The following is a 61270-nucleotide window of genomic DNA, read 5'->3' as shown; positions in this document are numbered from 1 at the left end:
CTCTTTGTAAGGCCTCATTAGTCGTGACGAACTGACATTAGGAAAGTAATCAGCGACCAGACTTGAAAGGTCAAATATAAAGAAACAAAATTAGGTCACAAGTTTTTTTTTGTATTTTTTTCTAAAACAATTGATTTAATTATAAAACTATAATATATATTAATGTCTATAACTTAAAAACTATGTGTAGATATCATCGAAACGCTTTTAAAAATAATACCTTAAACATTAAAAATATATATAAAACCTCGACTAAATATCAACGTGCACAAATTGTAAATAGGAATCTATCAAAATATCTAAGTTCTATCATTACTGGCCGAGCAAAATGCTGGTATTTATATTCTACAGGAATCAACCTTACTTACTAATTAAAATAATTTAAAATTACGTGAATTCTAAATGGATTTTTTTTTTTTTTTAAGAAATAATATAATATATATTTTTTTTTAATTAAAAATATAAATATTTGATTTGAGATCGAATGTCACAGAGAGAAAGGAATAACCGATTTGAGATCATAATATTTTTTTAATATTTTTGTCGTAGTGTCATTAATTTTAATTACATATTATTTACTTAATAAAATAATTTCAAAAAATACTGGCCCCTATATTACCCATCGTTTTATACAAATACTTATAACCTAATACAAATAATATCCCGGTTTGCGTAAATTGGAATGTCATTACAGAATTTAAAATATCTATGGTATTACTTCATACAGCCTAAGTCCCCTGTCATTACCATAACAACTAGATACATACGAATATTTGCGAACGTATCGAAGACGCATATAACGTGAATACCATCTGTTAAATTATATATTTTTTCTTTAAAAAGTAATTTATTGAAGAAATAATGGACTTATATCAAGGCTGCATGATACAAACTTGGATGTAGGATGTAGTGCATATGCCTAAAAAATAAAAAGTACTAATGTCATTTCCAACTGACGTATCCGGGATAGTGCTTTACTGCAAATGAGCAGTGACAATTGAACGTCAAACTGGCATTACAATTAAATTACAAAACGTAATATATTAATTATATTTATAAACTTTAAAAACATAACAAAAATACATGAAAAAAAATAATTAACTAACGCTGTGAGCAAATCTTAATCATTCGTATACTTATATTTAATGCTTATATACAGATATATTTATTAAAGAAAACTATAATTAATCTATTCAACTGTAAAACTGTGTTCGTTTTGTATAAAATATATATTTTTTGTAATTCAAATTTTACAATAAATCTTGCAATTTTTTTTTTTTAAATCTAATATTGCCACAATTGCCCTGTATTTTTTTTTTTTGAGCATTCATATGTTAAACGTCATATCTATTTGTGACTTAAAGTCAATAAAACCTCTATAATACTTACTCTACAGATTAAAATTAAAAAATAATAAATGTTTAAAATATTACTGGCCGTTAAGTATCAAATAATGCCGCGAAAATAAACTTATAACTATTGTCTATTTATTTATTTTAAACTATGATATCTTTTTACGTCATAAAAACCAAAGGGGCATAAACCCTGGTCATTAAAGTGATAATCTTAGATTTTATTTATATATCAAGATAGTGTCGCACTATAAAAGAAGGAAAACAAACGAACCAACTTTATTATCTTGGAGTGTGTGACAGCTTGACACTCATCAAACGTCATAATACTTTACTAGTGTGCGTATACTTAGCAGCCAATCATTGGTCGCTATTTTTTTTCGACGCGTTCACAGCGTTGACAATCTATCTGGACATATAAATTATCAATATTAACGCAATCTTTTTTTAAATCTAGACTATCTTTCATTTTGAATATCTTTGTATTAAATAATTATGTAATGTTTTGTATAATTATTTATAGTTTTAGATCTATCTATAAAGTTTATAGATTTCCAATCATTTGCTATCAAATTCGTAGTAATAATTGTTCTATAGTTTACAAGTTTGACATTCCCTCCCTCCCCCTTAATACCGTGACGTTTATTGTCTATGACAACTGTCGTATATAATTTCGATTGTCGCTAAGAGATGGCGCTACTTGTAGGTTGCCTAAATCCTGAATCGCGATGGTTAATTAAAGCGATATCTGACGTATTAAAATGTAACGCTTGAGAATAAAGTATTAAACTGCGAAAAGTACTGAATAAATACGTAGAAATAATTGTAAGGTCAGCAATTTTTTTTTGTTTTATTATAAAATTAAGTCTTTTTGTTAGTGTTTTTTTTATTACAAGTGAGTTAGGTTAGGTTAATAATAATACAATGTTTATTTCGAATAAAATATTCGAAATTGTTTTGCTAATTGTAGTGTGACTGATGTTGTTTATTAAAATCGTTTATCTGAGCGGGACAGAAAAAACTGTTACTGTTTCTTTCTAGAGCCGTCAATACTGTAATTTATAATACTTTATTAAAAGATCTGTCAATACAAGTCTTACGACTTTTTCAATATTGAAACGAAAACTGTGTTTTGAAAATATAGATGTTTTTTTTTAATGTTTCTCGGTGACTTCGACTGTAGTCGTATTTATTACAAGTGAACCATGTCCTTTAATAAGTTAATAAATGATCTCTTTAACTTCAACACAAGGAAGTATTTTTATTCGTTTTTGAAACGAGTTATATAAGCGTGTAAAGATTGGTTCACCGTGATGCGTCATAATTGTAACAGGATTTCATTCATTGAGGATCACAAGATTATTTAAAACAAATATCAACAGTCGCGAAAACTAGTCCAAATGTGAATCCATTGTCATAAAACCCAGGCACCAAATTTGAATCCGTTGTCCTTGGTTGTGACTTACATATTTTATCTACATTTAATTTATTATATCTGTGTCAAATTGAATAGTTTAATCTTTCGATCGATAGGTGGCGCTGTGTGTATTTTAGATCGCGCTATCGTTAACATTTTTTTAAATCTATATGGACGTAAAGAAAATAAAATTAACAAGACTATTCTATGAACACCTTGTTATTTAAATACGTTATATACAAGGTGGTATCCTGTATTCGACTGAATTATCATTAACTACAAAGAAAAATCTAGAATGTAACTAGCGCTTTAATTTTTAAAAGTACCTAACAATTGTTCTCGATACTTTAACAATCAGTACGTCTAGTACGAGATTTACGTAAAATTTTACTTTTCAAACTGTCAAAATTGCCGCCCGTACTCGCAAACACTGGAAACAACCAATCACGAGCGCCAAAGTTCTTAATTTCGATAAAAAGTCAACTCACAAATTGTCATTCCGATTTCTGTCACTAGGTGGCGCTGTTTTGATTTCATACAAATCACAGTAAACGTCAACGTTATCGACTAAGTTTAAAAACATCTCATCGCATCAGACATTGAATGGGAATGAAACGATCGCCTCCTGGCTGTTTCTACTCATATATAATTATGTATATAATTAATTTGACGTAAAAAAAAAAAAAAGTCCCGCTGAGTTTCTTTCGCCGGTTCTTCTCAGGTCAGGGTGTTTTCTTTTTCCGAACCGGTGGTAGTGTTTAACTTGACAATCAATAAGAAAGTGTAATACTTCTATATTGAATAAAGGAATTTGAGTTTGAGTTTGAGTTTCAACCTTTTGATTGGAGCACTAACGTCCTAATTACACTGACTCTTTCATGTAATTAGTACGATTATGAACTATTTGTAATTTTTTAGATTATTTTATAACTCAACGATTTTATCAAAATGTACATTAGATAAATGTAATTCAATCATTGTTATTGCGTTTACTAAGCTTCAAAAAATGGCCCCCAAATTTGCCGAACACAAATTCTTCTCCCCTAGGGTTAGGCCCTTTGTACCTATATACGTATTAAGCATTTTATGAACGTTACTGTATTTTAAGCTATCTTAAGAAAAAGTATCAGCACACACAATTGGACCAAATAAGGAAAGCGCTCGCGCATGCGTGAAACATGAAATTGATACAAAGAAATTTCACTTAAATCTCATGCGCGCTATTCATATTTGAAGTGATTCTTTTTTGTTACGAAAATTAATCGAACGTGCAACGTTTGTGTAACGCTTTAGTGAAACGATTCTGATGCATAATATAATTTACCGTGAATGGTTCGCGTTTAATTATTTATAAAACATACACTAATGTCGTCTCATGTGTAGTCCGAGGTGGTCGGATCGCGCGAAGGCCCTCCGGCACAGGGGGCATGAGAAGGGCCTGTGTCCGGTGTGCTTGCGCGTGTGTCTTGTCAGTTCGTCCGATCTCGCAAATCTCCAACCGCAACCAGCCCAGCCGCAACTATATGGTTTTTCACCTGTAATTTGGAATAACTATTATTGATAATAGGAAGGCAGATGGCAGACGGCAAATGAGCCGCCTGGTGGTAAGATAAGTCACCCTTAGACATGGACTCTAGAAATATCAATCATTCCTTAGATCACGAATGCGTCACCAACCTTAGGAACTTAATTGCTGAAATGGTATAATATTTGATTGTTTTTTTTTATGTCTGGTCTTAAAACTACATATGTTATTAGGGGTATCATTTAATGCGTTAACTTCACAGACACATTGTATAATAATATATACTTAGGAAAAAGAAATTGGAAACGCCTGATAATTACAAAACCAATATACATACAAACTTAAACCAAAAAACGCAGAGTTTTTAGAAGAATTCAGTAAAAGGTTAAGTAGTTTTAGTACAAAATATTATTAAATGAAAACAATGACTTCAAATGACGTCAAATAGCTTCCAATAGATATCTGAATAATTCCTATGCCTAGTCAGGAATCGAACCAGTTGATTTTGGAACCATTCGATCATGTCTAATTCAATTCAATTCTTAGTTTAATGGCTTTTAGTTGTGCCACAGGGCACAGATTATTTCGCCAATGTCACGTAGGATGGAGAAGACACGAATGAGATTGATCGGTATGGTTGAGATAACAAACTCAATTAAATTTTAAAGCTAAATATAATAGTAGTAATTTCCTTGTTAATCCGTAACCTAGAACAACACAAACATTAAGGGTTAGTAATAGAAACTAAACTAAACTATATATAATAAGACATATCACTCAATTGGACTATTCACAACTTAATTTTATTACATTTAATATATTTACACAAAAAATAACAAAATGGACTAAACACAAACGTCAACAAACATTCAAATCATGTCTAATAAAGATCAAAATCCAGGAAATAATGACACATGTCAAACTTAAGGTAAATGTCAAATTTCAATGTTTAACTAGCCGCGCTTCGCAGTTCGACCCGCTTTTAATTTACACCATTGACGTGACCAGCTTTAATTTCACGTTCCCGTTAAGATTGTAACATTTAATATTTATCATAAATTAGGACTCGAGTGATTAATTATCTGTGGTGCGGTTCATTGTTTACGATTCAACGATTCGACGTCTCAAGGTTCGTATTGTAAACGTCATCGCAGCAATATTGATTAGATAATCGGAGTCATCAATACGTCAAATATTTAACACGTAAAGAAATTGATTTACGAGTATCACGAAAATCACGAAATGAATCCTCAATGATATAACAAATTGGAATATATTTGAGCCGAGACAGCTCAGGGGTGAACGCGTGCATCTTAACCGATGATTACGGGTTCAAACCCAGGCTAGCACCACTGAATTTTCATGTGCTTAATTTGTGTCTATCACGAGCTCGGCGGTGAAGGAAAATATCGTGAGGAAATCTGAATGTGTCTAATTTCAACGAAATTCTGCCACATGTGTATTCCACCAACATGCATTGGAGCAGCGTGGTGGAATATGCTCCAAGACCTTCTCCTCAAAGGGAGAGGAGGCCTTAGCCCAGCAGTGGGATATTTACAGGCTGTTAATGTTATGTAAATGGAAAATATTTATATTATATTAAAATAAATTGTCTTTTAAAGTATTACTTTTAAATTCTAAGATGTAGGTGATGTAGGTGGACTAAATTGTCTTTTAAAGTATTACTTTTAAATCCTAAGATGTAGGTTGACTGGCAAATCGGTCAGCTGCTTGTAAGTGGTCACCACCGACCGTAGATATTGGCGCTTTAAGAAATATTAACCATTCCTTAACCATGGCAACTTAGATGTCACTCGCCCTTCGTACCGGAACACAGCAATTCTAAGTAGTACTGTTTGGCGGGAGAATGAGTATTATTATTTATTATTAATTATAATAATAATCTTACCTGTGTGTGTACGTTTATGAGCTTTCAAATGTGAACTTTTCGTATAAACCTTATGACATCCGGCCACATCGCACTTGTGCAACCTCCTTCGACTCTGAGCCTCGCACTCTTTGTCTTTCTTATCTGTACCCCTTTTTTCCGTTGTAATTTTATCCGTGGTGAATTTCTTCTGAGACAATTCACTCAGCGAGTCGTTCAGAGCGTTCTGCAAGGCTGTGTTCAGTAAAAAGTTCTTAATTTCCATGTCCGGTGCGTTCGGTTTCAATTGATTCGGAATTGCGAACGGCAGAATCGGCGGGAATAAATTTGACAGATCGATTGATGTTTGCGGAGTGTGATGGTTCGAAGGTTGTTTTAACCTAGAAATAAAAAACTAAATATAAACTTTGAAGCGTAAATAGTACAATGGTTTAGGGGCTGTCTAGCTATGTAAAGTCGTAGCATCGATCCTAGCCTTGGGCTATTGTCGTCCCCACTCCTGACACAAGTGATAAGCTTAAAAGGTAAATAGGAATATAACCGAAAAATGTAAATTATAATGTTCAATTTAAATGATGATAGTGCACAAATGTGACTCTGTTCCCTGGTTCTCATCTGATGGCACGACAGTCCAATACAACCAGAGTAATGAGATGTTAGTGGTCAAGCAAAGGCTCGACGGCCAGAGTTTAATAAATCTTATATCCAAGACAAAAAATCCTTCTCATAAAACTCAATATTTTTTTAGTAGCCGATACCGGCATTTGATTTCAAAACTAGTATCAGAATCAAGTCTAACTATTTTTTTGTAGCATAAAGGAAAGCTAGTGACTGACCAACGAACGAGGTACTTCAAAACGGTACAATTGCGCTCACCTACTGACATTCTTCATTTTCCTCGCACTGCGAAGGTCTGGACCGAGCTTGATCCTTGGCTCATCAAGTTTGGAGCTGAAAATATAACACAATACAGATCTAATTGATTACGGTCAAAATCAAATCAAATCTATTTTGAGATAACTGGTAGTTTAATTATACATTTTTAAATCTGTCAAAGTGTATTGGAGAAGATGACCATTTAAAATTAAGTATCACACTTCTGGCATATACTAAAAATCCATAAAATATAAAAAACTCACTCGAACGGTAGTTGAGTTGACGTGGGTTCTTCGATTTTTATCAGTTTCGATGACGTTGGATAACTACTACCTGAAACAAGTTCAAAATAATAATTAGTTAAAAATTAATAGCCTCATTCGTCTCGTGGCTAGATCACAGGCCAAGTCAGGCTGATGACAAGTTATTGGGTAAAGAAACATTTTCAGTGAAGTGTCTCCCGTGCCTCGGAAAACACACAAAGCCTTTGGTCTTATGCCTGAACTCTTTCCGGTCGCGTCAAGAAAGCCGTAACACGTTGAATGTTACCTTTATCAGTTGTTGATTTTAAGTGTTTATTGATAAGTTGAAGGTTTAACTGTTATAATAAATAAATAATTAGAAAGTGCACCTGTGTTGGCGCACACACTATACGCACACTGCAATATATCCTGTGTAGTTGGCTAGTCTTCTAAAATTGGGATTGCCAGCCTTTTAAGTTTGCCCTCAAAGTTCAGAGTTAAAGACAAATTCCAGAGGGTGTCAATAGCGAAAATTTCTGAACGAATGCAACCACTACAAAATAGATGGCGCTAGTAACTTCAACGAAAGAATGGCGTGACTTAGTGAATCGCCAACAGAAAGGAAAATAGTATTACATAAATACATGTTATTTTCATACGTGACTACCTCATCGTAGCCGTTTCGGCCTCACATTAATACCACAACGGTCTATGTACAAGTTTTAGATTGAAGAGCAAACATTTAAAGTATAATTCTTGTTATATTCCGGGTAGGAAATTTAAAATTCACGAACGTATCCGTTTCTCTAATAAAATTCCGCAGACATTTTTAACTTTGCCGTTTCATAAATGCAAATCTTTTGTAAATAATACATTTGTAAAGTAGGCATATTATTCGATACAAGATTATATTGATGATAAAAAAGCGAGGAGTTAATGCTTGTTGACTTCCAGGCAGGAGTCATAACATACATATATAATTGTATTTAACTAACATGACCGTATTATTAGTTGTTGAAAAAGAGTAACTGCTGAGTTTTTGCCGGCTCTTCTCGGTAGAATCTACATTCCGAAACGGTGGTAGCGTCACTTAAAATAGTTTGTAAATGACGATTCAAAAGTGCTTGTAAAAGTCTACTTGAATAAAGTATATTTTGATTTTTGATTCACACCATTTTTTGATGAAAACCGCATCAAAATGCGTTACGTAGTTTAAAAGATCTAAGCGTACAAACTATGCAAAGAATCACCAATCACATCAATTAATATTAAAAAAAGGTTTTTAATTATGATTTCCTTAACATAATCTTAATGATCATTGGTCGCCCATCGCGTCATCGACTGCCACTGACCAATGACCGTTCAGATAAAATATCAATCACGACTTTAATCACCATTTCAGGAAATAGATTTTATGCGTCAATATTTTTGGGCAAGCACTGCTGCTCGCTCGCCGGTAAAGGAAAACATCACGAGAAAAGCCAAAGACCTATTGAGGCAAGCCAGTTCTGACGGTAAACCCTCGTTCGTACTGATAACATTACTATTAATATTGGTAATCTTAAGTTTTGAATACAGCTGGGCCCCTCTTACAATTTTACGATTGTTTCTTTCCAGTCGGTTCTAATCCTTGAAGTCATCCTGTTAAATGAATAACAAGCCTATAAAACTCGAATCGAACTTAAATATCGACCAAAGAAATAAAAAATCTCCTATTGTATATTTCGAGACTAATAATCGACTCTTGATTTAGGCGTTCCTTTAAATAGTAGTAAATTTGTGGGCTGTAAGTTTTTATTACTTAAATCATTTAGGACTAGTTATCGCCCGCGGTATTGTCGCGTTTACGGATTTCTTATTCAATGTCCTTCTCCAAACAGCAACAGACAGACAGACTCACTTTCGAATTTATAATATTAGTAGGTATGGTAGGATTTCTGCATGCTAGTCTAGCTTAACAGTATTTAAAACGGGATATTTACCATGTTATTTATTTTTATTTGTTGGAGCACGAGACTCTCGCGAACAAGACATTCGTAGATAATGTCGAAATATCGAGCTCCAAGAAATAAAAATTAATAACATGGTAAATATCCCGTTTTAAATACTGTTAGTAATAAAAATAACCATGTTAATTTAAAATCTTATATAGTCTAGCTTAGTCAATGGTCGGAGCACTGACGGTGTAAAGAGTAGCTTATGGGTGAAGGTCACAATAAGTGATCACCATTTAACAGCCAACCGAAATAAAATATAATAAAATACAGTTTGTATTATACCATTCACCCTCCACAATGGCGCGGTTAAATAAAAGCAATTTCATAACAATAGGTTTGGAATAATTCCACAAAAACCAAGGGTGACCAGCTTCTCATAATAATCACGCAATGCTTGAGATCAACACGCAATTATTGCATACATTTTATTAAGACGGCGTGCTGTATTTAATCGTTTATTATACTTAGATTCTATCAAACATTCGTCTGAATAAAAAAATATAATTGCGAGACTTTGAATGGACGTATGATTTCAACTCAATCGCGCCAGAACCGCTGAACGGATCTGAATGATATTTGGTATTTATGAAATGTACAGTTTCCGTGGATAATATTGGCTTAATTTTCACAGAGCGTCGTTTTTAGGGGCATGACATCGGTTACTTTTTCTGCCGAGAAATTGCATTAGTCCTTTGGGATATAGCATAAATGATGTTTATTTTCAATCGATATAGTCTGGAACTATTGAACCGATTTTAATGATTCTTGTACTATGGGGAAGCTGATTTATCCAGGACTAATATAAGCTATATATTTTTTCAGTAATATTAAGATTAAGGTCTAAATTGTGTAAAACAAATCGAAAGTCGAAGTGCTAACTGACTTTTCTATTCACGAGCGCTGATAAAATTGTCCATTACACATAAAACAAGATCTTTAGTATATCTAAAAAAAAAATGGCGTAATATGTTAACTATATAAATTTCAAAACAGAGAAAAATTACTAAACAATACATACATAACTAAAAAAAATGGCGTTTGGTGAAAAGGCTTTGTGCAGGCTCGTCTAGATAGTACCACCGATTAATCAGGAATTCTAACGCCAAATAGTATGACTGTTGTGTTCCAGTTCGAAGGGTTAATGAGCCAGTATAACAAGCACAAGGGACATAACATCTCAGTTCCCAATCGTCATGTCACAGAAGGAGGCCTCGGAGCGGGAGCTTGAGAACAGTGCTGTTGACCGGTTCGCCGAAGAAGATCGGGAAGAAGGCGTCTTCGATATGGACATCTTCTCCTCCCGCCATAAATGTCGTCGGGGCTAGGGGTTCTCTGTACCCTGAGAAGGACTAGGAATTGGAGGCCCGCAGAGGTGGGCCTACGTGACGTCACGGTAGTATGCGCAAGGATCCCGCTACGTGCCCCGGAAATACGGAGTGGGTACTGCTGGTTTTGTAGTGGCACATCATATGGGGTAAACGTGTAATGCGTTTTTACGGCGAGAAAAATAATATCTCAGTTCCTAAGGTTAATATGTCTTACAGCCCCCTTTAACATCAGGCGGCCGATTTGTCCGTGCCGTCATAGGAATCAAAAAACAACCAACCCCTAACAAGTGTTACGAAGCCCGACGTAAACCAGCCAATCGCAAACCTATAAATTATGATATTGTGCAACAACTCATTAGCGTCAGGTATAAATGATTTTTACGTGTGAGATTTTAATTTGTTATTAACCAAATTAAACTGACCGGCGGAATCTCATTACCAACGAAAACCTTGTCACAGGAAGGATGTTTTGACTTTATGCAGTCGGAAATTTGGTGTTAAAGTCCATTATGTATCAATTCGATTTATATATCCTGCATGGTAATTAACACGTACTCAATGTTTTATCCATATTAATAAATTCGGAGACGTTTTTCGTAATCCCTGACTGAAAAAACTACTAAAGCAATACGTACGTAATGTACGTATTTAAGTTGGACATTCTGTAGCTCGTCTGGGTAGGTATGAACTATTTATCAGATATTCTTTCCCATAACAGCAATGCTTGTACTGTTGTGTTTCAGTTTGAAAGTTCAGTACAACTACACGCACATGGAACGTAACATCTTGGTTCCCAATGAGGAAAATGTCAAATTTGAATGTTTTACGAAGCCGCGCTTCGTGGCATGACAAGCGTGACTTTCTATTTCTTCAGGTACTTTTATCATATATAAAGCTTTATTGAATACAAAAGCGCTGTTTGGTGCCTTCATTAAAACGCTATTTATAGCTGTGTTACCGCTATTCAACGGTAGATGGCGACACTTGGTCGATGTCGCAACGCGAAATGTCCCGGAGTACAATGGTGTTATTATCGTTTATATTATTAGCCTTGTTAGTGTAATGTTCTGACATATTTATAACTTAATCCGAGCTTAGTAACTTAGGTAGCTTTTAGGTTACGGCTTCAGTGACGCGGATTCAATTGGAGCGGGTTAAGCTTGAGCATAACGGTGTTCATTTTCCAATGTGTAATAAAGAGAGATCACGACAGATTAACAAAACATGATATACTAGTTGTGGGACGAGGCTTCGGGCGCATTTTAAGGGTCGTCAAGTGTCGTATAAAAAAGTATTTATTTAATTGAAACACCATCGGCATATTCAAATAAACAATGCAATCAAAAGTACACGGACAAATGCGGTGTGATATACCACTACAGGTATAGATATTTAATGATATTTGCGAGTGTGAGTTCCTCCTGCTTAGCCTGTTGGTCAAGCCGGGTACAGGCCTCGAGGTCTTCCGCCTTGCCCGGGCGTGTCCTTATACCGTTAGGACACGCCCGGCTTCTGCTACCGGGTCAAAAGTCCGTCATCAGGGTTCAAGCTTGCTTTGATATAAAATTTTATCAAATTAGATTCGTTTATTTTTCAATTAAATCGTAACAGACAGACAGACAGTTATATCATCACTATATAGTATAAAACAAAGTCGCTACCGCTGTCTGTCTGTCTCTATGTAAGGATTTCGATGCGGTTTTTTAATATTTAGATTGATTCAAGAGGAAGGCTTACATTTAGAGAAACACTGATAATTTTAAAGCTTTCATAAAATATTAATAATCATTGTACTACTATAAACCTCACTTATAAATTCAAACATCCACCATTCGAATTTTTAATAAAATAAACATTGTCAAATTAGATACGGTGTGAAGTTGTCTATTTCGATCGACTCGACACTTGATTGGCGGTTTAGCGAGCAACTTCATCCTGTAGTTTTCATGAAACACTGCGCGCGCATCATAACAATTCAATCACATAATTTTTTTAACTAAAAAACAGTTATATTATAACCAACATACACTATACTGACGACCTCCGTGGTCGAGTATTGTGTACACCGGTTTTCATGGGTACGCCACTCCGAGGTCCCGGGTTTAATTCCCGGCCGAGTCGATGTAGAAAAAGTTCATTAGTTCTCTATGTTGTCTTGGGTCTGGGTATTTGTGGTACCGTCGTAACTTCTGATTTTCCATAACACAAGTGCTTCAGCTACTTACATTGGGATCAGAGTAATGTATGTCATGTTGTCCAATATTTATTTATTTATACGTCAGACATATTATAACATTGATTTATTGATATATTTTAAGATCGCTTTCCGCTCCTCTTATCACCCTACCACCCCCCCATTATACAATCCCCTAATAGCGGTTTGAATAGCACCTAACTCACAAATAATTAGTGTCGACAACTATTTACTATTGAATAACATCAACGCTGGTTTGTTACATAATAATTATATATAAACATATATAATATAGAGCCGAGATGGCCCAGTGGTTAGAACGCGTACATCTTAACCGATGATTTCGGGTTCAAACCAGGCAGGCACCATTGAATTTTCATGTGATTAATTTGTGTTTATAATTCGTCTCGTTCACGTGTCTAATTTCAACGCAATTCTGCCACATGTGTATTCCACCAACCCGCATTGGAGCAGCGTGGTGGAATATGCTCGAAAAACTTTCTCCTCAAAGGGAGAGGAGGCCTTAGCCCAGCAGTGGGAAATTTACAGGCTGCTTATTTAAAAATATATATAGATATAGTATTATATAGAGCTACAGATTTTTCCGGATTCAAATAAAACCTATTAATCCTTTTGATATGAAACTTTCGCGGTACGATAGTTTGCAGTTTCAAGATAGTCTGTAATGAATAAATCAAATCTAAAATAACTAGTGTTGAGATTATGATCGGTATGCGGACGGGCGATTGAGTCGCCTGATGGTAAGTGGTCACCACCGTCCATAGATAAAGGCGCTGTAAGAAATATTAACCATTCCTTACATCACCAATGCGCCACCAATCTTGGGAACTAAGATGTTATGTCCCTTGTGCCTGTGATTACACTGGCTCACTCACCCTTCTAACCGGAACACAACAATACAGTGTACTGTATTTGGCGGTAGAATATCTGATGAGTGGGTGGTACCTACCCAGACGGGCTTGCACAAAGCCCTACCACCAAGTAAAAAAAACAAAACATAAACACTGGTTCACTCACCCTTCATGCCTGAACAAAACAATTTATAACAAGTATTGTTCTGACGAGTGGGTGGTACCTGTCTACCTTAACTGGCTATACTGTCTATATTATCCAACCGATTGACAAAACTATAGATTTTTTGGACACACACATAGACGCTACTAAATCAAAACATGCTTTATTCAAATAGGCTTTTACGAGTACTTTTGAATCATCATTTTACATAAAAAGTAAAAGCTACCGCTAGTTCGAAGTTATTTCTAACATTTTTAATATAGAATTAGTATTTAAATTAAAATTAAAAAAGTAATTAAATATCCAGGATACATAACATACATATACAATTGTATTCAACTAACATGACTATATTTTTAGATGTTGAAAACGAGTAACTACTGAGTTTCTTCTCGGTAGAATCTATATTCCGAACCGGTGGTTGATTCACTTATTATGGTTTGTTAAATGACGATTCAAAAGTGCTTGTAAAAGCGTACTTGAATAAAGTATATTTTGATTTGATTTGATTTGACTAGGTATGTATATTAATCATCCCTTAAGTTTCTATGCGTTACTAAACTAGTATAGTTAGACTAGTGTTATATACTTAAAACTCCCATAATATAAGACTTTATTAGTATAAAACTGGGTTTATTACAAGTTGTAACAGTTTGAAGGTTATTGCTGTTTGAACTCCGACCTCTCGCGGAGGGAAGCGGCCGTCATAAGCGACTGTGCCACTGGCTTCGTTTACAAGTGGCGCGCATATTGATACGGATGACGACTAGTGATGTAAACGTCCGAGAATATCGATAGTTATATTTTTTATTTTTAAATTTAATCGGTCACTTGGGACGATCAGTCACAGTAGATACAGTAAAGAATTATAATTATTTATCACTAGCTGAACCTGCGACTTTACACGCGCGAAATCTATAAAACTATACCTATGGCACACAACCCGTTGCTCCCCATTTTCCCCCGAGAGGTGAATTAAAAGTAGCCTAACAACAAAGTTACAGACGGAGTTACTTTCACATTTATCATATTGGTATATATTATGGCATATTACATGGGGATTATGGCATATATAATGGTCTTAGTGTACTTGACTTTCGTACTGGAGTTTCTGTTACAATGATTGTCAGAGAGGATCAGGGCTAAGTCGCCAGGTTTACGAGTACAGCCAGGGCTAGATCACGAATTAGGCAGAGTAGGTATCAGCCAAGCGGTTCTAGAACAGTTACAGGCAGACAAATAGGAAAATCAGATTATAAAGTTCATTGATAATGTCATTGTTGTAAAAATGTTCTCAAAATTAATGATTGATGCTTTCTGTGATAAAAACAAGACTACTCGTTACGCTAACACGCGAAAGCGATCAAGTGACGCGCGCCGAAGAGACAGATAAGATACCGCTGGTTTTTTATTGGGTATTCCGGTGTACTAGTTGTTCTTCACACTACCCCCCTCCACGCGTAATGCCTTTTTCCCGTAAAAAAAGAAGGATAAAGGGGCTGCAGTTTACCTTTATGACGCAAACGAAGCGATAAGAATTAAAACAGCTTCGTTGGTGATCGCAACGCCATTTTTTCGCAATTTCCATAATGACGATCAAAGGTTATTCAACTCGACCAATGTTATCGCGTCAAACCGACATAAAATCTAACTGCCTGTACTCCTTGTGGTTGAAACAGCGAATAAAAAAAATATATCCCGCTGAGTTTCTTTCGCCGGTTCTTCTCAGGTCCGAGGTGCTAAATCCCGAACCGGTGGTAGATTTTTGACAATCAATAAGCAAGTGTAAACACTTCTATATTTAATAAAGATTTTTGACTTTGACTTTGAGTTATTTCTTTGATATAATAACTATCTATTATAATAAATGAGATACGTTTTCTTTGTAAAATCATTATAACTAACAAAAACATTTACTAGACCAATATACGTAAAACTTATACCAGAAATGCAGCGCGCTTCGGAGAATATATTAGTATATATGATTATTAAATAAGTTATAACCCCGCTTTAAATTTTAACCATTATGTGCAGGGACGGACCGTATATATATTAATATTTTATTTTACTAAGCCTTTTATATTATTATAGATTATATTTTAAAACAAAAATATTCAATTCAACAAAAAAAAAAAATTAAAACAATATCGATAATCTCTACGCACGTTACTACATCCAACGGTAACGTTACGGGCGTGGCTGATGAACACCGACCTACTTAATGCGTCGTTAGATATTACACTAGCCGTTAGCAGTGGTTTTACTCGATATTACCATATTGGTTTACTGTATTTATATTTACTTTTTCATACTAGCGATCCATCCCGACTTCGCACGTTTGAAATTTATTCACATACAAAATCGAATTAGATAACTATATCCTATAGTATTCAGGAATAATGTAGCTTTCTAACAGTGAAAACATATTCAGGATTGTATAGTTAGTTCCGAGGATAACACCTAACATACAAACAAACAAACTGTTCTTATATATCATCAGTGTAGACTAGCTGAGCCCGTGACTGTACCTGCGCTAAATTTATGAATCTTCCTATATAAACCTACATCACCAATTCTACCAAATGAAGCCTATGTCCTTTCTTAGGGCTTAACCTTACTCCTTACTTTACTTCATCAAAATCCGTTCAGTGGCCCAGATTTTACTGCGTAACAGACAGACAGACAGAGTTACTTTCGCATTTATAATAATATATACATATAGAATAGATGAGCTGGCTCCTGGCTTCGTTTCGTCGTGTCGCTACGTAAAAAAGACAAAAAAATAAATGTTACTGTTTTTCTTACATTTTTAGAGGTGGACGAGCAAATGGGCCACCTGATGGTAAGTGGTCACCACCACTCACAGCCATTTGCACTGTAAGAAATATTAACCATTCCTTGCATCGCCAATGCGCCACCAACCTTGGGAAATAAAATATTATGTCCCTTGTGCCTGTAGTTACACTGGCTCACTCACCATAGTTATACATATAGTAGTAACATAGTTACCGTAAATAATATAAGTTTGAGGGCCGGATAAATGGGAGCCCAAACTGAACCGAAATTGACGAAATTTGGTGAAGAGAAAGCTTGAACTTTAAGGAAGGAAATAGGCTACAACCCGAGCAAATTCGCAGGCGAGAACTAGTCATCTATAATCGCCTGCCCGATATTGGGCACAGTAGCCAACTGTGCGGGATATATTATCCAAAAATCTAAAGTGAATTCACAACACTGAAAGTCAAATTGGGGTTTTGATTCGAAGACCAGCAGCCTCACAGCCACCGACAAACGAGGCAGTCAACCTACACAACGACGATTGGGTAACAGGCCTTATTTATTAACGATTTAAACATACAATTTAAATATATTGAACGAATACAGTATATTATGGAAACATATATAGAGGTATATTACTTGATGCGTGAACATTTACCATTTAAAGACAGACAGAAAGACTGTGATAATTATAATTGTAAATTTTTAATAAAACAGTTACAAGCATACTATGTATATAAGGAGGTAATTTATTCTTTGTCTGTGTTATGAATTCACTTAAGTTTTTTTCGTCATGTTATATTTGGCAAACGAGCAGGTGGCTCACCTGATGGAAAGTGTCTACCACCGCCCATGGACATCTGCAACACCGGGGCGCTTGCGGGTGCGTTGCCGGCCTTTAAGGAATGAGTACGCTCTTTTCTCGAAGGTTCCCAAGTCGTATCGATTCGGAAAAACCACCGGCGAAAACTGGTTCCACAGAGTGGATGTGCGAGGCAGATAATGTCTTAAAAATCGCGCTGTTGCGGATTTCAAAGTATTGATGGTAGGACTTTGCAAACTTTTTGGGTAGGAACCACTCATCACATGATGATGATGTGCTGATCGATGTCGGCTCGGCTAGCAATCTCAAGGGAGTTTAACCAACGCAGGACGTAGTATAGTGCACAAGTGTGTGTGAAAAGAGCCGAAATGGCCCAGTGGTTCGAACGCGTGCATCTTAACCGATGATTGCGGGTTCAAAACTATGCAAGCACCACTGAATTTTCATGTGCTTAGTTTGTATTTATAATTCATCTTGCGCTCGGTGAAGGAAAACATCGTGAGGAAATGTGCATGTGTCTAATTTCAACGAAATTCTGCCGCACGTGTATCCTACAACGAGCATTAGAGCAGCGTGGTAAAATATGCCTCCAAACCTTCCTCTCAAAGGGATAGGAGGCCTTAGGCCAGCAGTGGGAAATGTAATGTAATAAAGTCAATAAATCCTTGTTGACTTTCAGGCAGGATACTATATTATTATGATGAAAAGAGTAAATACTGAGTTTCTTCTCACTGTTGCCAACACAAAATATAATCAACGTCGTGTTGGCAACATTTGTGTAGGTGCGGACTTAAAACCAGCCACTAGTTGAGTCTACGATCTTTTCTTTTTAATATTTTCACGCTTGGTGAATTATAAACAATTTATATATGGAATTAAATGAATACAATTTGTTTAAATTGATTAAATCATATCGATTTCTTCATTCGATATTATAAATAAATAAATATTGGACAACACCACATACATTACTAAGATCCCAATGTAAGTAGCTAAAGCACTTGTGTTATGGAAAATCAGAAGTAACGACGGTACCGCAAACACCCAGACCGAAGACAAAATAGAAAACTAATGAACTTTTTCTACATCGACTCGGCCGGCAATCGAACCCGGGACCTCGGAGTGGCGTACCCATGAAAACCGGTGTACACACTACTCGACATTTGTATCAACACATACCAAATGAATTCAATTACATGTCAATACTTAAAACAAATGACCATGTACATATAATATATTTATTTATTTATTTTTTATTACAGATAGGTTATTTTAATGATTTCAGTCAAAATAGTACACTGGGTAGGTACCACCCACTCATCAGATATTCTACCTTCAAACAGCAGTACTCAGTATTGTTGCGTTACTGTTTGAAGGGTGAGCGAGCCAGTGTAACTACAGGCACAAGGGACGTAACATCTTAGTTACCAAGATCGGTGGCGCATTCGCGATGTACCTAAGGAACAATCAATATTTCTTACAACGCTATTGTCTATGGCTCGTCCGAGAACATGTATTTTAAAAAAACAAATGAAGCGTACGGCGTTTAAATCGAAATTCGGCTGAACGTATTTTAAAATGAGCCGAGATGGCCCAGTGGCTTGAACGCGTGCATCTTAACCGATGATTTCGGGTTAAACCCAGGCAGGCATCACTGAAATTTCATGTGCTTAATTTGTGCTTATTTCATCTCGTGCTCGGCGGTGAAGGAAAACATCGTGAGGAAACCTGCATGTGTCTAATTTCAACGAAATTCTGCAACATGTGTATTCCGCCAATTCGCATTGGAGCAGCGTGGTGGAATATGCTCCAAGCCTTCTCCTCAAAGGGAGAGGAGGCCTTTATCCCAGCAGTGGGACATTTACGGGCTGCTAATGCTAAAAAAAATAAAGAATGTATTTTAAAACGATAACCCATCACTGATATAAACAAACACATAACAATCGCCTAAAACCTACACTACAAGACATAATTACGAACACACGACGTAAGTTTTTACGTATATATCGAGGAAAGAATTCCGTTCGTTAAGTGCTGAATACATTTCCTATTTAGAATTTTTTCTGTGAAATCACGAAGCCGAAATGGCACGTTGGTCGGACCGTGCGAATCGTTGCTGATGGTTGCGAATTAGAATCCAGGTGAAGGATGACTCGAAGGAAGTATTGAAGTAAATGATTAAGAATTCTTAAGGCATCAATATTTATGTACAATGTGGTGGTAGGGCTTTATGGAAATCTGAGTAGGTACCACCCGTTCATCATATAATCAACCGCCAAACACCAATTAGCATTAGCAGCCCGTAAATGTCCCACTGCTAGGATAAAGGCCTCCTCTCCCTTTAAAGAGAAGGTTTTGGAGCATATTCCACCACGCTGCTCCAATGCGGATTGGCGGAATACACATGTGGCAGAATTAAGTAAGTACAAACACCAATGTTAAGTATTATTATATTCCCGTTTGAAGGGTGAGTGAGCCAATGTAACTATAGGCACAAGAGCCTTAACATCTCAGTTCCTAAGGTTGGTGACGCATTGGCGATGTAGTGTAGTGTTAGCAGTGGTGACCACTAACCATCAGGTGGTCCCTTTATCCGTCCACCTACCTGAGTTTTTTATAAAAACAATACAAATGGCGATCTTATCACGTAACGTGACTAACTTTGAGTAAAATACTTGTATTTTCAGTTACGGTGAGATGGTTGACAAGAGTCCATGTTTTATATGTAAATTCTTCAAAATAAATATACAACACTCATACGAATATATATAATACTAGTTCACGCTCGCGGCTCCGCACACGCTCCCACATTTCAGGGATTGCTCGTCAGGTGTATCAGCCATAGAGTATCTTCAATGACGATTAACAATCTATACTAATAATTTAAAAGCGAAAGAAAATCTGTCTGTCTGTTGCTCGGGGAAGATTTTCTATTAAGTGGGGAATCTCTCAGTAGGGGAAATTTGGATTTGAGGCCTTTAGGAGTTATTTTAAATAGTTATTGTGTTTAAATTATAATAAACGAATTGTCGCTCGCGGCTTATTTCGCGTTGTAGGGAGTTGATCGTCAGGATTTAGGTATAAATATCAACCTATGTCCTCTGAAGCTTAAACTTACTTCATGACACATTTAATAAAAATCCGTTCAGCAGTTTGACCATTACAGAACAACACACAGACAGAGTTACTTCCGAATTCATAATATAGATACTTGTATTTTATTAAAGAAAATCCTACTAAACCAAGTCTAAAACTTGCCAGTGTGAAAATAGCCTACGAACGAAACACAAACGAAAGTAGCCGGCCGGCTATGCACGTGAAATGTTTGTAATATTTAATTACTGCTGTATATTATTTATTTTTCAATTAGCTGCAATCCGACGTGTTCATTTAGAACTAATTACTATTTAAGTGTAATTAGTATTAAACTGTACAGCCCAGACGTATCATATAGGGGGTGTTACTTCCGACATTTTATTTTTCATAGAAATTAATATCTGTTTGTTCTCTAACATAACATTATTAAGAAATTGTTATAAAAAAAAATCAGGGTGTTCTCTCGTGAGCGCGAGAATTAATTAAAATACCGGCCAAATGCGAGTCGGACTCGCGCACGAAGGGTTCCGTAGCATTATCCATAAAATACGTAAAAAAAATATGTCAGTTACCCCTCAACTATTTATTTTACTCTGTTTTTAGTATCTGTTGTTATAAAGGTAACAGAAATAGATAATCTATGAAAAATTCAACTGTCTAACTATCACGGTTCATGAGATACAGCCTGGTGACAGACGGACGGACAGCGAAGTAATAGGATCCCGTTTTACCTTATGGGTACGGAATCCTAAAAATCAACAATTTTCCTCATAGTAATAGCCTTTAAATGTCCCACTACTGGACTAATCCTCTTTGTTTGAGAAGAGCATAATTCACCACGCTACTCCAAGGCGGGTTGTTAAACACATGTGCCAAAATATCACTGAAATTAAACACACGCGGAGATGAATTCTAAACACAAATTATGCATATGATAATTCAGTTACGTGTACTGACTACAGGGCTACCTCGTTCCTCATTTTTCTTTGTATATTAGTATATAATATATTATATAAACGGAACATTTAAACACTTAATCTACCCGTGCGAGATTTACATAGAATTATTCAAACTAAAAAAAAAATGTAAACTACCACCGGTTCCGAAAGTAGATTACATCGAGAAGAATCGAAGTAACTCACTGGTTAATCTTTTACGCTATTTTAATTACAGAGTCTGTCTCTATAACTTCATAAAAACCCGGCTTCGCTCGGGTAAAATATATGAAACTACATTTATCTTTAATTATAGTAAAGATCCTTTGGACAATGAACTTATTACAATCTATAATATGAATATAACATTTAATACTTTTAACAAACACTAGTGGCTTGTCGTGTTAAGCAGCCGTAGCACTTTTTCCGCTCTCTAAAAGTAATTATTTGTTCAAATATAACAAATTATTAATTTTAATTACGAATCCTCTTTAATTCTCTGCACATCTGGAGCTCTGCAGAATGAGACCATAGTCGATCTTTTATGTGCAGCTATCGTCCCATAATCACTGGGACAATAATCGGCTCACGCCATTAAAATATAAGTTATAAAATTTCATAAAAGCCTTGAGAACATTCCTTTTAGATATAATAATTATTTTTTTTTATATATATTTTAAAATAATTATACATTTTAAATACTCAAAGAAATACTTAGTACGCGTAAGATTTTTTTTTATTAATCCTAATTTTTTTTTTATTTGAGGTCAGATATTAAATGGCGACGATAAAATTTTATTATGTTTTAAATATTCGGTAACTTGTTATAATTAAAACGTATGTAATGGTACTTAGAGTGTGTCCTTGCGTATTAATACGAAGATTCTTGTTTTTTATCAACCTTTGGGTTTTATATAGATGCAATAATACGCCATATGTATTAATATTAAAAAAAAAATAGTTTCTTTCGCCAGTTCTTCTCGGGTCAGGGTATTTTCTTTTGGGAACCGGTGGTAATGTTAAATTTGACTATCAATAAGTGTAATGTCTCTATATTGAATAAAGGAATTTGATTTGATTTATTTAACTGACGTAACTTTGTATTTCTAATGTTGGATAAGAGTTTTTCGACGGTTCTCTGTAAATCTACATTACAAAACGGTACCTTTTCGTAATACAATTCTGTAAAACGACGTTTATAAAGTATTTGCACAAGCATATTTGAATTAAGTATATTTTTGGAAAGTAGTTCTTGTACGCGGCTTACAGTAGTTAAAAGGCAGAAATCGTCACGTAAGGAATAAATACGTTAGCCCTTATCCAGACAACATTCTCTGTTTCTCTTCTCTCTTGACTTTATTTCTCTATTTCTCTTTTTGAAGTGATAACTTCTCACGGGCGGGTAAACCGCTTCGTTACGTAACGCGTTACGGCGCCTTTCTGTCTGGCTTCCCTTTCTCTTACGAATACGGTAGCGGTAGGCCGGCTCCACCCCACTCACTCTAACCCACAGCGCCGTATTTGGAACAGACTTTTTTTTTTAAGGTGTCTCATCTGTCGGGCGTCCCGAGACGCACACGTTTTTTTTATGTAATAGGTAGGCGGACGGGCAAATGACCTGATGGTAAGTGGTCACTACCGCCCATAGACATTGACGCTGTAGGAAATAATACGCCACCAACCTTGGTAGCTAAGATGTTATGTCCCTTGTGCCTGTAGTTACACTAGCTCACTCACCCTTCAAACCGTAACGCAACAAAACTGAGTACTGCTGTTTGGCGGTAGAATATCTGATGAGTGGGTGGTACCTACCCAGACGGGCTTGCACAAAGCCCTCCAAGTATTTTATCATACACGTATTTTATTATATACGGTTTCATATAATATTCTTTAAGTATATATATTTGTTATTATTTTAATTAACTATTTATTATATCGTGTCTGTCATTTACTTGGTATCAGGGCTTTATACAAGCCCGTCTGGGTAGGTACCACCCACTCATCAGATATTCTACCGCCAAACAGCAGTAATCAGTGAGTGAGCCAGTGTAACTACAGGCACAAGGGACGTAACATCTCGGTTCCCGAGGTTGGTGGTGCATTGGTGATGTAAGGAATGGTTAATATTTCTTACAGCGCCATTGTCTACGGCCGGTGGTGACCACTTACCATCAGGTGACCTATTCGCTCGTCCGCCTACCGATATCATAAAGAAAACACATAGCGAAACGACCTTCATTCCTACCGATCCCACGACATCCGTTATTAATGTCGAATAGAATCAACATCAACACGGAACTCACGACCACCAAAACTTCAATCAAATCAAATCAAAATATACTTGAAACAAAACTAGTTTTTAACGGATTTAATCGCGTATATTAATTATTTTAACATCCCGACGTTTCGAGCACTTTGCAGTGTTCGTGGTCACGGGCAGACAAAGTGCTCGAAACGTCGGGATGTTAAAATAATTAATATACGCGATTAAATCCGTTAAAAACTAGTTTTATTTCAATGTGTAATAATCGCGAAAATCTAAGACAACATTATCAAAATATACTCTATTCAAGTATCCTTTTACAAGCACTTTTGAATCGTCATTTAACAAACTATATTAAGCCAAGCTACCACCGTTTCGAAACGTAGATTCAACTCTTCACTCTTTTTCAAAATCAAAATCTAAAAATTCAGTCATGTTAGTCGAATACAATTATATATGTATGTCATGTCTCCTGTCTGAATAATTAATTACTTTGTTTAATTTTAATTTTATTACTAATTCTATATTCAAAATGTTAGAAACGACTTCTACATTTCGTATTGGCGGTACATTAAAAAAGAGAGTTTTTTCAACATCTAAAAATACAGTCATGTTAGTTGAACGCAACATTCGAATGAATACGAAAGCTACGTAAAATACATAACACGAACGAATAATCTGTGCAACGATCGTCGAAACGGTAACGATCACGACAATTATCGAATGTAAATACGAAATACCGGACGAATCACGAACGGCCATCAATGTCGAATACCTCAACGTGAACTGGCCGAATTTAACGAATGCCCACCGACTACTGACAGACACGGCAATTAGGACAACCTCTCTAGGAAACAATTCTCATTCAATTAATCTCTCACAAGACAGATATGAAATATCATTTAAAGTATATCGAACTAATCGTCGACCGCGGTTTTGCTCGTGTTCTAAGGGTTCAAAACTACATCAAACTCGGTTCAGTGGTTTGGATGTGAAAGTGTAGCAAACAGACAGAGTTACTTTCGCTTTTATAGTATTTGTATATATTTTAATATACAACCGGTTCGGAATGTAGATACTAGCGTTTTTTTTATGGCATTGGTTGGCGGACGAGCATATGAGCCACCTGATGGTAAGTGGTCACCACCGCCTATAGACAAAGGGGCTGTAAGAAATATTAACCATTCCTTACATCACCTATGCGCCACCAACTTTGGGAACTAAGATGTTATGTCCCTTGTGCCTGTGATTACGCTGGCTCACTCACCCTTCTAACCGGAACACAACAATACAGAGTACTGTTATTTGGCGGTAGAATAACTGATAAGTGGGTGGTACCTACCCAGACGGGCTTGCACAAAGCCCTACCACTGAGAAGAAATAACACGAAAATCAAGTCGGTACTTTTAATATGATATGAATGGTCACCACCGCCCATAGACAATGACGCTATAAGAAATATTAACCATTCCTCACATCACGAATGCGTCACCGATCTTGGTAACTAAGCTGAATTATTCAATTTAAATCTGATAAAAAAGAGTACACATACTCCAATATATACATAAACTATATGTATAGTCTTACCAACCAGAAGTGAGAATGAGTTCTTAAAAACAATACATTAATTATTTTAAATCAATAATAATAATTAAAAACAAAATCCGACAAAAACGACAATTTTTCTACGACTCAGATATACTATGTCCGAAGCATGCAAACTTCGAGCCAAAAAGTAAGCCCAAGTCACTGTGACAGGCGATCGAGCGATTTTTTTTTTTCTTAATGTATTACACCACAAGGTGGTAATGCATTAGGCGGTAGAATATATATATTTGTATCTAAAGGTATAATAATAATTCAGTGCCCTTATCTTTTGGGTTTTTAATCGGTTTTCTTTTTTTTATGTGTGATATGCTTCTCGCTTTCAGTGCAATCTGTGGAATGGATTTCTTGAAAAGGAACGTAACAGGAAGTCGAATAAGCGCGCGTAATTTTATTAATTTGAGTGTTCATCTGTCATATCCACACATTTGGTATCTTATTAATAGCTAAAGCCGATTTTTACTATAGCTTCAGCCGCAGACGTGCAGAAAATTAAAGAGGATTCTTGATAGCAATTTACTAAATTGATACAATTTAACAAAGACATAATTTTAGAGAGGCGAAATTAACTGGCCGGTATAAAAAAATAATATAAAAAAACGTAAACAAATTTTAAGTAAATTGTTAGCGACAAACTCCAATTCTACCGAAACTAATGAATACCATTTGACATTAAAAAAATCATTCAAATAATGTTTTATAATTTTGGCGCAAAATGTATATGTGTGACTTGCAGTTTGCAAGGAAATTAAATACAAAAAAAAAAAAACCTGTCATAGGTTTCGAAATTCCTGAAAAATCATCACCACAGACCCACAAGTAATAATTAAGTATAGTTAAATTTTGACTTTAATAGATATTCTGTTAACTCGAAACTCACCGCAGAACACGACCGTGAAACATAATAACGAGAAATATATGAGATTAACTATAATTATCATAGCATTTATACGATACACGTATCAAAATGGCGTGTCACCGTAAGTCAACATTTCACAAGGGAGACGCGAAGTAAATTCTGACTGTTAGAAATACTTATTTATGTAGTTACATTTATATTATAATTATATATTTAATAAACTCATATTTTTATTATTTGTTATTGTGTCCGATTTCATAATAGTGTAATCGATTTCAGAACGTCATTCGTTTGGCCTTAAAAAATAATTCAAGACGATTTCCCGCGCAAAATGTCGCGCATGGAATGAGAATAGGAGATTTTTGTGAATTGGATATTTAACTTCAGGACTACAATATTTATAAAATAAAACAAATAATAAATAAATATTCTGTGTACTGGTGTATTTTTTATTACTGAATCCCACAGCTGGGCACACAAAACTCGAATCCATTACTATGCATTGTTCTATCAAGTCTTCATTGACATCAACAAATTCGTTTTAAACCTCATATCCGGTCACGACAGTGCGACACTAATCATTGTTTTGTCTCTTTCTGACTTAACTATATCACGCATGCGTTTGACAGTGACGGTCTGTCGGTGCTGTCACGTTACATTGGATTCAGCAACGTTAATTAATTAAATCCCTCGCTATTGTTTGAGTGCGTTTGTTATCCGGTATCCGATAGATGGCGCTGTTCAAATATTTACCATATTTTTACCCCGTTCAAGTTAGCTTGATCTTTTTGAAAATATATCATATATAACAGTCGATGGAACGATGGAATGCGTAATTCAAATTAGAATTCAAATTTTTTTTTTACATTATTTTTCAAAAAGAGTTAAGAGACCCCAACCACTAGCCAAAAAAAAACCCCAACCAAAACGACCCCCGTTCGTAACAATAACTTAACAATGATCTTTAATAATGATTTTTTTATCGATATTTGTAGCAGTTACTGTCTGTTATTCGCGTCCCTCCGACCGATGTAACATTTGTACAAGCGTCCATTATTTTCAGTGTTTCTATTTAAATTTTACTTTGAAGCAATAAAAAGTCTTAAAATTATTCGTACTTTTTTAACATTTTTACAACTTTTAAAATCATAAATTAAAAAAATAATATGTTCGTCATTGCAAAGTTACGTCGTACAGAAAAAAAATTCATCTGTCAAAAAGATCAAGCTATCTTGTACGAGGTATAGTGACATTTTTAGTGGGTTTATGACAAACTTAACAGTAAATAAAGTACGTTCAGGGTTAACTTAATTTAGGGTCGCAAAAACCATGCACGGTATAAATTCTTGGACAATTAGTAAGGCACCCCAGTAAAATTATAAATAATTTTAGGGGAGAAGGGGAAATCAGTAGAACACTTCTTCCGAATGCTTGTTATGTTTAAGACTGGCCTGGCTTCGAGACTTTGATCCTTCAAAATGTATAACTCTTTGCCTCTAAGTGTTGCAAATTCGAAATCTCTAAATATATTTAAAAAACGATTAAGAACCCATATATTAGAGGATTTCACTGATCTTGTTTAATATCACTACTGTTGTTATTTGTAATATATTAATTGTAGTTGTAATTTTAAAATTTCCTTTGTAAGCGAACTTTGTTCTTTTTGGAAATAAACTTCTTTAAACCTAAAATGTCACAAGAATCATTAACAAAGTATAAACGACGTTAACAAACGACAGTTCCTCACGCTGCCAACTCACAATTTTCGGACAGTTTACAATGAATCCAAATTTATTATACACTTACGGTATCATCGTAACGTATATCTATAAAATGATCGATGTTTTTTAAACGCACAACACGCAAAAACCTCTGAATATTTAGATATGAAATATGTACTACATAATTCAGCTTACATCGTGTTTGGGTATGTAGTAGTTCTGTTGGCCTTATTGGCCTTTACAGCGTCACCGGGGCTGGCCGGTTCCACTAGCATAAACTATATAGCTACGTTAGATAAGTTTCCTACAATTTAATTCTTGATCTTGGCTTCGTGTACGTAGGAACTACACACTCGTTAAATATCCTACCGCTAAAGAGTAATATTCAACATTATTGTGATCCTTTACTTGGGGTAGGGCTTTGTGCAAGCCCATCTGGGTAGGTACCACCCACTCATCAGATATTCTACCGCCAAACAGCAGTACTCAGTATTGTTGTTACCGGCAAGAAATTTAAGAGTTATTCTTTTACATTATTTCAAATTACCGAGTTTATGTCAATCAAATAATCCTTGCTGGATATCAACAAACACTAAGTCGACGATTTTTTATCATTAATATTACCTAGTATTGAGTAATATGCCTTGACTTGATTTAAATTTATTAATGAGGCAAGATAAACCTATGTCATACGTCTATAATAATATTTAAAAAAAATACGAGTTTGTTTGTAATATGTAAAAAAAAAAGTGTTAGATTAATGAGGCTATAGGCCATATAATCAGGCTACGATCAATAGGAGCAGACTAGCCAAGTGCGAGTCGGACTCGCGATGTATAAAAACGGAAAAAAACATCAGATCTATTGTAAGGGAGCCCCACTTAAATAATTATTTTATTCCGTTAGTATTTGTTGTTACAGCGTCAACCATACACCTGTAAAAAATTCAACTGTCTAACTATCACGATTCATGAGATCCAGCCTGGTGACGGACGGACAGACGGACGTTTCGCACAGGGGAGTCTTAATAATTGTTTTACCCTTTGGGTAAACCCTAAAAACTGGGGAGAATTATTATAGTCGAGCGAAATCGAACAGCTGGTTAAAACAATAATAGTCCTAAGCACAGCCTCAATAATCATCTTACCTCCTGCCGTATATCTTAAACCTTCCCTACTTAGATAACATATCTTAAACAATACCACTAAAGTCATCTCTTTTATCTAAATCTCATCAGTTAACATTTCTTAAACTACACGGACGTTAGTAGTAAACCTATCCCGTATTAACTGATTTGTTCGTAGCACTAACAAGGTACGTTACCGTTATAATGTCGATCCCGTCAATTTAGCTAAGAACCAATTTTCCACGATTAAGCAGAATTATCTTTGTATATACATAGATCTTTTGTAAGTGTGCATGTAACTGAACTCATTATGAATAGTTGTACCAATTGAAATATTTTATTTTTAATATGTCGGTATAACTTATTATGACCGCCCATATGTCTAGCCATTAGACTACCGATAGTCTAAACCTGGGTTCAAATCCCAAGCCAGGCAGATAAAAGTTATTGGGTTTTCTATGGAATAATTTCCAGTAACAGTCCGGAGTCTGGATGTTGGAAGTGTGTACACTCTCATGCCTCGGAGAGCACGTAAAATCATTAGTCCATCGATCGCATCGGATATTCAGTCCCATCGGATTATAAGAGCGAGGCAATAGAGAGTACAGCTGTGAACTATACTATCTCCTGCGTAATTGGCTGGTCTCCCTTGAGATTGTATGCCGCGGCCTAAATCGGTCAGCACGACATCATTTCTTATTACAAGACATACCAATGTATCGTTGTTTACCAATCGTTTTGTTTTTTATTAAATTCTGCCACATGTGTATTCCGCCAACCCGCATTGGAGCAGCGTGGTGGAATATGCTCCAAACCTTCTCCTCAAAGGTAGAGGAGGCCTTTATCCCAGCAGTGGGACATTTACGGGCTGCTAATGCTTTGTTTTTTATTTGTGTGACAATAAACTTATTAAAAGTATTTTATTTATTTTTACTGCAGTTATATAACAAGGCGTAATTTTAATCATATTTTATGTACCAAATCCTTCTCCTGGTATAAGTTTTATGTATATTGGTCTCAGTTAGACATTCAAAATCAAAATCAAAATAGAATTTATTCAAGTAGTACAAAATACATGCACTTTTGAATCGTCATTTAACAAACTATATTCAGTAAACCAACGGTTCGGAATGTAGATTCTACCGAGAAGAACCGGCAAAAACTCAGTACTCTTTTTCAACATCTAAAAATACAGTCATGTTAGATGAATACAATTATATATGTATGTTATATATCCTGCCTGGAAGTCAACAAGCATTAGCTCCACGCTTTTTTATCATCAATATAATCTTGTATCGAATAATATGCCTTCTTTACCGATGCATTTTTACAAATGATTTGAATTTATGAAACGGCGAAGTTAAATTACAAAATGTCTTCTCATTTTATAATATAATTCAATACTATTGCTATGTTGACTGTTTCGTTTGGTCTCACTAGATACCAATTAAACAGTGCACTCAGGCTGCTGATGTTTAAACCCCGGCTTGAACACAGTATCGGGAACTACGTCAAACTATTAAACGATACGAGTTCAATTTACTCAAAATCATTACTAACTTATACATGGCAGAACTATTTTTGCTATCGATGAATTTCGCATACGTTTAATAACACCCGGAGTAGTCAACTGCAAGCTCTAACACGTCTGCGACGAATCGCCTTTATTCCTCATATTTTATATATTGCAATTTCTTAAGTAAAGATTAAACGAATCACTTATCCCGTTAGATGTGATCTGTTGATATATATATCATAGAATATATTTTAACAACATTTTTAACATATATTTAAATATCATATGCAATATATATTCGTAAATAAATTAACTTTGAACCAATAAATCATGCTGGCCCCAGTTAAACGCATAATGGAATGTCGGGGAGGCACTAAATCTTGTATGTAAGTCGTTGGTGTATCGACAGACTAACAAGAGTAAACGCGTGTCGCGGTCGAATTGTGAAATCGGACGTTTTAATTAATGACTAATAATATTTATTAGAAACCAAACATATTTAATATCATGTATGATTAAAAAAAAGTTAAGTAACGCTGTGTAAATGTCCTCTTATTAAGTTGATGTTTATCCACCGTGCTGCTCTTAAGCGGTTTGATGTATACAAATATGACAGAATTTTATCTGACGTATACAATTGAACAAGTTCCTGAATCTGTCGGTTTAAATTCACGTGTCCCACCTCCTATCAAGGCCAAAATAATCACATGCATACGTTAAAATAAAGTAATTGTAAAATATAACAAGATTTTCATGTCATTGAAACATTTAAACTGAGAAGATCTAGTACGTTAAGTACTATATACGTTGAGAGTTAAGATTTTGATTGTAAGACCATGATCACAGGTGGTAAGTTTTGTGCAAATAAGGCAGGATATAAACCACACAACAATAATTATACTGCCAAACATTAGTACTATTGTATATTTATTTTCGGTTCCGAGGCGAGTTAGCCAGTGTAATTGCAAGCATAAGTGACAATATATATTTACTACGTTTTCCGGGCTCACAGTTGCCCGTTCCTTTTATTACATTTAACTTTTATACATTGTGGCGTTTTTATGTTTTTACTGAACATCAACATATCTTCGCTGGACTTCGATCTAGTCGTCTTCTTGAAAGACGTGGCCCGCACTGACTTTCTTTTTCATTTTAAATTAATATATATATTTTTTTTTTGTGGCATTGGTTGGCAGACGAGCATATGGGCCACCTGATGGTAAGTGGTCACCACCGCCCATAGACAAAGCCGCTGTAAGAAATATTAACCATTCCTTACATCACCTATGCGCCACCAACCTTGGGAACTAAGATGTTATGTCCCTTGTGCCTGTGATTACACTGGCTCACTCACCCTTCTAACCGGAACACAACAATACAGTGTACTGTTATTTGGCGGTAGAATATCTGATGAGTGGGTGGTACCTACCCAGACGGGCTTGCACAAAGCCCTACCACCAAGTAAATATATATACATAATCCATAATAAATTATATATAATAAAGTAACAATATCTTATTCCCAGTTATTGGGGATACAATGATGACTTAAGAAGCTGATTATAGTTATAATAGCTTCAGTGTACATTTGATGGTAGGGCTTTGTGCAGGCCGTCTAGGTAGGTACTACACACTCAAATCAAATCGAAATATTCTTTATTCAAGTACGCTAATAAAGCTATTGAATCGTCATGATATAGTGTTGAATTAAATGTAAAGCTACTCACTCACATATTCACTCATACGTACAATATTCAATAATACGTGTACCTGTTTGAAGGATGCGTCAGCCAGTGTAACTACAGCCACAGAGGACGTGAAATCTTAGTTTAGTTGGTTGGAGGCGCATTGGTGTTGTAAAGATAGTTAATATTTAATTTCCTACGGCGTCACTGTCTTTGAGCGATGGTGACCACCAGACGGCCATTTGTCCGTCTACCTATATTTTTCTCAAATAACACAATTATATGGGATAAGTTGATTACAAAACATCACGCTCATTAACTATTCTCCTTAAATTAAACGTCAAATTTATAATCTACTAGTTGACGCCCGTGGCTTCGCGCGTTCTAGGGGATTGTTTGTCATGTGTTAGGCAAAAAAGTAACCTATGTCCTTCCTTGGAGTTCAAGTTTACTTCATACCGTATTTCGTCAAATTCTGTTCATTGATTTAGCATTGAAAGAACGACAGACAGACAGACAGTGTTACTTTCACATTTATAATATTAGTATAGATTCTTAATTCGAACATCTAATAATAATATTCAAGAAGCAAATTCAAGTACTACATAGTATTAATTATGATTTATATCGAATTATGATTAAACTAACGATTGACAATCGAATCGTTAATAACAACAAAATACTACTTCGATTTACAAACAACAATTACAAGACACGAAACGAATTTCAAAAGCGAACAATGATCGAAAATTTTACAACCAGAAGACACAGCGACATCGTTACCGTTGATATTACGAAACATGTTCCAAAACCGGCCATTCCCATAAACGCCGCGCTAATATATCTAACCGTAACATAACCAAACACGGTCCCTTTCACCGCCCCTCTGCTTTAATTAACGCGAAACTGTTCAGGCTAGGTTACGCAACTTTACTGATAACGGACGGACATTACGCATTGTAGTTGCAAAGACAATTACAAAAATATACCTATATATATATATATAAAAATATAATTCATCCCGTAGTGGTGAAAAATGTTAAGGCAAACTCTCTCCTCCAGAGGCCAAACTTCATATGTCGTATGTAGCTCAGATGGGCTGTGACATAAACTCAACTTTACTATAGATAAGTCGTGCCAAAGGAAAATTTTTATTAAGTTCCGTTTAAATTCTTGACATCGATGTCAAAAAATATGACAAATATTTTAAGGCGTTTTTATGTAATATAATATACGTATGTAGATGGACTGGCAAATGGGACCCCTCATGGCGAGTAGGTCAACACTGCCCATAGACATTGGTGCTACAAAAAATATTTTTTCTTTCCTTTAAACAAAAAAAGGATTGGAGGAATGCCTCGATTGAATTAAGGAATCATTAATATTTCTATTTGTTACTTTTAAGGTTAAAGCTTTTGTTAGGACGACAATAGTCAAAAGGATCACAATTACACCATAGCGCCATGGACGCTTCAAACCATTTACACCCACATCACCAACACGCCACCAACCTTAAAAATAAGATGTCATATCCCTCGTCCTCACCATCACAGACGCACTCATCTATTATACTCCAACCAAACAAATATAACTATAAAACAAATTTTACACCAAATTTTAAAGAACAATTAATTTGTATAAAACGATAATACGAATGAAAATTCCACTTAAACTAAAATTAAATCAAAACACGCCATTTGTTTTTTTCAACAAACGACAGGATCCAAAGTGGGAACTGTCATCGTATGCAGGAACACAGAAACAACAATCATCAGCGACCTTAATCGAACGGATCCTGTACTGCGTCCGGATCGTCTTGACCTCGACTTTTCATGTCTTGCCCGTATTAAACGATACACCGCAACTTGATACTAGACCATTCTAAAAGTTCGTTATTTAACCATCCTCTTTGTATAAAAGACGAAATAGTTTATTAAGTTTCTTGTACCCGATGATCAGATATTCTACCGCCAAACAGCGACACTCAGTTTTGTTGTGTTCCGGTTTGGTTTGGTTTGAGAGCCCAGGTGGCCCAGTGGTTAGAACGCGTGCATCTTAACCGATGAATTCGGGTTCAAGCCCAGACAGGCACCACTGAATTTTCATGTGCTTAATTTGTGTTTATAATTCATCTCGCGCTCGGCGGTGAATGAAAACATCGTGAGGAAACCTGCATGTGTCTAATTTCAACGAAATTCGGCCACATGTGTATTCCACCAACCCGCATTGGGGCAGCGTGATGGAATATGCTCCAAACCTTCTCCTCAAAGGGAGAGGAGGCCTTAGCCCAGCAGTGGGAAATTTACAGGCTGCTAATGTAAAAAAAAAATGTTCCGGTTTGAAAAGTGAGTGAGCCAGTGTAACTACGGGCAGGAGACATAACATCTCAGTTCCTAAGGTTGGTGGCGCTATTGGCCATTAAAGGATTAGTTAATATTTATTATTTGATTTTGATTTTACCTAGTGGGACTAAGTTTGGCCACAAGTGGACATCACATCTTAGCCCCCAAGCTTGGTGGCGCATTGTTGTGCAAGAAAGAAAAAAAAATATTTAGAACACGGCACAATTATAAAAAATATATCTGACAGTAAAAAAAAAATTAAACCGGATTTGACAAGGAATGAATCGTGTGCTAAATAGGTGTACAATTCAGCTTCCAAGTTGGGCTTCTATACAGTACAGTAGCAGCCCGTAAATGTCTCACTGCTGGGATAAAGGCCTCCTCTCCCTTTGAGGAGAAGGTTTGGAGCATATTCCACCACGCTGCTCCAATGCGGGTTGGCGGTTGGCTTCTATGGGCTGTGACAATGTATCTATGTCTATATTTACTATAAATACATTAACGTAAAAAAAAAAAAATTGGACAACATCACATACATTACTCTGATCCCAATGTAAGTAACTAAAGCACTTGTGTTATGGAAAATCAGAAGTAACGACGGTACCACCTACATACACCCAGACCAGAGACAATATAGAAAACTAATAAACTTTTTCTACATCGACTTGGCCGGGAATCGAACCCGGGACCTCGGAGTGGCGTACCCATGAAAACCGGTGTACACACTACTCGACCACGGAGGTCGTCGACTATTTATACATTAAATAAAGTAATATTCGAATTATACTTATTTAAAATGAAACTTATTTATATAAATAAAAACAAGAGGTGTCGTTTGACATCCGGTTGGAACGAAGTTGCTTCTGCTGCATAATATCACACACTAGGTGTGCCCGCGACATCGTGCACGATTGAAAAATAAATGTTTTGCTATATGTACTGTGTATACATACATATACATTTAATAAAAAGCGATTATTTTAATATTACGAACAGACACTCCTATTTTGTTATATGTATAGATAGATTAAATGACAGACGCGAGGAAATAAATTAAAAATGTTTGCGAATAATTCAAATCAAATCAATTTTATTCAAGTAAACTTCACAACGAAGCGTTTTTGAATCGTCGATATTAAAACACTACCACCGTTTCGGAAAGCGGCCTCCAGCGAGAAGAAACGGCAAGAAACTCGCATAGTTTTTTCTCTTTTCAAATAAACAGATTTACAATGCTGTTTTTTTACAATAATTAGTGTCCTGTGAGGGAACCCGAGCCTAACCCCAGGCGTTTTTTTTTTTTCTAAAAAGTACTCTTTTAATTAATAACAAGATTAATTTACTAATTTAGTCTTAATAAGCTTTTTAAAAATAACACGACAAGATATGCATGTATTATTAAAAATCCCGCGTGAAATAAAACAATAATAAAAAATAATCATTCATTTCGTAATCTATACTAATACAATAGATCTGAAAGTAACTCTGTATGTCTGTCTGTATGTTGCTTTTTCACGGCAAAACCCTTAAACCGAATTTGATAAAAAATGGTATGGGAGAAACTTGAATTCAATGGACTTAGGCTCCTTTTTATACGTTACACTTGAGAATTGAGAACCAACCCCTTAATTAATAGCGAGCAAAGCCGCGAACGACTGCTAGTATTATATATAACTGTGTATCATAGAGAGAGACAAACGGCAATGTACTGGAAGGGGAATGACAGTATTTCCTAAAAAAAACCCTAAATAAACTTCGTTCAAAAAAATGTTACATAGAATTTAATTTATAATAACTCAAACGATTCACTACACAGTATAAAACAAAGTCTCTTCCCGCTGTGTCTGTTCCTGTGTATGCTTAGATCTTTAAAACTACACAATGGATTTTGATGCGGTTATTTAATAGGAGCCGAGATGGCCCAGTGGCTAGAACGCGTGTATCTTAACCGATGATTTCGGGTTCAAACCCAGGCAGGCACACTGAATTTTCATGTGTTTTATTTGTGTTTATAATTCATCTCGTGCTCGGCGGTGAAGGAAAACATCTTGTGGAAACCTGCATGTGTCTAATTTCAACGAAATTCTGCCACATGTGTATTCCGCCAACCCGCATTGGAGCAGCGTGGTGGAATATGCTCCAAACCTTCTCCTCAAAGGGAGAGGAGGCCTTTAGCCCAGCAGTGGGAAAATTTACAGGCTGCTAATGCTAATGCTAAATTTAATAGGTAAAGTGATTCAAGAAGGTCTATATTTATAATACATGCACAATATCGTAGAGAAACACTGATAATTTTAGAGGTGTCTTATTTGATGTCGTAAATAAACGAAATTTTTGCGCTTACATTGCAAATTCTGACTGAACCTTACGCGATAGATAAATATCACCGTTTTTTCCATTACTCTGATAATATCCGATGAGACAGTAAGTCCAAGACAAGTCTGGAAAGTATTCAGTGGAGATATAAAGGTTTATGGCATAGCAACTTTTGCTATCAAATATTTGTTGCTTGACAAATGTCACAATCAATAAATCAGTATTGTTGAGTATTATACACACTACTGCAAAGGTCCATAATACTGATTAACTTGATTTGATATCAATCCGCAACAAATATTTGATAGCAACACTTGCCACGCTATAACCGTAACAGCACCACGGTTGTAGGACCAAAGGCTTTACTTGGATTTTGATGCACGGAAGAATACACTTCCATCTCTCAGACTCCGGATTGTTAGTGAGGAATCTTCAACATCAAACCTGGTGTTTGAACTCTGTTTATAAAGCCGCACGTCCCCTCGGGACTATTCACTGGACCAACTTTGCAGTCATTGTATTATTAATATAGATGTCGTCTATACGATTAGTCGATTAAAAATATCGCAATTAGCGTCGAAACTATTATTAAAACTCACCGAGATGTCTTGAACGACGCCGTGGTGTCGGCGAGCGTCTCTTCAAACTTAGGTCTACTGGTTCCAACTGGATGGGCGCTTCGCATGCCTGGCAATCACAAAATTAACATACTCAATTTAAAAACAATATTGGCAATTATAGAACTGTATACCGATAGAATCACTTCTATCGGCTTTCACAAGCTTAAAATTTAAAATTTCATAAGGTTTAAATTAAATATTCAAAAATAATCAAAAGAAAACACAGGATATACAGATAAAATTTCATTCAAAAAGCGTCTAACGCGCACAGCACACCCCTAAGATTTTCCCTACCAAAAAGTGGCCAAAAGAAGTTTTCACATCAAAAATTAAAGTGAAAGCTAGTACCGAACAATAATTATTCTATCTGAAACCGAAGAAATCTGATGGTAGGGCTCATTAGGTGCAACAATCATCATGAATATTACCATGACTATTATCCAACAGGAATACTCAGTATTGTTCTGTCCCAGTTTGAAGGAGCAAGCCAATGTAACTACAGGCATAAGGCTGGTGGCGCACTGGCGATCTAAGGAATGATTGTATTTCGTACAGCTTCCACCATCAGGTGGTCTATGCTGGTCTGCCGATCTATATTATTAAAAAAAAATATGATAGAAAAGGCGCGGAACCAACAACACTACTTGTCTTTCAAGGAGCGACAGTACTAAACTGTCGGAATTTGGGTGTTCCTAAGAGTTACTTCTTCCTTCTCTATTTTTGATAGAAAAACTTAATAACAGGGGAATGTCAAGCAGGGAAATCTGTTTTTTTAGGATATAGGTAGGCGGACGAACGAATGGGCCACCTGATCGTAAGTGATCACCATCGACCTAAGGATGAGAAGGACCGCAGATCGGGTTCAGTGGCGCGCCTTGGGGGAGGCCTACGTCCAGTAGTGGAATAGTACAGGCTGATCAAGTTGATGATGATGATCAACGAAAGGCAATGGCTCTGCAAGAAATACCAATCATTGTTTAAATTTTTGGGTCAGTTACAGTCGTTGTCAAAAAAGAAGAAATTACAATTATTATTTTACTGTACTATATAATTTGCACGCAATTAAAAACCATTTTTAATAACGTCAAAGAATTCGAAATCCTCACACGCGTACACGCATTTTAATGTAATATTATGTGTCCAGTTGCATTTCCTATCAGCAATATCAGATTAATCTTCTAAGAACCTATCATAAAAAAAAGAAATTTAAAAAAAACGCCTCATCGCTCCGCTTGTAACTCCGCTATCAGTGACACCCCACGTCCTTAGATCAAGACGAGTCGTGCATGCGTTGCGCAAAGGCCGATCGTGCGCCACGCCTCTTGATGCCACTTACTATATCTTAAATGAGACCTAACTCGCGCTCACCTCAATACTGCATCGTAATTATAAAACGTTTACAACCTCTATTACATATAAATAATTAATAATATAATTATAAACTTTGTAATACATCGGAAAACTACTGATGAAATGTGATGGACGTTGGGAATGGATATTGGGTAAGAATTAAGATGTTCAATTATCAATAAAAGTTCGCACTTTTTCACACATTTTTGTTGTAATACTAACTATCCCTTACATCGCCAAAGCGCCACCAGCCTTGGTAACTAAGACGTGATACCCTTGTGCCGATAGTTATATCATATACTAGCTGCGCCCGCGACTTCGTGCTCGTTTGAATTTAAGAAAAGTTATTGTTGTAGCCTAAGTTACTCCTTATTACATCAGCTATCTGCCAGTGAAAGTACCGTCGAAATCGGTCCAGCCATTCCAGAGATTATCCGGAACAAACAAACAGACAGACAGACAGAAAAACATTTTAATATTACAAACAGATGCTCCAATTTTGTTATATGTACATATATCATAGTTATCAGTTATAATACATTTACCATAACACATTTCTAACTTTTTTATGTCATATATATATATATATATATATAGGCGGACTGGCAATTGAGCCCCAGGGGGCATCAGGATGTTAAGTGGTCACCACTACTCATAGGCATGGGTACTGTAAGAAATATTAACCATTTCTCACACCATCAACACGCCACTAAACTTGGAAAAAGACCTTATATCCCTTGTGGCTGTAGTTATATCGGTTCACTCACCCTTCAAACCACAACATAACCGTACTGAATAGTGCTGTATAGTCTATAGAATACATAAGGTAAACTAACCTAAACTGATGCTTTAAATCCCTACCATATTTGCAGTCAGCACTTGATTGACAAAAATACACAACTAAAAACAGTGCCTGAATATACAACTATTACAAACAATTTATACTACATTATAAAAAAACTTGTAATCCATCCCCTTTATAATGAGAAGGTCTGATACCCACCACGCTGTTCCAATATGAATTGGAAAAACATATGTAATAAATACATACAAAACTAAAATGTTCTCGCTATCACTTGGACCACAACCCGTCGATTCGAAGAAGCACCTAGCATCGATTTACGTAACATTCGGTCGTGTGAACGTACCACGCCCGGGTTAAGTTAAATCGTTACCACAAAACTAGCTGATCGACCCAGTTTCGATTTAAAACAAAATAAACATTGTAAAATAAGATTTATTATCATGAGACACAATGACATGGCAAAATTGCAAATACAATAAAAATAATCGAAAATGTCGCTCTCTTTCTTTTTGTTTTCGCATGAGGAAGTGAGATAGAAATATAAAGAGTGAAATTGTCTATTTCGAGTGACTTGACACTTAATTGGCGGTTTAGCGAGAAACTTCATCGTCTAGTTTTAATATCACCCGAGTGCACGTATCATAAAAGATCACTCATATTTTTTCATAACGCAGCAAAAAGTGTAACTTCAAAAACAGCAAAAGATTTTTCAATCGATCACACAGTTAATAAAATCAAATCAAATCAAAATGTATTTCATTCAAGTAATATTTCACAATTAAGCGTTTTTGAATCGTCAAAATTTAAACACTACCACCGTTTCGGAAAGCAGAACAAACGGCAAGACAATAAAAGTACAATAACATTAAGCAAAAATCAGAACGTACTTTACCCAAATAGGCTCTTAAAAGCACTTTTGAAACACTCGACAAGATGCCTATAAAGCTGCCACCGTGAAAAATATAATCTATTAAGAAATATAATAAATACTTTCGATCCACAATAAATGGTCCACTCAGGTTATATGTACAATGTTATGTAGGTTAATCTATCACTAGTTTTCATTTACATAACATAAACAGCCTGTAAATTTCCCACTGCTGGGCTAAGGCCTACTCTCCCTTTGAGGAGAAGGTTTGGAGCATATTCCAACACGCTGCAATGCGGGTGGTGGAATTGACATGTGGCAGAACTTCGTTGAAATTAGACACATGCAGGTTTCCTTCACCGCCGAGCACGAGATGAATTATAAGCACAAATTAAGCACATGAAAATTCAGTGGTACTTGCCTGGGTTTGAACCCGAAATAGTCGGTTAAGATGCACGCGTTCTAGCCACTGGGCCATCTCGGCTCATTTAAACACAACCTATGTTCCGCTAAAATCATGAGTAGTACTCTAGTTACCCAAACTGCTCTAGACCAGGAGTAATTACTCTAAATTAAATAAGATATTAGTAAGTACTTGGTGGTAGGGCTTTGTGCATACCCGTCTGGGTAGGTACCACTCACTTATCAGATATTCTACCACCAAACAGCAGTACTCAGTATTGTTGTGTTCCGGTTTGAAGGGTGAGTGAGCTAGGGTAACTACAGGCACAAGGGACATAACATCTTAGTTCCCGAGGTTGGTGGCGATAATAAAATGTAAAAAAAAAAAAAAGTTTAATTATATATTAATAAAAGATACTGCATCAACATATAAAATAATCACAATAAACCCACGTTTGCCCGGCTCATATAAAACAATCTAATGAGTAACGAACTCTCGGAACTAATTAAAACGCTCACACTCGCAACCCACACGTATTTCGAAGACACTGCACATCAATTTACGTAAGTTTCAATTCGTGCGAACGCGCCACGCCCGAGGTTAAATGTTAAAGCATTCATAATTAGATCTCTAATGTGTAATTTTCCTTTCAAAAAAAAAACCTATACAAGTGCTTGGTGGTAGGGCATCGTGCAAGACCGTCTGGGTTCATACTGCCTTCTCATCACCTATTCCGGTTCCGGTTTGTAAGGTAAGTGAGACTAAGGACACCATAGATCCTAAGGTTGCTGGCTCATTGTCTTCATAATATCTGATGAGCCATTATCCCGTCCACCTTCATATATTATAAATAATGGCAGTCTGTGCATATGCCACTGCTGTGATAAGTCTTCCTCTCCCTCTAGAGGAGGTGTTGTCAACACGTTGCTCTACTGCGGTTTCGACAATACACAAGTGAGAGGCTGCATATAAAAATGCAGATATTGTCACAATGACTTCGAGCGAATACGAATTGAATTACAATACAAATTAAGCATAGGAAAATACATGGTACTTGTTCGAGTTTGTACTCGGTTAATATGCACGTGTTGTAAGTTCTGGTCTATCTCTATTCTACATACGCCTATATTATTAAATTTTTATGTAGCATCGTTACAGTTACGTTTGAATAATTTAATTTCAGCGTTATAATTCAAAATTATTTAAAAAAAAAAACCTACAGAAACTTCCAGAACCTACTTTCTAAAACTTTAAAATCTAATCCAATGTAAACGTGCTAACTGTCAGGTAGGTCTAGCAGGATGAAATTTTGCGTCTCATTTCAAAATCCTGCCACATGTGTATCTACAAACCCACATGGGAGCAGCGTAGTGGAATTCGCTTTAAGCCTTCTCAACGAGAGAGGTCTTAGCCCAGTAGTGAGCCATTTAGAGGCTTTTGAATACTTATGGAACGTAAGTTACTCTTCTACATGAAGACCCAGCTTCAAGTAAGCTAGGACGTCAAATAATTAACAATATTTAATATAGTTCACAATATTTATTTATCCAGTTTTTGTTATCCTCCATTTAACAATTCCCAGATTAACAATTCACATGTCCGATTCAAAAATATTTTTTCTACTTTTATTTATAAAAATGTCAAACCAAAAAGTATTCATTACATTTATATAGTTCTGTGATTGAATATAACTCATTAGCTAGAAGCTATATAACCTTTAATTATTATTAACTAGCGACCCGCCCCGGCTTCGCACGGGTGCAATTTGGGTAATCCCTAAGAGATAGACATATACCATCGCGGACTTTTTTGAAGAAAGTACTTCAGTATTGTACACCTTAAAACGTTAAGGTGTACAATACTGAAGTACATTATTTTGATCTATCTCGTAGGGTTCAGCCAGCGTTTACAATGTTAGCGAAAAAAATGTATAAATTTACGACATCACATTAGAAACTTTTAAAATTATCAGTGTTACTTAACTATATTGTCTATGTATTATATACAAAAACCTTCCTCTCGAACCACTCTATCTATTTAAAAAACCGCATCAAAATCCGTTGCGTAGTTTTAAAGATTTAAGCATACAAAGGGACATAGGGACAGAAAAAGCGACTTTGTTTTATACTATGTAAAGATAAAGATAAATATTTTATTTGAAATAATTTATAGGCTTACAATACTGTGCCAATACGAGTCAGTGGATACACACGGCAATGGCAGGTTGCCATTCGGTACATGCATCATCATTAATCTATACTTTTATACAATATCAGAAGGATAATAAAATGCGTTGTCCATCCGATTATTACAAAGAAAATCGCTCTGCTTATGATCCCGCTGTTACAAACACCACGCTCATATCTGAAGGTGAGTCGTGCGTTACGTAAGATGGGCTACGTTCGGATAAAACGCTTAAATATACATTAATGTCTGAATAAGACCAAACGTTGTAGAACAAAAATATTTCACTTATAAAACCTTCAAGATGTGAATTACAAAAAAAAATAAAATAACGGCAAATACTTATCATTAGAGTCCGAGCAAACGCAACTAACCTTTAATGAATCTCTTGATCGGTGATGAAAAAAAAAAACAATGGCTGTCGGGTTAAATTATGCCACATAAACACAAGATGGCGCCGTGATTACAACACGTGAACCTTAACCGATGACAAACAAGGACCGTTGAGTTTGTGTATACCCCTCCCCCCACCTAAACCGTTCCCTTAAATATAGCGGAGGCCTAAGCCCAAGAGTGGGACAGGTTGATATAATACTTTACTTTTTACATTAACATGGAACCAGAGATAGCTTTACATTCGAAAGAAACTTGAATTAAAGTTTACTTGTTTCAGAGTTAGTGGCACCAAACATCACATATTCCACCACCAAGCAGCAATAATTATCATTATTATTATGTTCCAGATTAAAGGGTGAGTGAGCCAGTGTAACAACCACAAGGGACATAACATCACAGTTTCCAAGTATACCGCATTGGCGATGTAAGGTTGAACTTATCGCTTAACATCAGATGGTTTATTTTCACATCCACCTACCGAGGTCAAATAAAAAATCGCTCCGCCTATGGATCCGCTATCACTTGATACGACACATTAAAGATGCTTCGTGTATTTGATTGCGTAAACTATTAAATCGTGCGCCGGCGCCACGCCCGGACTGACTATTGAAGTGTTTTTATTTATACTATCATGACTCTGTGGTTTAATAAGTTTTAATAACATATATACATACATATATACTATAATAATACTCAGTTGAGATATTCAAGTAATTATAAATTTAGCTTATGAAGTAATTTTCTACGAGGCGTAATTCAGGAGCTACCATTGACTTGACACTAACGGATCAAACCCACGAACAACGGACATCTGCCTTATATTTAGACAGTCGAAACAGTAAAAAGGGAGTTTTCATCAGCTTCCTTTGTGGTCATTTTATTTCGGTTATTTTGTAATAAGTACGTTGTTGTTATACATTTTTGGAAAGCTAAGAAAACGGTTATGTTTTTAAAATAATCTAAAGGACAAGTTTCCTAACGTTTATTTTTAAGGCATTTTTGTGGAAAATAATAAAAAAAAAATTGGCCCAGTGGTTAGAACGCGTGCATCTTAACTGATCATTTCCGGTTCAAATCCAGGCAGGCACCACTGAATTTTCATGTGCTTAATTTGTGTTTATAATTCATCTCGTGCTCGGCGGTGAAGGAAAACATCGTGAGGAAACCTGCATGTGTCTCATTTAAACGAAACTCTGCCACATGTATGTTCCACCACCCCGCATTGGAGCAGCGTGGTGGAATATGTTCCAAACCTTCTGTTAATGTAATGTAATTATTATTTTAATATTATAGACACTCTCATTTTATTACATGTATAGAAGATTACATTACATTTAAGTAGAGAGTTAATGAAGACGATTAATAAAGAAAACGTTTACTAATAATAATCCCTATTGTATATGTATGTATGTGTGCACGATATCTCTTGAAAAACTCAATTAATTTATATACAGATAATGTTTTTATATACAACAGTCGGGAGGCGATCTTTTTATTTCATTACGGTGTAAATCTCGATAGTTTTAAATAAACACTAACATTATCTGTAAATGATATCGCCTGGCTAGCAGGGCCGGATTTACCATATGGCTTTTTGGGCCTCAGTCCAGGGCCCCGTATATTTAAGGGGGCCCCAGCTAAGTCAAGTCAAAGTCAAAAACAAACGATAATGCGAAAGAATCCATAATTTTATTAAATTATGGTTTGCAGCCCTGCATTTAATCAAAACGATTCAATTAATTTAATTCTAGTCTACGTTCAGATATGTCTTAGATGGGCCCCTAAGTAGTGCTAGCCGAGGGCCCCCTAAACTTACGTCCCGGCCTTGGTGGCTAGGTATCTATGTCTCTTCATATATTGTCGTGTTTTGAACGGTGAGTCAGTGTAACTTAGACACAAGGGACGTAATTAGCATGGTCAGTGGCGTATTGGCGATGTGAGTAACGTTTACGGATGTTGGTACCATCGTTATATTTATCAAATATATCAGAGTAATGTATGTGATGTTGTCCAATATTTATCTATTTATTTATTAAAAAAAAAAAAATCATTCTCGGGGTAAGGTATTAAATTCAAGTCAATTGTAAAAAATACATTGGTAAAGAAGGCATATTATTCGATACAAGATTATATTGATGATAAAAAGCGTGGAGTTAATGCTCGTTGACTTCCAGGCAGGAGACATTACATACATATATAATTGTATTTAACTAACATGACTGTATTTTTAGATGTTGAAAAAGAGTAACTACTGGGCTTCTTGCCGATTCTTCTCGGTAGAATCTAAATTCCGAACCGGTGGTAGCTTTACTTAAAATAGTTTGTTAAATGACGCATCAAAAGTGCTTGTAAAAGCGTACTTGAATAAAGTATATTTTGATTTGATTTGAATATCTCATGACATTCTTGATGAATATTCGTTTACCAATAATAAGTATCATAGCAATGTTGAATATTGCTGTAATATTTTGTCTTTGAACGCGTGAAGAAACACATTTTCACACTCCGCCGGTCCCGACGCACGCGAGTTACACTAGTGACGTGTATTTATCGATATAAATTATTAAAACGATTTAATTATACACCGTATCGCAATACATCGATCAAAACGCATAAATGAATCTAATTAAACGCCTTATTTGGCGAAATTGATTGTTTTTTACGATATCTGTTTGAAAATTGATAATATTAGCGTTAATTATATGTTCAATTATTCCGTTTCCTGTAACCGATCAATGTATCGGATCCTGTTGTTTATACGTGTGTGCGTTTTACTCGAATACGCTGTAACGGTGCGTGATGACTTTGATGTTTATAATGATTATGGATTTACTTGAAAAACAAAATACCTACGTATTTTGTTTTAATTTTGAATGTGGTAAATCTTGCGTTTTTGACTCACAGTCAACAAAGATATTTAATGAATGGTTTCAATATGTCATATATAAAAGTAGCTTTATGTTTAATTCAACATTTAACATGACAATTCAAAACTGCTTTTATGAGCCTACTTGAATAAAGATCTTGATTTTGGTTTTGAAAGGGAGTCCAGTGACGGCCTTTTAAGTTTCTCTTTTTAAATAGAAAGTTAAATTACAATTAGAATGCGACGTTTATATAAATTAAAGTTATACCTCTTTTGGCACGTTGTAAAAAATATAAGAGTGTTTTTTTAATGCATGCGCGCTCATGCATGATACCCAGTATCATGAAAACTACACAGTAAAGTTACTCGCTAAGCTGTCAATCAAGTGTCAAGTCGCTTGAAACAGATACCTTCACATCTTATTTTACAATGGTTATTTTATTAAAAAAATAAATTTGTGCAATTGAGCAAGTGTGAATAAAAGAAAAACATAATTCTTATTCATTTATTGTACTCAATTATTAAAAAGCCCGATTAAATAGAACAACTCAAGCGCGTACCTTTATAAGTACAATCACTTATTATTTTGATACAAGGCTTATAACAACGTATTGAACTCAGTAACATGCTTATCATAGCATCGGCTATACACAGTCAATCTACATCTACATTTCTTTAGAATATTCGCCCAACTGTCTGTGCTGTTCATACTATCGTATCTACAATAGGAATTATTTAAAAATATTATATTTAAACCTTAATCAACAAATCAAAGCCAAGCCTATTTTATTTAGAGAACTTGTCAATTTTCGTTTGAGTTTACACGTATTGAGTACCGACCCAGATACTCAGAGGCTGTCTGTCTGACGGAAGAGATGATCACACAGAACATGATGTATAAGTAGATCACAAAAGTGAAAGAAAAATGTTTTAAATTTAACATAAATTAAAAATATCGATATCATACAGTCGCTTCACTATAAGGCGTGGCAGAGGCGCGGCACCTTTCGTAACTTCCTACATAAGTTGATCGTACAACGGAGTCGAGTAGTAATCGCAACAACAATTTTAATATCCAAAGATCTTTACTTAATTCGTTAGCTCGTCCCGACCTCGCTTGGAAAGAAATAGCGTCTAGAATCTAGAATATTCTTAAAGAAGTACCTATTATCTTAAATAGATATCAGAAGAGATTAAGTCGTGATATATATATATATATAAATAATTAAAGTACGTAAACAGACTGACAAATAGCCCGGTTGATGGTAAGTGGTCACCACTGTTGGTAGACATTGATCCTGTAAAAAATACTCCTCTTATCATATCAAAATACTCCTCCGCTTGCCTTGTGATAGTGTATTTATGCAATATGGGATCAGGGGGTGATTGACTGACTTGCTCAAAGCCATCAATTAAACCTTCCCCCTTACGAGGACACGAGCCTTTTACCCACCGTCACATTCACGCACGGTCTGCTGTTCCTAAAAGCGCAATAATATTTATTTTCAATTTTCATGTTCGAAACCGGGACATATAATGCTCGTACGATTATGTAACTCCTATCCTACCATAACGCCCCCCCCCTTACCATCAATTCCTCAAAGTTTCCGATAATTGACAAATGAATAGATCAATTAAATAATATCAGATCGCTGATCTAGACTCGAATTAACTATACACGATTTTATCCAGTTTTGGTGTGTGTGTGTGTGTGTGTTGGACGTAAGTACACGATTTATAAGCACTTGTGAGGGGGGCTTAGCTTGTATAGTTTGTTCATTCATATCGAGTATTATTGAAAAGGGGTCAATTTTTTTATCAGTCAACCGAGTGGTGTATTCCTTGACCTATAGACAGACATCTGAGATTCTTTCGCCGGTTCTTATCAGATATGTGGTGTTTTCTCCCGAACCGGTGGCAGACTGACAATCAATAGGAGAATGTAACGCTTCCGTAAATTGGCGACGAGATACTACTTTGATTACCTGGCTCGCTCGCGCTTCAAAATAAATCAAATAAATTTCATTTTTTTTTTATGTTAAAAGTAGGCGGACCGTGGAAATGGTCCTGTTGTATTAACCATCCCTTACTTTGCCAATGCGCCACCGACCTTGGGAACTAAGATGTGATGTCCCTTGTGCCTGTAGTTACACTCGCTCACCCTTCAAATCGGAACACAACGATACCAAGTATTGCTGCTTGGCGGCAGAATATCTGATGTGTAGGTACCTAAAGTACCTGTGCAAAGTATTGATTTAATAACAGTATACTAGTGAGATGTCAAGTAATTTTTTAAAGACTTGCATGACAGTTATTATGACAATCAAATACTGCTGAATGTACATCGCCGTAAATTTGTAAGAACCGTTAGATAATAATCAATCTCGCGCAATTGTAAATTATCGAAAGATTGTGAACATATACTATATATTTCAATAGTTCATAATATTTTGGTAAGGGTAGTGTTTTTTATTATATATATGAAATTTACTTCCGATAGATTATAATCTACAGAAAAATAACGCGTTGAATTGTAAGCAGCATGTTACAGTTCACAATCTCCCGATATAGATTATAATCTACCGGTATTTACAATTCTACGGTGACATATATAATCGTTATTTTATTGGGCTTAATTGTAACGTATATGTTACTACCTTATTATTTATAAATAATACTAACCTTTATTGAATTCGGCAAAGCGGCACCGTCGCGGCGCCCAGCGCGCCCCCCCTCATCCTAAAAAGAAAGTTGAACATTAAAATACTTTATATGAAAAAGGTAATCTCTAATTACACCTTGCTACCCGCTATGGCTTTAATTGTATACAATAAAGGTCTATATCACCTACGCGCCACCAAACTTGGGAACTAAGATGTTATGTCCCTTGTGCCTGTGATTACACTGGCTCACTCACCCTTCTAAGCGGAACACAACAATACAGAGTACTGTTATTTGGCGGTAGAATATCTGATGAGCGGGTGGTACTTACCCAGACGGGCTAGCACAAAGCCCTACCACCAAGTAATATTTCGATATTAAATTCCATGACATGACAGTTCAACGGGCGGCCATGTTTGACGTTTACGGGTGCGTTCATAAAGCGTATTCCAAATAATAATTTCGTGCAGATGAACCGTAGAATGGAAACTTATCCACAATAAAATAAAGATAAAAGTTTATGAAAAGTAAATGATAAACCGTATTTGTTTAGTTTTATCTATTTTACCCGAGCGAAGTCGGGTTTTCATTGTTACATATAAATCCGTGTCGTGCATGCATGTTGCAACCAACAGAAACACTAATAAAAGCGATAAATATTTAAAAGAGAATAGCATTATGACGAAATAAATAAAAAACAATTATTGTCTCTAAAATAACATCCATATATCAGTCTTAGGCTATTCCAATGGAATCAGAAAAATAATCTTTATATTTACGTATACCACGCGATTTTCTAAGAGCTCTCCTATACTGTGGCCTACTAAGTTCTTGACTAATATATTTTTATTTATAATAACACCGTTACACTTAACTACGTATATACACTTTAATTTTATTCCCAAAGTTCCGATAACAGCTTCGTCGGCTTAAAGTGTAATTTCGTCGCAAAATTATAGTGATATCACAGCTCTCGACCAATGATTTCGCGTCATTTTGCTGTCAAATGTTGTTTATTTGGCTTTTGTCTTCTTGTGGTTAGAATTAACTATACCTATATGTGTAGTTTAACGGGATAACTGTTACTATAAAAATGCTTTACTCTTTTCGAATCTGAGAACTGAGAACCGGGATGATCCGGTGGTTATAATGTATGTATCTTAACCGAAGATTGCGGGTTCAGACCAGACAAGCACAGCTGAATTTTTGTGTTCTTATTTGTGTTCATTATTCATTTCGTAAAGGAACACAACTGCATGTGTATAATTTCAATGAAATTCTGCCTGCATTAAAGCAACGTGGTTACATAACCTCCAAGTAGGTACTGCAGTCATCTACCAAATCAGCCAAATACCATCTGGAAGCTTTGGACTCAATTGACAGAGGAGCCCGTAGGTTAATTAACAACGAAAAGCTCTCAAATAGCTACAACCCTTGAGCATCGTCGTCGAGTTGCCAGCTTATCGGTTTTTTATAGAATACTCTTCGGAGAGTGCTCGAAGGCTCTTTTCGAACTGATTAAGCCTTCTCCATTCCTTTATCGGACTACTAGGCGCAGGCAAAATTTTCATCCATACGTTGTTGACATACCCAAAAGTCAAACTAAACGGTTTGACAGCTCGTTTTTGGTGAGAGTCGCCATGATTTGGAACGACCTGCCTGGGTCTATTTTTCCTGATAAATTGAACTCTGGAGCCTTTAAGAGTAGAGTGAACAGGTTTCTTTTGGATGGGCGTGTACCGCCTTCGCTTCACCTACACTTTCCATCAGGTGAGATGGGGAGACGAACGCCTATTTCATTATAACTAAAAAAAAAAGGTCTTAGCCCAGTAGTGGGCTTACTTTATTGCTCATTAGTGTTTTAGTCGAAATATTCCTGCACAACACAGTTCAAATCTGCTTTAATTTTGTACGCTTCCCGTTTCATTTAATTATTGTCCAACGTTTTTTAACAATTGACATGATTTTTATAAAATACGTAGTAGGAAACAGCGAAAGTAACTTCGTTCAGACTGGCTGCTTCAAGAAGCCTTTAAGTTAAGTATATTCCTAGCACAATCATTTGTGTACAAAAAACTATTTCACAACAAAAACATTAATATATAAATAAAAAACAAACCCGTATCGAATTACTAGTTAAATAAATGTTCAGACAACGACCATTTTAGTATATATCTTGATGGTACAATTTTGGGTATATTGTGAAATGTTATACGCGAGGGACTTGCGCACTGCGGTACGCACAATATTTAGCAAGCACAAAGATATACCACTAGCAATATAAAATCAAAATATACTTTATTCCAGTAGTCTTTTACAAGCACTTTTGAATCGTCATTTAACAAACTATTTTAAGTAAAGCTCTACCACCGGTTAGTAATGTAGATTCAACCGAGAAGAACCGGCAAGAAACTCAGTAGCTACTCTTTTTCAACATCTAAAAATACAGTCATGTTAGTTAAATACAATTATATATGTATGTTATGTCTCCTGCCTGGAAGTCAACAAGCATTAACTCCACGCTTTTTTATCATCAATATAATCTTGTATCGAATAATATGCCTTCTTTACCAATGTATTTTTTACATATGACTTGAATCTATGAAACGGCAAAGTTAAAAATGTCTGCGGAATTTTATTATAGAAACGGATACCTTGCCCCGAGAATGTTTTATTGACTTTGCGGAGTCGGAAACTTGGCGTTATATGCTTATCCTTACTTGCTTGTAGCCTAACTTAACGCGGTTACAATTAATTTCTTATTCAAAGTTTTTAATACTGGTTGCTGGCATTATCACTCGAGGAAAGGTAAACTAATAACCAGAGGCGACTCAAGCTATGCTGGGGCCCTTGGGCACCCATGAATTTGGGGCCCTTTTGCTAAATATTTTTTGGTTTAATTTGGTAAATTGTTGATTCTTCGGGGCCCTCTCAGGATGAGGGCCCTGGGCACGTGCCCTATGTGCCCTATGGTAAAGACGGTAATGCTAATAACACCTCGTTCGCAAAGTTAATACATCCTTCCTAAAGCAATATAAAACATTGATCATATATCACTCAACACAAGATTATATTGAAGATAAAAAAGCGTGGAAAGTTGAGATATATGTACTTATTATTTTCTGACTGGATCTGTTATTAAAATTGTGGAAAAGAGTAACTATTGAGTTTCTCGCCGGTTCACCTCGGTAGAATCTACCTTCCGAACCGGTGGTAGCTTTGAATTTAATTCAAGTGTAACATGACGATTCAAACGTACTTTTTTTGAGTCTATTTGAATAAGGTATATTTTGATTTTTTTTTTTTTTACTTACTTACACTAAGAGCCTAGTAATGTCCCAGTGGTGGGCTAAAACCTCTCCAGTCGAGAAGGCTTGGAGCGTTATCCAGTACGTTAATCGATTTGTTGATACACTGATGTTTTCCTTAACCGAACGAGACAAATTATAAACGGTTTTTTTTATATCATTTCAATTAATTAATTAATAATTGTATTTATATTTATTTATAATTGATGGCATATATGTTTGATGTTTAATTGTATTTCAAATATTCGAAAAGAGTAACTACTGAGTTTCTAGCCGGTTCGGTAGAATCTTTAACATATCTGTAAAACGATTCAAAAGTGCTTGAGAAAGTCAATTTGAAGTATATTTTGATTTTCGTTATGATAATTAAAATAGAAATTATATAATTGCTTTGGTTTTTTCTACTGATGAGCTAACAGCCATCGGCGTGTCTATGCAAATTAAATGAATACATTCTAGAATTTTCGATTTATTATCAATTACACAATTTAAACGAGCGTCAGTGCGTTAATGGCCTTACAAGGATGAGGGATAAAGAGAAAGGGATTATATGGAGCAAATTAAACATCGTTCCGTCCTTGTCGTTACCACACAAATTTGTGAAGGTGTGAAAGGGAGATACAAATGTACCGTGAGAACCTAACATTTGCTTTCACCCGTATTGGTAAACGCACTTTAAAAAATATTGTATTAGATTGTAATATACATCTATTGATATTATCGAATATTACGAGATTAACTCGATCTTGTTTATATCAACGACATGATTAATTTCTTTAAGGGACAATTGTAACTACCTACAGACATTTTTACATTTGCCGTTTCATAAATTCAAATCATTTGTAAAAAATACATTGGTAAAGAAGGCATATTATTTGATAAAAGATTATATCGATGATAAAAAAGCGTGGAGTTAATGCTTGTTGACTTCTAGGCAGGAGACATAACATACATATATAATTGTATTTAACTAACATGACTGTATTTTTAGATGTTGAAAAAGACTACTGAGTTTCTTGCCGGTTCTTCTCGGTGGAATCTAAGAACCGCTGGTAGCTTCACTTAATATAGTTTGTTAAATGACGATTCAAAAGTGATATTAATTAAACGCCTACTTGAATAAAGTATATTTTGATTTTGATTATCATGTATATAATTACCATTAAACATATACTTAAAAAACACATTATATAAATTTATGAGCTAAAATTCATGAAATATATCAACTATGTTTTTTTAAGACAAAAAGTTTTTTTTTTTTTGGCATTGGTTGGCGGACGATATTATGGGCCACCTGATGGTAAGTGGTCACCACCGCCCACAGACAAAGGCGCTGTTAGAAATATTTACCATTTCTTACATCACCTATGCGCCACCAACCTCGGGAACTAATATGTTATGACCCTTGAAAGTTTCAAGTAAAGAACTTAAAAAAATATATTCGAATTAGGAAATAGCGCTATTTATTATCTTCAGTACCGATAAATCGACCGTCTTGTCGGACTAACAAAGCGTAGACAAAACCACTGAGCGTAGAAAGCCGATATTTGTAACATAGGCACATATTATATCGTGAGCAGTCGCTAAGAAAGGATTTTTGGACATTTCCACTTTGGGTTGGTTTGTTCGTACAGGTAACATTGTATGAATTTAAACTTTACGAAGTCGTAACGTACGGTTAGTACGACGTAAATTGTTTATTGACCGATTCGACAATATATCCTTATAATCACATAGGTACAACATTAAAATTCTGTAAATTTCCCACTGCTCGGCTAAGACCTGCTCTCCTTTTGAGGAGAAGGTTCGTTGAAATTAGACACGTGCAGGTTCCCTCATGATGTTTTCCTTCACCGCCGCGCACGAGATGAATTATAAACACAAATTAAGCACATGAACATTCAGTGGTGCTTGTCTGGGTTTGAATCCGCAATCATCGGTTAAGATGCACGCGATCTAACCACGGGCCATCTCGGCTCGTATAGTTAATATATAGGATCTAAGCAGGAACACAATTCGTATCTTAAAAATATATACATCAGTGTAAAACAAAGTCGCGTCCGTAAGCGAAAAGGTCTTTTATTTATGTAATTCTAAAATAATGATTATTGAAATTCGATCACGGATCGTATACATAGCTTTAAAAACAGTAATAAAGCGAAGAAAATTTATAAATTAAAATGTCTTATATAACTAAACTCTTCACGTGTATAACAAACAAAAGCACTGGCAGCACTCTTAATAAAACATTTAAACAGGTAACACCCATTAAGAGTTCAACTGCTAATCAAAGGGGGGGGCATTTCCCATTCAATGACGTAGTTTCGATCTTATTTCAAGATAAGATGGAGAGTAAATATGGCAAGAAATTCTCACGAATTTTTTTCACGATAAATGAAATTTCTTCAGACAAATGCCACACGGATTGAGGAATAAAAAAAACAATATCATAACTAACTACCCGTCCCAGCTACACACGGGTAGATAAAAGATCTACATAAAACTATACAGGTCCATAAGTAGTGACCAAGGATGTCTATTGTCTTAATCCTAGTTAAGTGTTTCTCGTGCAGAACGACCATATCCCGTTGATCTTATGGGTAACCCAATATTGAAAGACAAACATGAATACATTTTCCTGTCTTTTTCTGGTTTACCTGCGCAGGCAAACGCCGAATAAATCACAAATTTTTCATTACCTTTTATGTCCCCCCATTATGTAGAACGAACTTTGCCAAAAATCGCTTTTTGATAAGAGCGTTGACAATTATAATAAACTTTACTGTTATGTAGATATATTTAACGTAAATCTAAATCGGTTTAAGTTCTTAGGAACCATTTAAAAATCTTTTGTTTGTTTTTACTGTAATTAATGTAATTGTACTTACATTGGGATCAGAGTAATGTATGTGATGTTGTCCGATATTTATTTATTATTATCTGAGAATTATTTGTTCTCATTAGAGTCACTCAATGTTTTAATGTAACAGTGGAAACTTTGTTAGCTTTTGTGAGACTTATTTTGGTATCAAATTATTGTGTATTATACTTTGCTATGTGTTTCCCGAAAATAAATAAATTACAATCGGACGAACGGAATTTTTCATCACCGGATGAACGGTTTAGTAACGTAGAGGACAAACATAAAAACATTAACCTTTATTTATATGTAAGTATATAATTAATACCATGAACTTACCATGTACACCATTAAGTATGTTTTGTGCAAATCTCCGAAACATCCGCCGGTCTTTTTAACTGTGAACAAAACGAAATAAATAAATTATTTAATTTAATTATCTAACAGCAGCCGTGTGTACTGTAACGTTGGTCTTTCACTTAAAAACGGAAGCCTTAATATAAAGTCTAACTTAAGAAACGACCTCCTTCCGTACAAACTTTCATCCCAAATATAATTATCTTGGGTGATGAATTTTCACATACGCTGCAGTAGATGTATTTTAATTAAAAATATATGTTTTTATTGAATAAATAAACGAAGTGTTGAAAGCTTTTTGCGTGAAGCAACAATATTTAGTATCATTGTCTTCCAGATTTAAAGATGAGTTACCCAATGTAACTACAGGCACAAGGGACGTAACATCTCAGTTCTACGGACGTTTGCGCATTAGAGATGTAAGGAACGGTTAAAAAACGGCGACATAAAATACATTAATAAATATTGCAAGACACCTCTGAACCTTTTTAAGTCTATCTATACACAGTGGACCCCTGACATACGTTTTACAGAGCATTGTCGGACTATCGAAATTGTCGGATTATATGCCCTACTGCCTAAGAGTAAGACCCCCAATAGTGCGGATTTTTTTACAAAAGAGTACATTGTAATCCGACAAATTACAAATCCAATGATAAGATTCCACATATGTGTTATGTGATTGGGAAATTCTCACCATACTACTCGATGCATCAGGACTTACAATTCTATGAACAGACTTAAAATTTATACCCACTATCAAAATCTCTTAAGCTTTAAGAAATCAGTATTACACGCTATAAGTAAGTAGGTTGAAACTTTATTTTTATTTTTAGACGTTTATAATTGTTACGTTTGTGTTAGCCGCATCTTTAGCCAAGTTTGTGCTTGCTTAAGTTTCTATTATTATTATTATTTTAAGAGTATACTTTTTATTGTAGTTCAATAGTGCTGTAAATACCTGTAGTGGTGTGATCACACATGCATCGGTCCGTGTACTTTTGATTGCATTGTTTTTGCGAATATGCCGATGGTGTTTCGAATAAATAAATAAATAAGTGAATGAATGAATGAATGCATGTTTGAATGATTGATTGAAGGAATTAAAGAATGAATGAATGAATGAATGATTGATTGATTGATTGAATGAATAAATAAATAATATGTTATACTCTAAAGTATACAGAAGTGATAGCTTTCACATGTAACCAAATTTAAACTAATCGCCCAGGCTGTAACCTGCTCAATCATGCATTATCTACATAAGCAAAGATTGACAAAAAAATATTCAATAATAATAGACGTGTCGGATTAAATGGGGGGCGGGTTCGACAGGGGCCGAATGACCAGGAGTCCACTGTAGTTGGAATATTCATAATGTTTGCCGGGTCTAAGCCTTCCTATATCTTTGTTATATCCAATAAGCCAATTCTACTAATGTAATTAACCGATTCAGAATCACAATTTGTCTAGTACATAAAATATTTAGTGTTATTGTTTGGTACTATAAACGTATTATACTTACAATTAAATCCAGTCCTTTACTTGTTCTTGAATCAGCGATATTATTAAACATTTTATTTATTTAACTATGTTTTATTAACTAATACTGGCCTTATTTTAATCAATATAAAAGAATCACATGCTATTTAATATAAAACATAAAAAGAGAGAAGTTAATGTCACATTTCTATTCTTCCTAAAATCGTTTTTTCTCCATCTTTAGTCATCTGTAACAAAAAAAATAATTAAACACAATTCCAAAATGTTATTATCAACCAAAAGTTTATTATTAGTTTGGAAACACTAATATTATAAATGCGAAAGTAACTCAAGAGCCGAGATGGCCCAGTGGTTAGAACGCGTGCATCTTAACCGATGATTTCGGGTTCAAACCCAGGCAGGCACCACTGAATTTTCATGTGCTTAATTTGTGTTTATAATTCATCTCGTGCTCGGCGTGAAGGAAAACATCGTGAGGAAATCTGCATGTGTCTAATTTCAACGAAATTCTGACACATGTGTATTCCACCAACCCGCATTGGAGCAGCGTGGTGGAATATGCTCCAAACCTTCTCCTCAAGGGAGAAGAGGCCTAAGCCCAGCAGTGGGAAATTTACAGGCTGCTAATGAAAGTAACTCTATCTGTTACCGCTTCTATCTGAACCGATTTAGATCAAGTTTGGTACGAAGCAAGATCCGAACGACGGACGTACTTTTTCATCCTTTCAGTTGGATGTTGGGCATGAAGGTTTTAATACAAGTGCTTGTAACATTTTCTTCACGAAATTTTCACAATTCAGACCTTGCATAAAAGTATATAATATTATAATACTAGTGGCACTTCGCAGTTCCGACTGCTTAACTATTGACGTGCCAAGCATCAATGACACGTTCTTGAGTAATGACTATCAGCATGAAGAAAAAAAAAAAAGAAACCGAGCCGTCAATGACAGCTCAACTGACAGGAGCTTGCAAGTGTTGGGTTTAGTCAATAATTAAAAAAATAGTGTATATAACGAAACAAGCGAAAAATATTCCGCGGCAGACACGCAAACGCATTGTTTTATATAAAACGCAATTAAAATTACACTACATTGCCGTATCCAGGGCCGGATTAACTATAGGCATTTAGCCAACGCATGTGTACCCCATCTTTTCGAAATTTCCAAACGATATATTTTCTACCCTAAAGCAATTTTTTTTAAATTTATATATTAACTATATTAAGAAAATATCCCATATAACTATTCAAACAGGAGTCATATTTACAATTTTCTTAAATATTTGTTTTATTAGTTGATGCGGAGCGCACAGGCAGTTGCCTATACTGCCTAATGGGTTATCCATACAAATGGTGAAAGATATGGGGCATCTAAAATAGTACCAAAAAAAAGATAGAAAATGAGACTTTATAAAAAAATAAAACTGCATATATTAAAATGAAAACTACGAATATTACTATTATTGCATAATTTTCTAAATTATTCAGTAATACTGTTTAAATTTCAGTATAATTATCTTTATCGTTACGATATTTAGTTCTGCGATACAGTGAGTTGAACAACTGGCGAATCAAGCGTTTAATTTTTATTCAATAGTGATTGTTATTTGTTAAATTTTAATTTGTATCAAATAGCGATATATTTCCATGTTTTAATAGTCAATACCGCCACAAGAGGAATAAAGCGAAATAAGCAACTTTGACATTTACTTGACGCGATATCATTGGCCGATTTTGGTTTATCTATGATATTCATTATGAATTTGCGAAAAAAAATGGCGTCTTCAATGTCGCTGAAGTTTTTATGCACACGAGACGTAATACTTAATCCCCAAGGTTAGTGCATTGGGGATGTATGGAATGGTTATTAGTTAATATCAAGTCTATGGGAGGTGGTAACAACTTACCATCAGGCTCATTTGTCTACCTGTATCGTAAAATGAAAAAAGTACATACAAATTACATTAATAAATATTGAGTTTTAGTTGATTAATAATCTTTTTTTAATACAAACATATTTCCGATGTATATATAAAAATAAATATAATTTAAAATACTACATTGTATATCACCAACTTCAATGGAACTAGTTAAAAATTTAAATATAAAATCCACATCTAATTTAATAGTCAAATGGAAGTTTATAAAAAAAGCATCAATTGAGGACTGTGCTGTTGTCCGCTGATTTTCTTTCACTGTTTCTTCTCTGGTTTAAAGTGTTTCTCTCCGAGCTCATAGTCAATAAAAAACTTTAATCTTTCTATGTTTATTTTATGTATGAACTTGGTTTGTTGCTAATAACAATAAAAATAATCAGCCTTAGTAGTCTTACGCACTATAAAACTATTATGTATGTACTATATACTTTTGATACAAGTATAATTTATGAAATTAATCCACAATCATATTCCTGTCAATATTATTGCTGGCAATCGAAATTTGATTTTATTTAAATATTTGAAAAACAAAAGGGTGTAACGATGTTTTTAAAAAGTAAAATAATATTTTATATTAAAATAACAAATAGGAAGTATTATACTTACTATTTGTTAATTTAATTATTATAATTTAATTTTTGCATATATAACTGCGGAATAAATAAATTTTATTTTATTGAGTAATATTTTGAATATCTCAGAATATATATAAATTGAGCTACGACAAATCATGTAATAACAAAATATATAGAAAGACTAGTAAATCGGCCTCTGACAGAAATATAGATACTGCCAGTCTTACAGTTTAGCACTGTAAGAAATATTAACCTCTCTTTAACATGGATTCCACGACTCATCATGTAATTTTAGACACAAGGGCCAAAAAATCATAGAACCCATGTTTTATGGCACTATGCATATTGAAGTGCTCGCTGACTATAAGTTAGCGCTTTTGTCTTCTTAGTAAAGTAACCAATTTCATTAAAAATTTAACTCCTTAAATCCATGGACTTAACCAATTTAGTCCCAGTGAGCCATCAACTTGTTTGTATATCATAGTCTAACATTGTTATATTTTTATAATATAAATATCAACATTAAGACAGTGTTAACAGACATAGATCTTGGTACAAATTTATATAAATTCATACTTTCAACTTTGAATAACAGTGTTTTAGTTTTTTAATTTAATTTAATTTTTGTACTTTGCTCTGACTACAGATACAAACATAGATATTTTAAAATTTATAACAAATATTTTAAAAAAAAATATTGGATATTATTCAATATATTGCTGATAAAATAAATTTACCTTAAATTAGTGTATTATAGTATTATGAAGTACATATATATATATAAACAATAATCCAATTAGTTATTTAGTTTATTTTAACAAAATAAGGCTAAGTTGTTTTTTTAAATGCATTTGCATTTAATTAAAAAATAAACACAATTTTTAGAATAATTAATACTAAAAAAATATTCAAATTAATAATGCAATAAAATCATTTAAAAAGCATCTGCAGATTTAAATTATGTTAAAAAATTCCAATTACAATATAATATCTAAATTTATGTTAACGAACATTTAACTTGATTTGCATTAATAAACTGTACGCAAAGTCTACATGTTACGAACGAATAATTAATTAATTAGAAATTAAAAGGAAGTTTTACACACCTGAATCCCCAATACTATTTGCCTAATAACTATGTATTGCTTACAGAATAATTTCACATTATCGACACTAAAATAAGACCGAGTGAAAATCACTGCCTACGTTTTGAAAAAAAAAAAAACACGATAACTATCCATTAAAAGTCAATTTTCACTTAATGTAAATATTTTTATTGAACTGTCAAAGTCATGTTACTCCAATTTTTAAAACAACCGAAATGCCTTGAACGACACATGATGATCGGCCGTTTTTAAATCCGTCGGTTTATAATTTGAGTCACAGATATACTATTACAATTTTTAAATTTTGTTTATCGCACTAAAAAGTTTTTATTGTAGGTTAAAAAACCTTTGTTAAGGAATAGGTTCGCACGCGGTAAAGACCGCTATCCGCCCGTGGCAGCCTTCTAATACTGCATGTAATGAACAGTGCGATAGTAAAATATTAAGGCGACCACTTACCGCGGCCGGTTTAGCCGCGAAGTACAACGTACTTACAATGCCATAATCATTACAGGGACAATTACGGATACAAATGCGCTCCTGTTTAGAGGT

General features: G+C 35.1%; 1 protein-coding gene across 1 annotated transcript; it reads right to left on the bottom strand.

The window, feature by feature from the left end:
* Window positions 1–3604: 3604 nt before the first annotated feature.
* Window positions 3605–60775, bottom strand: LOC125075106 (Krueppel-like factor 3). Its single transcript, XM_047686723.1, has 9 exons — window positions 60719–60775; window positions 57122–57326; window positions 55579–55637; window positions 49093–49149; window positions 37518–37605; window positions 7322–7391; window positions 7059–7133; window positions 6204–6562; window positions 3605–4304 (listed from the first exon to the last, which is right to left on the bottom strand). Exons 3-9 carry the CDS (start codon window positions 55588–55590, stop codon window positions 4132–4134), a joined length of 834 nt encoding a protein of 277 aa, XP_047542679.1. The 5' UTR covers window positions 55591–55637; window positions 57122–57326; window positions 60719–60775; the 3' UTR covers window positions 3605–4131.
* Between the last annotated feature and the right edge of the window lie 495 nt (window positions 60776–61270).

The sequence above is a fragment of the Vanessa atalanta genome, chromosome 29 (assembly GCF_905147765.1).
Source record: "Vanessa atalanta chromosome 29, ilVanAtal1.2, whole genome shotgun sequence".
NCBI lineage: Eukaryota > Metazoa > Arthropoda > Insecta > Lepidoptera > Nymphalidae > Vanessa > Vanessa atalanta.
The sequence above is the reverse complement of the archived record's forward strand: the minus strand, read 5'-3'. Positions and strand labels throughout refer to the sequence as shown.

Coding starts and splice junctions, on each gene's coding strand:
- LOC125075106 (XM_047686723.1), bottom strand. Junction 7,392..37,517: donor GCGTCGTTCAAGACATCTCG/GTGAGTTTTAAT, acceptor AACTTGTTTCAG/GTAGTAGTTATCCAACGTCA. Junction 6,563..7,058: donor AAAATGAAGAATGTCAGTAG/GTGAGCGCAATT, acceptor TTTTATTTCTAG/GTTAAAACAACCTTCGAACC.